This window comes from Nicotiana tabacum, chromosome 12 (assembly GCF_000715075.1).
Source record: "Nicotiana tabacum cultivar K326 chromosome 12, ASM71507v2, whole genome shotgun sequence".
NCBI classification, from domain to species: Eukaryota; Viridiplantae; Streptophyta; class Magnoliopsida; order Solanales; family Solanaceae; genus Nicotiana; species Nicotiana tabacum.
Genome location: NC_134091.1, coordinates 41,100,309 through 41,172,397, shown reverse-complemented (window position 1 = coordinate 41,172,397; position 72,089 = coordinate 41,100,309). Strand labels below are relative to the sequence as shown.

General features: G+C 39.5%; 2 protein-coding genes across 6 annotated transcripts; both read right to left on the bottom strand.

The window, feature by feature from the left end:
- Positions 1-23,833: 23,833 nt before the first annotated feature.
- On the bottom strand, positions 23,834-27,532 carry LOC142167115 (uncharacterized). Its single transcript, XM_075227271.1, has 8 exons — positions 27,059-27,532; positions 26,283-26,528; positions 25,913-25,982; positions 25,566-25,698; positions 24,906-25,274; positions 24,561-24,625; positions 24,191-24,456; positions 23,834-24,067 (listed from the first exon to the last, which is right to left on the bottom strand). Exons 1-8 carry the CDS (start codon positions 27,530-27,532, stop codon positions 23,834-23,836), a joined length of 1,857 nt encoding a protein of 618 aa, XP_075083372.1.
- A 23,026-nt stretch (positions 27,533-50,558) lies between these two features.
- LOC107771055 (uncharacterized) lies at positions 50,559-57,783 on the bottom strand. Of its 5 annotated transcripts, none has more exons than XM_075226387.1 (6): positions 57,332-57,783; positions 56,522-57,064; positions 54,520-54,660; positions 52,437-52,535; positions 51,665-52,074; positions 50,559-51,314 (listed from the first exon to the last, which is right to left on the bottom strand). In XM_075226387.1, the coding sequence occupies exons 1-6, from the start codon at positions 57,675-57,677 to the stop codon at positions 50,721-50,723; spliced, it is 2,133 nt and encodes a 710-aa protein (XP_075082488.1). In that variant the 5' UTR covers positions 57,678-57,783; the 3' UTR covers positions 50,559-50,720. The 5 variants fall into 5 exon arrangements, with proteins under 5 accessions (XP_075082488.1, XP_075082486.1, XP_075082487.1 ...); XM_075226385.1 differs by having other exon boundaries at positions 52,437-52,541; positions 57,332-57,782; XM_075226386.1 differs by having other exon boundaries at positions 52,437-52,541; positions 56,522-57,061; positions 57,332-57,781.
- Positions 57,784-72,089: the final 14,306 nt, after the last annotated feature.

Below are 72,089 nucleotides of genomic sequence, written 5' to 3'. Positions count from 1 at the left end.
AGGCTTGATCCTAGGATCTTGTTTTCCTAGGTGTAGCTATAAATAGTAGGCTCAACAACCATTGTAGCACACGAAATCCGCAGCAAAACTTATGCTATATTCCATTCTCAAGCTAAATAAAATAATTTTACTTACTATTTTGCATTGTTCTTATTTTTATCCTCTAAGGCATTGCTCCCAGAACCAGTGTAACGATCTGACCGGTCGTTTTGAGTATTACAACCTTGCTTCCCCCTTTATTGCTCAAATTTTACTTTATAGTTGTTGTGTGAATTGCCGGGGTAAATGGTTCTGGTTCGGTGAGATTTTGGAATGAATTGGAACACTTAGTTCCAAGGTTTAAAACTTAAGTTAAAATAGTGATAGGATGTCGACTTATGTGTAAACGACCCCAGAATAGAATTTAGATGATTCCAATAGCGCTGTATGGTGATTTTAGACTTAGGAGCGTGTCCGAAAAATTATTTGGAGGTCCGTAGTAGAATTTGGCTTGAATTGCCGAAAGTTGAATTTTTGATAAGTTTGATCGGGGAGGTGACTTTTTGATATCGGGGTCGGAATCTGATTCTGGAAATTGGAATAGGTCCGTAATGTGAAATGTGACTTGTGTGCAAAATTTGAGGTCAATCGGACGTGATTTGATGTGTTTCGGCACAAGTTATAGAATTTGAAGTTTCAAGGTTCAATGATTTCGAATTGAGGTGTAATTCATCGTTTCGATGTTGTTAGGTGTGATTTGAGGCCTCGAGTAGGTCCGTGTTATGTTATGGGACTTGTTGATACAATTGTTTGAGGTCCCGAGGTCCTCGGATGAGTTTTGGATGGTTAACAGATCAAATTTGGATTTAAGGAAATGCTGGAACTGCTGCCTACTGGTGTGATCGCACCTGCGAAGACTTTGATCGCAGGTGTGAAGCCGCATGTGCGTGAAATAAGCCGCAGAAGCGGCCAAGAGTGGGACTGGGCAGTGCTCGCAGGTGCGCGGAATTTGCCGCATCTGCGAGGCCACAGGTGCGAAGGCATTGGCGCAGATGCGGACTGGGGCTGGCGTGAGGCGACCGCAGGTGAGAAGTGGAATGCGCATCTGCGAAGCCCACAGATGTGAGAATAGCGCCGCAGATGCGAGATTTTAAAGGGCCGGCTATTTTTTGCAGCACACATTTTTTGTCCGCAAATGCGGATGTTCATGTAAGAGTCCATGCACCGCAGGTGCGGAAATTCCTGGGCAGTGTTTAAAAACGAGGGTTCCGAGATTTTTTTTCTCATTTTGGAGTTCGATTTGGGCGATTTTGGAGAGAAAATTTTTCACACAATTTGGGGTAAGTGTTCTTAACTCCCTTGTGATTATATTCTATGAATTCATCTTCATTTTTGGTGTAAGATTATTGAATCTTCAAGAGAAATAGAAGGAAATTTCTATAATGTCACAAAACGAATTTTTCAAGTTTCAATATCGATTTGGAGTCGGATTTGAGTGAAATTAGTATGGTTGAACTTGTAATTGGATGGGTTATCGTATTTTGTGAGTTTCGTCGAATTTCGAGATGTGGGCCCCACGAGTAATTTTTGGAGCGTAATTTTGGATTTTGTGGGAAATATTAGCATTTTGATATGGAATTAATTCCTATGAATTGTGTGGACTGAATCAAATTAATTGTGGTAGATTCGAGCCGTTCGGGAGTTGATACGCGCATAATGAGATTTCTGGAGCATTGTTTAGCTTGCTCGACATTGGATTTAACTTGTTCGAGGTAAGTAACTCTTCTAATCTTGGAGTTGAGGGTATGAACCCTGAATATATGTATTTTGTGAATGGTTGGGAGGTGATGCACATGCTAGGTGACGGGCGTGTGGGCGTGCACTATAGAAATTGTGACATAATTATTTCTATGAAATTTTATAGTTAAATAATCTTGGCATTTTTCATGCGGTTTTATGTGTTAAAGAAATTGAGCTGAAAAACATATTAAAAATCATGTTGAGGCTATGTGCCAGTATTATTGGGAACCACAGAGGTCATATTGCTGTGAATTATTGTGTCAAATTGAAAATTGATACTCAGTTATATTCATTTCATTGCATATCATAACTCAATTTTATGACTCTATTTTGATGTATATAAATGTTTTGGGCTGAATGCCCTGTTTTACTGAAATGCCCAAGTGGCTTGAGAGGTTTATGACTGAGTGAGGCCGAGGTCCTGATTTTTGAGGATGAGTGTAGATCGGGGCTTCCCGCCTGCAACATACTTTATTATTATAGCATTATTATCGCACGTGAGTTGTCCGTGCAGATTATAGCGCTTGGGCTGAAAGAGCCCCTCCGGAGTCTGTACACACCCCCAGTGAGCGCAGGTACCTACTGAGTGCGAGTGCCGAGTGCCGAGTGCCTAGTGATTGGGAGGCATGAGTGATTTTGAGGTATGCCCGAGTGGCACGAGTGACTGTGAGGTTTGCCCGAGGGGCTGTATATGAGTGATGTTCTGCCCGAGGGGCTGTTTATGATTTTATCACTGAATTGCATCGCATTGGTATGCACACATGACATACAAGCATAGAGATGTATTTTTCCTCATGCTGTACAATATCACATCATTCATGATTTCTCTCACATTTTTGACAGATGTGCATAGTGATGCATTTATTTTACACGGGTTATCCGGAAGGAAAATGAAATATATTAATTATTTTTGAGAATATTTTTGGAGAAATTTATTGTTTTCAAACTATTTATATTATTGGAAACTTCGGCAAACGATTTGGGTTTTCACTGATGTATTTGAAAGGAAGAACTATTATTTTTGAAATCATGATTTGGCTGAGCATTTTATCTCTGAGTTATTTCTGGTATTATTTGCTTTATGTTATTATGGACTATTGTGGACTATTGGTTATGGACCCGACCTTGGTGGAAGCTCGTCACTACTTTTAACCTACGGTTAGGTTTGTTACTTACTCAGTACATGGGGTCGGTTGTACTGATACTACACTTCTGCACATTGCGTGCAGATGTTGGCTGCTGTTGTTGATGTGCTCGATGGTTGCGGGACTTGAAGATGTACCTGCGTTCCTATTGTTGCTGCCTTTTGTTCAGGGTAGCCTTAGATTTATAAAAGCTCTCTTTATGTATTATTCAAACAAACTATATATTTATTTCATTTCCGCTTTGTATACTCTATTCTTAGAAGTTGATGATTTGTACTACCAGTTTTTGGGGGATGTATAAGATTAAGATATTTATTCACTTAAATTACTTTAATAATTGTTATTGAAATTGGATAATCGAAAGTTGGCTTACCTAGCGGGTTGGGTTAGGTGCCATCACGACTAGTTGGATTTTGGGTCGTGACAAGGTGGTATCAGAGCACTAGGTTCATATGTTCTACTAATCACGAGCAAGTGTCTAGTAGAGTCCTGCGGAAATGTATGATAACGTTCATACTTATCTTCGAGAGGCTACAGGGCATTTAGGATATATACTTCCCATCTTTCCTTCCTTATCTGCGAAATTGATTCATCTTGAAATATTACTTTTTCAATTCCTTTCACGTATTCATATACACACATGAGCGCTCAGTATCAGCTGTGCATCGCCGGCTTGTGATTCCATGAACGAAGTTCGAGATGAGTATTCTATGTATGGGTGAAGGGGCCAGTCTGGAGGACTTAAGGCCAAGTGTAGATCGCAGCTTTAGCTCGGTAGCTTCAGTTGTAATTTGTACAATTGGATTCATATGTCCGGTGATGACCCTACAGTGAAATTTGTAGCTCAATGAGCGGTGAAATGGCGGTATGATGGGTATGTTGTGACCGCGGGATATGTTAAGATGATTTGAACATAACGAGAAGTGTTTCCTTCATATGTAAAGGAAAGGTCATTGGGTGCTTGATTTTCGTTTCTATGTGACGTACAGTCCTAAATATGAATGTTTTGAAGGATCTTTCACGATTGTTAAATTTTGGGACAGACTAAATTCTCGTGTCTTGTTAATAAGTTTGGACTTGGAAAGATTTAGTGATTGCGTAGGAATTGTGGCTGCGAAAATACATAACAAGATGCCAATTTGAGGCTATGGAGGTGGGTTATATCCTGAAGAGTAATCTACGTAGGTGTGTTCCTTGTAATGTGAGTGGAGGGTTTCTTTTTTGCCAGTGGGGCATATGTGTGGAGAGTTGAATTTGAATCTGGATGAGAAAGTTGATTTGAGTGTCAAGAGAAGGATTGCGAGCTTAGCGGATGATTTGGGGTATTTTTATGGTTGGTGTTGAATGAGCTTGAGAAGAATTGTTTTGTTGAACTGACTGAAGCATTATGGCAGTGAGAGAGTATTGGTATTGTGAGTTATGGAATGTTTTAATCTATGGCTTTGATCCAAGTGAGGGAGTCTGCTACTGACAATATGATTTCATGGTTAGGTGTTTAATTTTTAATTTTGGTCTGAGGCATACTTGTGGGTTAGCTATGACTTGCAGAAGTTGAGATCGAGGATGACTCGAATAAAGAAATTCTTGGTTAAGGATTATATTGCACGTATGAGTAAATAAAATTCACGGGATGAGTGAGTTGTTATTGGTGAATGATGTAGTGCGCAGGAGTATGAATTTGATATGTGGTGTTAAAGTAGAGTTACTTCCTTGAGTGTTGTGGTGCTAATGGGGTTCGTGTCTTTTGGCCTATTTGGGCGGTGCAATTAGATTTGAGCAAAGTGGGTGACTCCCGAGAAAAATTTCAATGGGTTTGAGAATTATATATAGCAAGGGAGAATGTTTCCGGACTTGTGTATGGATAAAATCCGAGATTTGCGTTTGATGGTGCATGGACTTGCGGAAATTCTATATGACTATGGAATCTGCATTTTTGTATAAGGAAGGTAAGAAGAACAATTTTAAATTCACATAAGGTATTCTCAGAGTGAGTATTATAGTTGTAGTATTTTTGAAGGTGCTTAAGAAGAATATAGTTTCTTTTGGGCCGTATGGCATTGTGGTTCTATGCTAAGGTTTGTAGGGTGAGTTGTGATTAAAGATCGTGGTATTTTAGCAAGGAAAAGTATCAATTTCAAGACAAATTCGGAAGGAGCTTGGAGAAATAAGACAACTTTGTAGTAGGTTGGATCAGTATGGTAATGAATATGATCGGTTCTTTGAGTGCATATGATATGGGGGATCACTACAGGTGCTTTATGGAAATACACCTGGACTTGGCGACTTGCGTGGCTTGGTCGAGTTAGAGGAATTTAGTTTTAAGGGCTTGATTACGTGCAAATGGATTCCAAAGTATACTTGATGGTTTCTACCAGTGTGGAGAACGTATTGTGTATTGTGATTTCCTCCTGGAAAGAAGCAAGATAAAGGTTTCTAACTAAAATAGTATGTAAATTATTGGTGACTCAAAGTTGATAATAAGATTCTTGTGCTTTTCACATGATGGCAAGATAGATGTTATGGGTTGTACGAAAACTAGATTTTCATGTATAAGGTGGCAGTACAGTCTTGAAAAGAAGGTAACGAATGTTGGACAACATGGATGGTTTCAAATAACTAGATGAATACTATTACTACTTGGTGTTGTATGAGAAAGGGGCTGACTTCAGAAGGTGCATTGTATTTTTACTTACGGATGTATAAATTAGTATTGCGGTACTCACATGGTTGATAGACTGCTGATATTCAAATTTCGTCAATTGGCACGGAAGAACTTTTAAAGTATTTCTCGTGGGATGACCGTGTATGAGAGAAGTGTTAGGCATTCAGGCGGTAGAGATGGAATCAAATATGGTGATTCGGGTGTTCTATGGATTTAGAGATTGGGAATTCCCAAGATCAGATTGTTTCATGGTGGTGGACTGTGAAGTTGTGGCCAGAGCTAGCCAGATGATAGAATATGTTATGATTCAGTCATTATAGATTTTTCGGAAGAATTTTTATCTATTTGTGGGTAACCCGAGTTGATTTGGGGGTCCATAGGTAGGCCCAATTAAGATGTGTATTCTACACCGAGCCGGAATGGTTGGCTCCATACTGTTTTTATTGAGGGATGTGTCATTTGGTTGATGTTGAACTTATTTGTGTTCTCAAATGATCTGTGAGTTACTCCTTTATGCTACGAGGAGTTGTGATTCATTGGTTATGTACACAAATAGTGCAATTCTATTTGAGCTTTATAGTGGAAGTTGAGCGTGATGAGTATTTGGGTATTGCATGATTGATTGCGTATGGATTATGTTATTGCGAGTTTTTGTGGCATTGCATCATTTACTTAGACATGGTTATGGTAATGCACTTTGAGTACTTGATGTCGGATTACGCGTGGTTATTGATTTTGAGCAAGGTTACTCGAGGTAGATAATATGGACCAACATTTGGATGAGGTCACGCATTGCAACGGAGTTATGTTTAGGTATGAATCTTGTGTTAGAATCGGGTGATGGTTCTACAGTGTATGATGAATTTTAGCGTTTCGTTGTGGCGGTACTTGTTAATCTGGCGGGGCAGTTCTCTCATTTGAGTCATTTTTCATGACTAGGTACATTTGAATGTTGCATATTAGTGCACGGATGGAACGAGTTGTGGCTCCGAGTTATATTGGTGCGGTATGTCTGTGGAATAGTTATGTTTAGTAATATAAGGTCATTGGACCTGGAATGGGTACTATCAGGTTTAATTTCGATATATTTGGGAGTATAATATTGAAAGTCGGCTCAGAAAGTGATTATGGTTCCGGTTGGGGCGAGAGACCACCATGACTTGTTGGTCTGATAAAGGGTTATGAGATTCTGCGTGATTCTTTTATTATCAACAGTGTATGAAGGTTTTGGGATGAGGTTTGGTTCGATATGGATCGATATGGATTTAATACTAGTATGCAGTTAGTTTTGGAATAGTCACTACAATCAGGAATGGTGCTACAAGAATGTGAGTTGTGTAATATGTTGGTTGATTATATCAGTGATTATAGTTATAGCTCGATGCCACTTATTCAGACTTATACGGTGTGTAAATGTAAGATTTGTGTCTTGAAACTTTTTTTAAAGGTTGGAAATTAAACTCCAAGGTTTATGGGCTAAGGTTAAATTAATGATTTTCAGTTGTATTGTGTAGTCAAGCCTATGTGGGATAGGGTGACATGGGTTCACCCCCGGGTACATGTGTGGTAAGATGGAATGATGATTTGATGGCTCCGCAATAGTTCTTAGATCGTTTGAGTATGAACGTATGTTTAAGTGGGGGAGAATGTAACGACCCGACCGGTCGTTTTGAGTATTACAACCTTGCTTCCCCCTTTACTGCTCAAATTGTACTTTACAGTTGTTGTGTGAATTGTCGGGGTAAATGGTTCTGGTCCGGTGAAGTTTTGGAATTAATTGGAACACTTAGTTCCAAGGTTTAAAACTTAAGTTAAAATAGTGACCGAATGTCGACTTATGTGTAAACGACCCCAGAATGGAGTTTTAATGATTTCAATAGCTCCGTATGGTGATTTTGGACTTAGGAGCGTGTCCGAAAAATTATGTGGAGGTCCGTAGTAGAATTTGGCTTGAATTGTCGAAAGTTGATTTTTTGGGAAGTTTGACCGGGGAGGTGACTTTTTGAAATCAGGGTCGGAATCCGATTCTGGAAATTGAAATAGGTCCGTAATGTGAAATGTGATTTGTGTACAAAATTTGAGGTCAATCGGACGTGATTTGATGTGTTTTGGCGTAAGTTATAGAATTTGAAGTTTCAAGGTTCAATGATTTCGAATTGAGGTGTAATTCGTCTTTTTGATGTTGTTAGGTGTGATTTGAGGCCTCGAGTAGGTCCGTGTTATGTTATGGGACTTATTGATACAATTGTTTGAGGTCCCCGGGGCCTCGGGTGAGTTTCGGAAGGTTAACTGATCAAATTTGGACTTAAGGAAATGCTGGAACTGCTGCCTACTGATGTGATTGCACCTGCGAAGATTTTGATCGCAGGTGCGAAGCCGCATGTGCGTGAAATAAGCCGCAGAAGCGGCCAAGAGTGGGACTGGGCAGTGCTCGCAGGTGCAAGGAATTTGCCGCATCTGCGAGGTCGCAGGTGCGAAGGCGTTGGCGCAGATGTGGACTGGGGCTGGCGTGAGGCGACCGCATGTGAGAAGGGGAATGCGCATCTGCGAAGCTCGCAGATGCGAGAATAGCGCCACAAATGCGAGATTTTAGAGGGCCGGCTATTTTCCGCATGCGCGCACTTTTTGTCCGCAAATGCGGATGCGCAGGTACGAGTCTAGGCACCGCAGGTGCGGAAATGCCTGGGCAGTGTTTAAAAACGAGGGTTCCGAGATTTTTTTCTCATTTTGGACATTTTGGAGCTCGATTTGGGCGATTTTGGAGAGAAAATTTTTCACACAACTTGGGGTAAATGTTCTTAACTCCCTTGTGATTATATTCCATGAATTCATCTTCATTTTTGGTGTAATATTATTGAATCTTCAAGAGAAATAGAAGGAAATTTCTATAATGTCACAAAACGAATGTTTCAAGTTTTAATACCGATTTGGAGTTGGAGTTGAGTGAAATTAGTATGGTTGAACTTGTAATTGGATGGGTTATCGTATTTTGTGAGTTTCGTCGGATTTCGAGATGTGGGCCCCACGGGTGATATCAAAATGAAAAATATTAGCATTTTGATATGGAATTAATTCCTATGAATTGTGTGGACTGAATCAAATTAATTGTGGTAGATTCGAGTCGTTCGAGAGTTGATACGCGCATAATGGGATTTTTGGAGCATTGTTTAGCTTTCTCGACATTGGATTCGGCTTGTTCGAGGTAAGTAACTCTTATAATCTTGGAGTTGAGGGTATGAACCCTGAATATATGTATTTTGTGAATTGTTGGGAGGTGACGCACATGCTAGGTGACGGGCATGTGGGCGTGCACTATAGAAATTGTGACATAATTATTTATGTGGAATTTTATAGTTAAATAATCTTGGCATTTTCCATGCGATTTTATGTGTTAAAGAAATTGAGCTGAAAAGCATATTAAAAATCACGTTGAGGCTATGTGCCAGTATTATTGGGACCCACACAGGTCATATTGCTGTGAATTATTGTGTTAAATTGTAAATTGATACTTAGTCATATTCATTTCATTTCATATCATAACTCTGTTTTATGACTCTATTTTGATGCATATAAATGTTTTGAGCCGAATACCCTATTTTACTGAAATGCCCGAGTGGCTTGAGAGGTTTATGACTGAGTGAGGCCGAGAGCCTGATTTGTGAGGATGAGTGTGATCGGGGCTTCCCGCCTGTAACATACTTTATTATTATTATAGCACATGAGTTGTCCGTGCAGCACGTGAGTTGTCCGTGCAGATTATAGCGCTTGGGCTGAAGGAGCCCCTCCGGAGTCTGTACACACCCCTAGTGAGCGCAGGTACCTACTGAGTGCGAGTGCCGAGTGACTGGGAGGCATGAGTGATTGTGAGGTATGCCCGAGTGGCAAGAGTGATTGTGAGGTATGCCCGAGTGGCACGAGTGACTGTGAGGTTTGCCCGAGGGGCTGTATATGAGTGATGTTCTGCCCGAGGGGCTGTTTATGATTTTATCACTGAATTGCATCGCATTGGCATGCACACATGACATACATGCATAGAGATGTATTTTTCCTCATGCTGTACAACATCACATCATTCATGATTTCTCACACATTTTTGACAGATGTGCACAGTGATGCATTTGTTTTACACGGGTTATCCGGACGGAAAATAAAATATATTAATTATTATTGAGAATATTTTTGGAGAAATTTATTGTTTTCAAACTATTTATATTATTGGAAACTTCGGCAACCGATTTGGGTTTTCACTGATGTATTTGAAATGAAGAACTATTATTTTTGAAATCATGATTTGGCTGAGCATTTTATCTCTGAGTTACTTCTGGTATTATTTGCTTTATGTTATTATGGACTGTTGTGGACTATTGGTTATGGACCCGACCTTGGTGGAAGCTCGTCACTACTTTCAACCTACGATTAAGTTTGTTACTTACTCAGTACATGGGGTCGGTTGTACTGATACTACACTTTTGCACATTGCGTGGCTGTTGTTGTTTCTGTGCTCGATGGTTGCGGGACTTGAAGATGTACCTGCGTTCCTGTTGTAGCTGCCTTTTGTTCAGGGTAGTCTTAGATTTATAAAAGCTCTCTTTATGTATTATTCAAACAAACTATGTATTTATTTTATTTTAGCTTTGTATACTCTATTCTTAGAAGCTCATGATTTGTACTATCAGTTCTTGGGGGATGTATAAGATTAAGATGTTTATTCACTTAAATTACTTTAATAATTGTTATTGAAATTGGATAATCGAAAGTTGGCTTACCTTGCGGTTGGGTTAGGTGTCATCACGACTAGTTGGATTTTGGGTAGTGACAACCAGGCTTGTCATTTCTTTCGATTTTAATCGCTAAGTCTTATTTTTAATCTAGTTTATTTATCATTTTGGATCAAATCAGTTCGCTTGTCTGTAAACCACGTAACAAATTCAACTGCACCGATTTACGAGTAAACAATAATTAAATAACTTAAGAATTCAATTGAAAAAAAACAAATAATCATAACAATACTCGACTTCAAAGATGCTTACCACATTTCCATCATTAAGTTTCTTGTCTTGAATTTTAGTCACAAACAAATAGGGGTTAGTCAAAATTCAAAAGAATTTCTTTCAAAATAAAATCAAATTGTTTTAAAATTATTAGATTACGTGACCTAATATGTTTATAGATTGCTAATGTAATTTCACATTTGAAGTTGTCCATGCTGCGATATAGTTGGAATCATAACACTGCAATATTAATTGTGACATCTTAAAATTTGACCTAAGGTTATACGAACAAACTTCATCTTACATTCACGATTGATGGGTTGAAAAAGAATTATCGATATGGAATGGGGAGGGGGACGAAATGACCCCTTACAAGGCACTTCAAAGTGATAATATAAGAATTAGTATTCTAGCTAAGCAATAGTAATCACGCTTGATAGTCACTTTTTAGTTTTGTAATTGAAAAATAGTCACTACCGTAAAGTTTCGGATTTCACATGTGAAATTCCTGAATTTGGAACTTCATTAAAAGTTCTTTGTCTTCCTTAGTTCAATAGTATTAGTATAGTATCATTTTATCCTTAGATTGCTATTAGTACATATTCTATATTGTTATTACTTGCTATCAGTATTTTTTTTATCTTTTTTTTGTTATCTTGGTCTCAGTTTTCTAATTATCTTGTATTGTTATAACTTTCTATCAGTGCTTCTTTCGTCTTTTTATTAGCCGGGGATCTATCAGAAATAACTTTTCTGCCTTTTTAGTGTGGGGTAAGGTTGCGTACATCCTATTTTATCTGAGACCCCACTTATAAAAATATACTGGATTATTATTGTAGTTGATGTCATAAAAGTGATTAGTTTTTGAATTGCAAAAGGTGAAAGATTGACTATTTGTGAATTTTATCCATCTCAACAGATCCAACTTCTACTATTCCTCTCTTTTAGAAAGACTCAATGGGCTTTTTTTGGTCCATGAGTCCTTAAATTTGGGGTTGAGGACATAAATGCCCTACCAATAAAAAATAATGACCTATTGTACTCCTAAAATCCATAATGACATCTGCTGCCCCAAAACTAGGAAAGCATAGAAAAGCACACGTCTAAAAGTTCACAATTGCTTCAATTATATCCGCCACAAAAACTCCTTTGAAATTGAGAAGAAGACCGAAAAAGAGAGTGAGAAGGCCTCAGATCTGGAGTCAAACTCGTAGGAGCAGTGGCATTTTCGGCCATGATCACCTATTGGAGGTCGTCGAGTTTGATCTTTCTGGTCAAAACTCTTTAGATCTAGATTTTGTCTATTAAAAGCTTTTATTTTTTGTTTCTTAGTGGTTATGGGGTTTTATTGAGTATAGTATAATGGATACAAAGCAACGTATAGTTGACCTCAACTGGTTTAGAATTGAGGAGAAGTTGATGGATTTGCTGATACAATTGAACAACTTGTTATGTTCATAATATGGGATAGTTTGTTTCTCTTTTTTTTTTTATCGTTTTATTCTTTTCTGATATATTAAGTTGGGCACCTAGTTAACACTCAAAAATTTAAAAATAAAAATAAAAACAAAAACAAAAACAAGGCACATCCTATGATTTTAAAGTAATCCTTCCTAAGCATCTATAGATTGAGAACTATCTGCATTTATGCCCAATTTTTTTTTTAAATAAAAAATTGGATCTCTTTATGTATAGGGTAAAAAATATTATGTTATGTGGCCGCCCAAAAGAGGGACACGTGGAACCTAAGACGGGAGATAGCCAAAATCGAAGGCAACGGTCCCGTCTGTCACTGGAAAGAATAACGCTCATAAAGATACAATAAATACTCTACGCCCGATAGCATTTAATGGAGAATATTTCACAACATTAAGTATGTTGTCCGTTATAAGGAATTTGACATTTATGCTCACCATTACATCTTCATCAATGGTCCTCATAATTGATATTAAAGAAGGGCATGATCCTATGATCTCCTTTCCTAGACGTAGCTATAAATAGTGAGCTCTGTTAACATTGTAAGAGAATGAATTTTCTGGCATACTAATACTACAATCTACTTAAAGCTCTAATCAATTTTATCTTCTTATTTTTCTGTTCTTATTACTATTGTGCCCGGAGGCCTCACTACCAGAGTCTTTATTTCTGTCATTTCATCTTCCTATCAAGGCCAAGTGTTATATATTTCTTCAACTATCTTGTTATTTCAGGATCAAATTAATTCACTTGTCTAGAAATCACGTATAAATTCAGTTGTACCGTTTTACGGGTAAATAATTTGGCGCCCACCGTGGGGCCTAGACAGTCGTGCAATTAAGTTGATCCTTGCCTTTTTTACTAACGTGTTTTGATTATTTTGTCTTAGAAGAAATCATAAGAATTGGCAGATAATGGTGTTAACAACACGCACAATCCCGAGGTTCAAGGGGATCAACCTCATTTCGAGGACTCAATCAGTGACACCCACAACGAGGGGAATGACGCCACACCGGTGTAGGAAAGGCAATATCCTCGACATGTTCGGGAGACGACTCCGGATGATGCTGAGGAGGAACATGTCGTTGACGCGGTAAGGGTCCTACAAGAACAACATGCGATTATTCTAGGCCACCTCATCTGACAGGATACGGTTATGACGAAGTTGAAGCAGGCGATGTTGGGGGCTTCGAATAATGCGAATAGACGAGATCCGGTTCCTCCTGGCACTCCCACGAATCAAACAACGCAGAGGGTCAACAATAACACCCTGAGGGGCGAAGTTGGCTCCGATGGGGCTGGGGGGAGCAGATTCGGCCCAAATAGCGAAAATGATCCCTTCAAAAATGAATCTTACGGTTTATGAGGGAAGTGATCGCTCGCATGGACCAAATCTCGGGCGCACCACCGGTGCTGAAAGGTCCGGACTCAAAGAAGTATACTTAGTTGCCATACAAGCCAAGTGCGGTACCAGAATTAATCCCGAAGCGGTTTAAAATGCCTGATGTGCCAAAGTATGACGGAACTTCAGACCCTCAGGAGCATATTACCACTTATACAACAATGGTGAAGGAAAATGATTTAGCTCCTCACGAAATTAAATCTGTTTTGCTGAAGAAATTTGGAGAAGCACTTATGAGGGGAGCCTTGACGTGGTATTCACTATTACCCGAGCAATCCATAGACTCCTTTGAGATGCTCATAGACTCTTTCATCAAGGCTCATGCCGGGGCCAGAAAAGTAAAGGCTCGAAAGGCCGACATATTCAGGATTGCGCAAGGAGAGTCCGAGTTGCTACGAGAGTTTGTTACCCAATTCCAGAAGGAGAGAATGTTACTCCCGGCTGTCCCAAATGAATGGGCGGCTAAAGCATTCACCAAGGGATTGAATCCAAGAAGTTCAGACGCTTCTCGAAAATTAAAGGAAAGCCTGCTTGAGTTTCAAGCAACGACTTGGGAGCATGTCCAAAGCCGGTACGAATCAAAGATAAGAACCGAAGATAACCAGGTTGGCTTTCCATCGTCGACAAAAGGACGGGAAAAGAATAGAGAAAAATAAAAAAGACGATTTCAACACGGGCAGACAGTCTTCGAGGGGCTGGTTTATGCCTTACGACGGATTGAAGGCCGTGGCAGAGGCTTCCGATCGGCGGACAGGTTCGCCATCGATAGAAGGACTGATCGCGGTCAGAACAATAGATCATTGCAGGATAAAGAAGAGCTAGGGGCGTGGGATCCTTCCTACCCCAAGCTGTCAGAATACAATTTCAACATCAGTGTAGTGGAGTTGGTGTCAGCCACAAGAAATATCAAAGAACCACGGTTCCAGAAAACCAATAAGATCTGATCCCGGCCAGAGATATCCCAACTTGTGGTGTGAATACCACGGGACGAATGGCCACCGGACAGGGGACTGTCGACACCTCCGGGAAGAAGTGGCAACACTGTTGAAGAATGGTCATCTTAGAGAATTCTTGAGTGACTGAGCTAAGAACAATTATGGTCATAACCGGGAAAATGCGGAACCCTCGAAAGCAGAAGAAGATCCCCCACGCCAAACGATCAACATGATATTCGGGGGGAACGAGATTAACGGGGTCACCTTTTCAGTTGCAAAAAAAAAAACAAATGTTTCAATAACCCATAGCAAAAGGCTCTGGGAAGTCGCCGAAGATGATATCACTTTCACGGAGGAGGATGCAGACGGATTGATGCTACCACACAATGACGCACTTGTAATTTCTTTAAATGTGCTAGATTTTAACATTAAACGTGTTCTAGTGGATCCAGGAAGTTCGGCCAATATCATACAATGGAGAGTACTAGAGTAAGCTAAACTCACCGGAAGTATCATTTCGGCCACAAAACTCCTCGCCAAATTCAACCTCACGAGCGTGACAACCCGATGAGAGATTTTGTTACCCACAAACACCGAAAGAGTAATGAAAACAACTCTTTTTGAGGTGGTAGATGGTGATATGGGATATAACATTATTTTGGGAAGGCCGTGGTTGCACGAAATGAAAGTTGTACCATCAACATATCATCAATTGCTGAAGTTTCTGATGCCTGAAGGAGTTACACAAATAAGGAGTGACCAACCGGTGACAAGGAAGATGAATGCAATTTTGATCTCTAGTAGCAAAGGAAAGGAACATGCGGCATAGCAATTACAGGAATCGGCTCCCGCTCCTGAACTATATGAAGTCAGAATTTTATCAGGTGCCGAGATATTTCCAGGTTCCAGAAGAGACGGATGCAACGGAATCCACAGTGTAAGAACTTGAGCAAGTTGCGTTTTTTGAAGAATTCTTAGAAAGAAAATTCCACTTAGGGACAGGACTGCATCCCGAGTTCAGGCCTGGCTTTATTAAATTTCTTAAATATAATACCGATTGTTTTCCATGGTCGCATGCGAATATGACAGGTATCCTAACGGAGGTAGCCATACACAAGTTAAGTTTGGATCCCAACGTACCTCTGGAAAGACAAAAGAAACGCCTTATTATTGAATCCAGGAATAAATTCGTCAAGGAAGAGGTAACTCATTTACTTAATATCGGTTCGATTCGAGAGGTAAAGTATCCAGATTGGCTAGCTAATGTAGTAGTAGTTCCTAGGAAGAACAATAAGTTTTGCATGTGTGTAAATTATAAAGATTTGAATAAGGCGTGCTCGAAAGACTCCTTCCCACTGCTAAACATCGATCAAATAATTGATGCTATGGCTGGGCACGAGTTAATGAGTTTCCTCGATGCTTATTCCGGGTACAATCAAATTAAGATGAACCCGGAGGATCAGGAAAAGACTTCGTTTATAACAAATTTTGGTGCTATAATGTGATGCCCTTCGGGTTGAAAAATGCCGGAGCCACTTATCAACAACTAGTGAATAAGATATTTGAAAAACAAATAGGAAAAACTATGGAAGTTCATATAGACAATATGCTCGTTAAGTCTTTAAATGCATGTGATCACCTTAAACACCTGCAAGAAACTTTTGACATCCTAAGGAAGCATAATATGAATCTAGTAAGTTTCTGGGATTTCTGGTATCGCAAAGGGAAATTGAGGTTAACCCCGATAAGATCAAGGCCATCAAAGACATCCCGGACCAACTGTCAAGCGTGAAGGAAGTCCAAAGGCTCACGGGGAGATTGGTAGCTTTGAGCAGGTTCATTTCCCGATCATCAAAAAAATGTCACCGTTTCTTCGCACTGCTCAAAAAGAAAAATAATTTCGAATAGACCGCGTAGTGCCAGCATGCTTTGAGAGATTTGAAAAAGTACTTCTCAAGCCCTCTGTTGCTTTCGAAACCAAAAGAAGGTGAAACACTATTAGTCTACCTTACGGTCTCGGAAGTCGTAGTAAGTGCAGTTTTAGTCAGTGAGGACGAAGGTACGCAATCTCCCATTTATTACGTTAGTAAAATTTTAACGGGAGCAGAAACTCGCTACCCCCATTTGGAGAAACTTGCCTTAGCTCTCGTAGTCGCCGCTCGAAAGATGAGGCCCTACTTCCAATGTCACCCGATAGCCATGGTGACCAGTTTCCCTTTGTAGAACATCCTTCACAAAGCCAAGCTCTCGGGTAGATTGGCCAAATGGGCCGTCAAAATGAATGAGTTCGACATAGAATATAAACCAAGAACTGCAATTAAGTCACAAGTCTTGGCTGACTTTGTAGTCGATTTCAGTCCGGGATTGCTGCCTCTGGCAACCAAAGAGGCAGTAATGATGTCGAGATCGACATCGGGGGTTTGGACCTTATTTACGGATAGAGCTTCCAATATAAAAGGGTCCGAGCTTGGTATAGTATTAATCACGCCTTCAGGGAAAACACTAAGGCAAGCCATTAGAATGATCCCTTTAACTAACAATGAAGCAAAGTATGAGGCTTTGATTGCAGGGCTCGAACTGGCCCGGGGACTTGATTCCGAGGTCATCAAAATCAAATGTGACTCCCAGCTGATGGTAAATCAGGTCTACGGGATCTTCGAAACCAAAGAGGAGCGCATGCAACAATATGTGATAAAGGTCCAGGCTCTGTTGGCGCAATTTTGGGAGTGGTCAATTACTCATAACCCAAAGGAGGATAATGCAGAAGAAGATGTATTGGCAAACTTAGAATCATCTATGAAATAAAGGGATCAGAGTCAGGGATGATAGTACAACTGATGAACTCGGTCCTGGATACAGATAGCTACTATGAGGTAAATGAAACTAATTTGGTATGGGACTGGAGGAATGAAATCATCGATTATCTCGAGCACGAGAAGTTGCCTAAAGACTCCAAAGCATCCTGGGCGTTGCGCGCTAAAGCAGCGCGATATAGCTTCAAGAGAGACCAACTGTATAGAAAATCTTTCCAAGGCCCGTTGGCCCGATGCTTGAGGGAATCTGAAGAATCATTCGGGCGCATATTCCTTAGTGTTGAAATTGGTAAGGGCAGGATATTATTGGCCCCACATGGAACAAGATACCAAAGACTTCGTACGAAAGTGTGATAAGTGCCAACGCTACGCACCACTGGTATATCAACCGGCAGAACCGTTGCATTTGGTTCTGTCCCCGTGGCTATTCATGAAATGGGGGATGGACATCATTGGGCCATTGCCGTCGGCCCCCGGAAAGGTAAGATTTCTTTTGATTTTGACTGACTATTTTTTTAAGTGGGTGGAAGTAAGTCCTTATCAGAAGATCGGCGAACGCAAAGTGGTGGATTTATTGTGGGAAAATATAATTTGCAGCTTCAGAATACCAAAAGAGATAGCATGCGATAATGTGCCATAATTTATCGGTGCAAAAATCACAAAGTTTTTCGAAGATTTAAAAATAAAGAGGATCATATCTTCACCTTACCATCCGAGCGCAAATGGTCAAGCGAAGTCAACAAACAAAGTGATTACACAAAACCTCAAGAAAAGGTTGGAAGTGGCTAAAGGTAATTGGCCCGAGGAATTACCCAGATTTTTATGGGCATACCGAACAACGGCCAAATTGAGCACAGGAGAAACTCCATTTTCCCTTGTGTACGGGGCAAAAGCTTTAATCCTAGTGAAAGTAGGGGAACCCACCTTGAGATATTTCCAAGCAGATGAAGAATCAAACAATGAAGCAATGTTATTCAACTTGGAGCTACTCGATGAGCACAGGGACTTGGCGCATATAAGAATGGCAGCCCAAAAGCAGAGAATTGAGCGGTATTATAATCGAAGAGCCAACCTCCATTATTTCAAAGTAGGAGACTTGGTCCTAAGGAAAGTAACTCAAAGCACCCGGGAGCTCAACGCAGGGAAGCTAGGTTCAACATGGGAAGGCCCCTACCGGGTTTCAGCTCTCACCGAAAAAGGTTCATATGAATTAGAAAATCAAGATGGAGAAAACTTTCCCAACAACTGGAACGTGGCTCACCTCAAAAGATATTATTGTTGATGAACATCACCTGAACTGAAAGTAAGTGCTACACTCTTTTTTCCTTCGTCCAGTTTTTGTCCCATTTGGGTTTTTCTGGCAAGGTTTTTAACGAGACAATAACAGAAAGCATACTACGAAGAAAGCTCTAACAGTAGCAATAAGACCTTTAATAGCAAGGCACACAAGCAAAGATCCACTATGGGATGGTTAGATAATCTTTTGCTCTATTGTAAAATTCCCACCAGGATGCTAAGTTTGCTATCGAGCAAAGGTTACCCGACCGTTCACAAGTATAAACCACTAGAGGGTTGTTAAATAGTCCTTTGCTCGATAGCATGAATTCCTGAGGGGAAGTAAAGTGTATTACCGAGTTTAAGGATTATCTAGCAATTCATTAGTGGGATCCTCGAAGGTACAAGGCTTCTAGTATTCCAATTCGCATTCTTTGCATTTGAACACTGGGGGGGTGGGGGTGATATCAGGATACAACAACAATGACTGTCACGTCGACCGGGAAGCAAAAATCGGAAACATAGTTGTATCATCGAGATCGGGGACTGCACGACTAGCACCGTAGAAACAAGTTGTACAAGTTAGCCACAAGTATTGGCAATTTCTTTTTTCAGCACAACAAATGCTTATGTACTTTTTGAAAATAGAATAAATAAAATGAAGTCCTTTTGTTTTTATCTTGTTTCTTGTCTGAACGATGAATTAACTTTGTCATTTGAAAGTTAAACAAGTCCTTCAAATGCTAGTTTCTTAATGAACATGAGACGTCCTCTTCAAGAGCACCGTAAACATAAGAGGGACTTCTTTTATAAAAACCCTCACGTTAAAGGGTTGATTTCGGAAGAACTGATGTCCGGAATCAAAATGCTTTCGGGCAATATACACCCAAGGCTTCATATAATAAGACGCAAACAGTAAAACTTGCGCAAAACTCTTAAGCAAAAAGAAGAGAACGCAAAGATTAAAACTTCGTAAATGTTCAAACGAAGGAAATACTCAAATAATACTTGAGCAAAAAAAGGTTTTTATTTACAACAACATGCAAAAATGGCACAGATACAAGAATTGTAAAAAGAAAAGAAAAGCTAAACTCCAGCATCTCCGGAACCCGGAGTAAGAGAAGTGTCCACGCCCTCAGGGGAAGTGGATAGATCCGTTGATGGCTCAACATTTTGGCCTTCGCCAGTTCGGCCTTCAACATCTTTGTCTTCAGCTTATTTTTCAGTTCCCGAAGTTTCGAAACTGGAATCAGAAGAACCAGAAGCAGCAGGCTCTGCCGGGAGACCCTTTTTAGCAGGCAGCTCAAGCTCATGGGCCTTAGTGTTAGTTCCCCAAGTACACACAAGTATACGTGGCCGTCAAGTAATAAAGTGACTCGAAAGTCGGATGTCGAACCCACAGAGACTTAGATCAATTGTAAACTAAGCAAACTAAAATTAATTAATTGTCCAAGATATTTAAGAGTGTTGTTTTTCTATTAATCTACTATTGCAAAAATTAAACAAGTAACAACTAATTTATCAAGAATGCAAATGCGTATGATGAGATTTTAATTCAGATGAGGTGAAAATTTCAGGGTTGTGGTTGGTTTATCAATCCTATTAAGTTCAATAATCACACTCATTAATCCATATTATCTATGGTTGCTAATTAACCGGATCGTTTATATGAATAGCATGTTCCCACAATACTACTCGCTTGCCCACAATATATCAACCTTATATTCCTATGGTATTGAGTCTATCATGAACGAATATAATACGATATTCAATTAAGCAAGGCTGTTATGTATATTCCTATCCTAACCGCGAAATTTTCCCCTAAGCCACGGATTCAAAAACAAGTTCTCTCTAATTCTACTCTAATCTAAACACGGCTTTCCCAAGCATAGCATAGATAGTAGGGTGAATTGGTAGCTACAACAATTCACAAGTTAAAACTAGAATTAAAGAAACAACCACAAGATGATAATCCGAATTAACGAAGATGTAATTGATAGTCGTTAATAATCATGTCAACCACAACCCTAGAACTAGAGTTCTTAGCGACTCATGTTCGTAGTAATAATTTTTCAAGTATTTTGCATAAACAAACTACAAAGAAAAGATAAAGGAATGAAAAAATCGATGATTTTCTTCTCCAAAAGTTGTTCCAGGTGATGTTCTTGCCTCCGGTCACAAAAAAAAACTCCCAAAAAATGGTGTTTAATGACTATTTATGTGTAGGGAAAAGACCCAAATGAAATAACCAAGTCCAAAACCAAAAAGGAGACAAAATAGGCTTTAAAACCCGGAACACCCTCGCTACAGGCCTCACAACGCGAGGCAAAACGCGAGCTTCATCTCTCTGTAGCCCGTGCGACGCAAGCTCTGTCACGAGCTTTAATCCTCGCCTCGCCTGCTCTAACGCGAGCAAAGTAGCTCACTACGCATGCTGCTGCTTCGATTCAATTTTGTTGCCTAACATTTCCAATTCACATTTTTTTTTTCAATTGTTCTTTTTGTCTTCTTTTGATTTGTCTCTTTTGTCTTCCTTTGTAATGTTAAACTTTAATCCTTATATATCCACTAATTAAATAGTCATAACCATTCTTGTAGTGTATAAAATACACATAAAATTTTTACTTTGCTCCCAATTTCGTCTTCAACGTACCTACACATAAAATAAACTCAATTAAGCACAAATATAGTATAGTTTAGCATTAAAGCCCCAAAATGTAAGGTAAGTAATGCACTAAAAATATGGATTATAGCCAAATATCACTACTCCATACTTAAACGTTGCTCATCCTCGAGCAATCAAACTACACTTTATATAGGCACGACCTTTTTAAACATTTCTCCTAACTCATCACACCAAGAATCTTTAAAATAGACTAAGCACAAGGGTGTAACAGCTTCACCTCAAGATTTGACTTGCAAGTACCATGCATTATTCACAACTCACTTACTTACTCTAAAATATAGGTCAATGCCATTATCTTTCCTTCATAAATCAAGTGCCCTCACACAACAAAAGAGATTAGTTCCACACACAATAAAATTTAAGAACAATTAGGAACTCAAGATAGAAAGAATTCACTCACTCTCAGAAATAACATTCATATGCCATAAAAGATGCACTATAGGCTTGCCCGTAGTGTACTACTCTACTAATCGAGCTCATTCAGTCTAGGATCAAGTAAGACTTTAATTGGTTGTAATATAGGCTGCGGGTCGGGTAGGATACATTTGGATATAAGAGTGACTACACATCCTTAAGCACTTTAATACATACACTTTGACATTTAACCCCATACTTATATCAAACCATAACTCCACCTTCACATCAATGTATATTAACTCCATACTTCTTTAAGCACAATTACATCAAGAGTCACTACTATTAAGGAATATTTTTCACAGCAATACAACTATATTTTTCTTTTCTTTTTCAATTCAAGTGGCTCTTACTTTTTCAAAACAGTGTACTTTTCTCCTTAGTTCATTAGTTCCACTCAAAAGTCAATCCAACCACCCCACACTTTAACTTTTACAAAGTTCATAACAATTCAAGTGCTCATGAGAGGTTAAAAGGTTCAAATAGATGGTTAATTCAAACAAATGGGTAAGGCCTGTAATGTGATTGCCAAAGAAATAGGATTACATGCTCAAAGGGGTTAACTACTTTACATAACAATTAGGCAGGTAAACTATATATATCTGGCTCAACATAGAAACGCCTATATCACTTCCAAGACTGAACAACACTACTATTTCGCTTTGCAAACACACAGGATAAGTTCTAGACATCAAATGCAATGCACAGAATAACACACAAACCTCTCACACACATGGCACATAACTCACTCAGGATCAGACTCATCAAGACACTCTAGTCAAAGCAGTTAATCAAATTTAAGATCATACAATTTAAGGTACTTATACAAGAGTCAAAAACTGAGCCTAAGCATCACAACCAAAGTACTCACTATTCTCAAGGCATAACAAAGTCAAGAGATATTGCTTCAATTTAATTCATCTCACAATGGCTCTTACTCCTAAAAAAATAAAACTAACTACACCCGGTTAAAAAAAATCCTTGGAAAAGAATCGCGGCACAAAGAAAAACTAAGGGGGAATTACTACACTACATACAAAGAAAATCCTTTTGTCCTTTTTCTTTAGACTTAACTCCCTCAAGAAAACTGTCTAGGAGATCCATCGTCGGGAATAGTCCAATTTTTCTACTTGTTTTTTTTCAATTTTTTTCATAGCTAATAAAATACTAAAACACTACACAACTACGAAAACAAAAATAAGAAGTTAACATTTTTCTAACATCCTACTACTAATTATCTAGAGAATTATCCCACCCCACACTTAAAAGAGTGCAGTGTCCCCAATGTACAAATAAAGCAAAACAATAACAAGGGTGTACAAGAAACTCCCTGAAAGGCTAAAGGCCGAAGCAATAGCGGCTCGCGGGGTAATCAGGCTTCCCCCAACATGGTCCTTTGTGTGGAACCTCACACTTAGTTCTCACCATCTAACTCGCTTTTGCACACTTCCAATGGCTTTGCCTCATATGCTAATAATCCTGCAAAACAAAAACAAACAATACATCAATAATAAGATAAAAAAATAAAAAATTAAAAAGCAGTAAAGTTGGGCTGCCTCCCAACAAGCGCCTGAGTTAACGTCGCGGCACGACACAGAATCTCGTCTAATCATTGGCAAGTAACACCTTCGACTTTTGACGATCAAAGTCACCCCCATAATAGTGCTTTACTCTTTATCCGTTCACTAAGAATGTTCTCTCACCACCTAAGACGCGCAGCTCAATTGCACCATGTGGAGTGACTCTCACTACCTCAAACGGGCCCGACCATCTCGATTTGAGCTTCCCCGAAAAGAGTCTTAACCTCGAATTGAACAAGAGAACCAATTGGCCTGGTTCGAACTCGCGATGGTGGATATGCTTACCATGCCAACGCTTGGTCTTTTCTTTATATAACTTGGCATTCTCATATGCATGCAAGCGAAACTCATCAAGCTCGTTCAATTGCATCACCCGCTTCTACCCGCTAAGTCTGCATCAAAGTTCAGCTTCTTTATTGCCCAATAGGCCTTGTGCTCAAATTCCACCGGTAAATGTCATGCTTTCCTATAAACCAACTTGTAAGGCGAGGTTGCAATTGGAGTTTTGTAGGCAGTCTAGTATGCCCATAGATCATCATCAAGCTTTGCAGCCCAATCTTTCCTACTTGCACTAACCGTCTTCTCCAGGATCTACTTTATCTCTCTATTTGAGACTTCAACTAGCCCACTAGTCTGAGGATGGTAAGCGGTTGCAACCTTATATTTGACCCCATATTACGCTAAGACATTGTCCAAGAGCTTGTTACAGAAATGGGTGCCCCCATCACTTATCATCACTCTAGGAGTGCCGAACCTTGTAAACATATGCTTTTTCACAAACTTGACCACAACCTTGGCATCATTGGTAGGAAGAGCTATGGCCTCCACCCACTTCGACACAAAGTCAACAGCCACCAAAATGTACTTACACCCACTGGACGAGGGAAACAGACCCATAAAATCAATTCCCTACACATAAAAAATTTCAACCTCCATAATACCGTGCAATAGCATCTCATGCCTTTTAGTGATTGTTCCTGTTCTCTGGCACCTATCACACCTCCTCACGAACTCATGGGTGTCTTTAAACACCTTAGGCCAATAGATACCCGATTGCAACACCTTAGCTGTTGTTTTGTCACCTGCACGATGACCACCATAGGGCGATGCTTGACATTCATGTAAGATAACATTTATTTCAGATTCGGGCACACATCTTCTCATTAACTGATCAATACAAGATTTGAACAGAAATGGCTCATCCCACACATATGACCTCACATCTCGCAAGAACTTCTTTTTAGCATAAGGTTCAAGATCAGACGACATCTCTCTACTTGCCAGATAGTTCACAAAATCTGCATACCATGGCATCTCCCAAGTAGTAATGGCCAACAATTGCTCATCCGGGAATGTTTCCTTGATGACATCCCCCTCAGCTACATGATTCCGAGTTTCTAACCTGGATAAGTGATCAGCCACTTGATTCTCTGTTCCTTTAAGGTCTCAGATCTCCAAATCAAATTCCTGCAAGAGTAAAACCCAACGGATTAGCCTTGGTTTAGCATCTTTCTTTTCAAACTAATAACTGATGGTTGCATGGTATGTGTAGACGATGACTTTGGTGCCAACCAAATAGGCGCGAAATTTATTGAATGCCCACACTACAACAAGCAACTCCTTTTCTATCACAGTATAATTTATTCGAGCGGGAGTGAGAGTCTTGCTTGTGTAGTAAATAGAGTGAAATATTTTTCTCCTCTTCAGGCCCAATACGGCCCCAATTGCACCATCACTAGCGTCACACATCAGCTCAAAAGGCTCGTTCCAGTCAGGAGCCACTATGATTGGTGCACTCACTAACTTCTTTTTCAGCTCCTCGAATGCTTTCAGACAAGCATCGTCAAACTTGAACAACACATCTTTCTCTAACAACCTGCACAAAGGAGAAATGTTTTTTGAGAAATCCTTTATAAATCGGCGATAAACACCTGTATGTCCCAGAAAACTCCTAACTCCTTTCACTGAAATCGGTGGTGGCAACTTTTCAATTGCTTCCACCTTATCCTTGTCAACTTCCAGTCCATTTTTGGACACCTTGTGTCCCAGTACTATACCTTCACGTACCATAAAATGACACTTTTCCCAATTCAGTACCATATTAGTCTCCTCACACCTGGCAAGTACCTTAGCAAGATTGGTCAAGCATTCATCAAAAGAAGGACCAAACACAGAAAAATCATCCATAAAGACCTCCACAAACCATTCCACCATATCGGTGAAAATAGCCATCATACACCTTTGAAAAGTCGCAGGTGCATTACACAACTCGAATGGCATTCTCTTAAATGCATAATTGCCATAAGGGCATGTAAAAGTGGTCTTTTCTTGATCTTTCGGGGCAATAGCAATATGATTATACCCTGAATAGTCGTCAAGGAAACAATAGTATTCCTGTCCGGCTAACCTGTCAAGCATTTGATCAATGAAGGGGAGAGGGAAGTGATCTTTTTGTGTAGCATTATTCAACTTCCTATAGTCTATGCATATTCGCCAACCAGTCAGATTCCTAGTTGGGATTAATTCATTTTGTTCATTTACTACAACAGTCATACCTCTTTTTAGGTACACATTGAACAAGGCTTACCCACTTGCTATCGGAGATGAGAAATACTATACCTGCGTCGAGCCACTTAATTAATTATTTTCTTACCACCTCTTTCATGATTGGATTTAAGCGGCATTGATGCTCCACGCTAGGCTTGTGTCCCTCCTCCATGAGTATTTTGTGCATGTAGAATGCAGGGCTAATACCTTTTATGTCAGATATTGTCCAACCAGCGACATGCTTGTGCTCCCTCAACACCCTTAAGAGCTTTTCTTCCTGCAATTCAGACAAATGAGAAGAAGCAATCACAGGTAAAGTGTTAGAATTTCCCAAATTTGCATAATGAATATGAGATGGTAAGGGTTTAAGTTTGAATTTTGGGGCCTCCTCAACTGAGGGTTTAGGAGGCGGGTCGATTAGCCTATCCAGAGGCTCAAATTGGGTTCTTTCTCGTATGTATTCGCATGATGCATCCAGAATTTGCAACATCTCCTCAACCTCTTCTTTAAGTTCCAAGTGATTGAACAACATCAATGCCTTTTCTAGTGCATCTTCTTTAAACACACTTGGCTATACGGCTAGTTCATTTAGCTCCACCACCGAAATCATGATCAGGTCCTCATAATGACGAGGCAACTGAATGGCTCGATATATATTGAAGACTGCTTCTTCATTGTCCACCTTCAGGATCACCTTACCTTCTCGGACTTTGATAATTGCATCTCCAGTGGCCAAAAGAGGTCGTCCCAAGATGATAGGAACTAACTCATCAGCCACGTAATCTAGGATGATAAAATCTACAGGAAAAATAAACTTCCCAATCTGCAGCAAGACGTCCTCAATTACCCCTCAGGATAAACATAAGATCTATCAGCTAACTGTAGCATCACCGTGGTGGGTCTCGGGGCTCCTAAGCCCAATTGTTTGAATACTGACAACGACATCAGATTGATACTTGCACCCAAATCATACAAGGCTCTACCCACATCAAATTCACCAATCCTCACGGGGATGGTAAAACTACCGGGATCCTTAAACTTTTGTGGAAGCTTATGTTGAATCCTGGAAGTGCACTCTTCAGTAAGTGCTACGGTCTCAAACTCAGTTAACCTCCTTTTATTTAATATATTGTGCATATTTTGGGACCTCACAGAGCATGTCCATCAAATGGATGTTCAAGTGTATCTGCTTTAGCATATCTAGAAATTTGTGAAACATGTGCTCTTCATTCTTCTTTCTCAATCTTTGAGGAAAAGGTGGTGGTACCCTCTCTGATATTTGCTCAGGCTCTGTTTTGTTTCTCTCATGTACCTCTACAGGTTTTGGCACTCTTTCTTCTTAGGCACTTCTACCAACTCTCTCCCATTTCTCAGCGTTACTGCATTGATTTGAGGATTTTTCTCTGTATTGCTTGGAAGAGCTCCAACAGGTCTAGTATTCTGATTGTTAGCCATTTGCCCAAACTGCCTCTCTAGATTTCTGAATTCTGTGCGCAATTGTTGATTCTCAAACCTGACTTGTTGATTCTCATCCATAACTTTCTGATTGTCTATCAAGAGCTTTTTCACCATGTCAGTCAAACTCTCCTCTGCTTGCTGTGGAGGTTGAGGTGGATGATTGTAATTTGCTTGAGGTCTGATATTCTGATTTCCACCCCAAGAGAAGTTAGGATGATTCCTCCAGTTCGGATTGTATGTGTTACCATATTGAGCACGTTGATTCATCGACCCTCTACCTTGTTGCCCCACGTAGTAGATTGATTCAGGATTCACGGGACATATGTCCCTTGTGTGACCTTCACCACATAACTCGCAGCAAGTAGACATCTGTTGCACATGTTGCATCTATTGTGCATGGTGCATTATCATTTTATTCATCTGATTCGCTAATCTCGCTATATCTGCCCTCATTGCTGAGAAATCATCAAGCTCGATCACCCCTGCTGCCTTTTGTGTATGTGCTCTTCGTGGTTCCCTATCTCCTTGCCAATTATTATCATTAGCAGTGAGATTATTTAGCAGGATCTGGATCTCACTATACGGTCTTGCCATGCAACTACCCCCACATGCTAAGTCAAGATTCATCTTTGATGCCTCGTCCAACCCATAAACGAAAGTGTGACCCAACACCTCATCAGTCTGACAATGGTGCAGGCAGTCTCTGAGTAGCTTCTTGTATCTTTCCCAAGCTTGTCAAAGAGTCTCACCATCTCGTTGTTGAAACCTAAGAATCTGGCTCCTCGGCGACTTTGTCTTCTATGTGGTAAAAAACTTGATTAAGAATTTCCTTGCTAGATCATCCCAATTGTGGATTGAGTTCGCATGCTCCTTTTGTAACCATTCCTTAGCTTCCCCCATTAGTGAAAAGGGAAATAGTGTTAGTCTGACATAGTCCTTGGAAACGTTCGGATATTTGTAAGTGTCTGTAAATTCCAGGAAGTTCTGAATGTGCCTCTGCGGGTCTTTATGAGATAGACCTACATATTGCCTTGTGGATTGAATCAGCTATACTATGTACTGTTTGAGTTCAAAGTGACCCGTGATATTAGGCTTCACAATCGCCTAAGTCATAAGAGCCAGATTGGGCCTTGCAGCCTCTATCACCGGACGCTCTTCCTTACCTGCCATCTCTATTGGTTGTGGTTGAACTACGATGTCCAACTCTCTCTCAATTCTAGTTCTAGCTTCGACTTCCCTCCTCACTTTATGAAGTGTTCGTTCGATTTCATGATCAAGAGGAAGGAGATTTTTTGCTTCTACTCCTCCGCATTCAAGAGAAGAGCTTGCGTTATCACAAATAAAGCAAACTAAAAATTAAAACTTGAACAAATAATGAATAAAATCTTAACTTAACTAAACAATCAATAACTAAGTCCCCGGCAACGGCACTACAAACTTGTTGGTTCCCCAAGTACAAGCAAGTATACGTGGTCGTCAAGTAATAAAGTGACTCGAAAGTCGGATGTCGAACCCACAGAGACATAGATCAATTGCCAACTAAGCAAATTAAAATCAATTAATTGTTCAAGATATTTAAGAGTGATGTTTTTCTATTAATCTACTATTGCGAAAATTAAACAAGTAACAACTAATTTATCAAGAATGCAAATGTGTATGATGAGATTTTAATTCAGAGGAGGTGAAAATTCCAGGGTTATGGTTGGTTTATCAATCCTATCAAGTTCAATAATCACACTCGTTAATCCAGATTATCTATGGTTGCTAATTAACCGGCTATTATGAACGAATATAATACGGTATTCAATTAAGCAAGACTATTAGGTATATTCCTATCCTAACCGGGAAATCTTCTCCCGAGCCACGGGTTCAGAAACAAGCTCTCTCTAATTCTACTCTAATCTAAATACGGCTTTTCCAAGCATAACATAGATAGTAGGGTGAATTGGTAGCTACAACAATTCACAAGTTAAAACTAGAATTAAAGAAACAACTACAAGATAATAATCCAAATTAACGAAGATGTAATTAATAAATGTTAATAATCATGTCAACCACAGCCCTAGAACTAGAGTGCTTAGCCATTCTTGTTCGTAGTATCAATTTTCCAAGTATTTTGCATAAACAAATTACAAAGAAAAGATAAAGGAATGAAGAACTCGATGATTTTCTTCTCCAAAAGTTGTTCCACGTGATGTTCTTGCCTCCGATCGCAAAAAAACTCCCGAAAAATAGTGTTTATTGACTATTTATATGTGTAGGGAAAAGACCCAAATGAAATAACCAAGTCCAAAACCAAAAAAGAGACAAAATAGGCTTTAAAACCCAGAACACCCTTGCTACAGGCTTCGCGGCGCGAGGCAAAACGCGAGCTTCATCTCGCTATAGCCCGTGCGACACAAGATCTATCGCGCGCTTTAATCCTCGCCTCACCTGCTCTAACGCGAGCAAAGTAGCTCGCTACGCCTGCTGCTGGTTCGATTCAATTTTGTTGCCTAACATTTCCAATTCACGTTTTTGTTTCTTTTTTCAATTGTTCTTTTTGTCTTCTTTTGATTTGTCTCTTTTGTCTTCCTTTGTAATGTTAAACTTTAATCCTTATATATCCACTAATTAAATAATCATAACTCCATTCTTGTAGTGTATAAAATACACATAAAATCTCTACTTTGCTCCCAATTTCGTCTTCAACGTACCTACACATAAAATAAACTCAATTAAGCACAAATATAGTATAGTTTAGCATTAAAGCCCCAAAATATAAGGTAAGTAATGCACTAAAAATATATAATTATAGCCAAATATCACTTAGCAATTTCAGCATCAAAGTTAATGATACCATCTTTGGTCTCTTCCAAGGTTTCTCTCCTCATACTGTACATAACGTAAGTTTTCTCAACGACGAGGGAAGCCGCTCGACGCTTAAGTTCTTCTTTGAGTTGGGTTACCTCGACAGAAAGGTTTTCCCAGGCGGATCTAACGGATCTGAGGCTAACATTAAGGTCGCTGATAGTTGAACCAAAGAGCCTATTATGATCGATGGCTTTCCTATACTTCTCCTCTAACTAGGTATGTTTCGCCCCAGCAGCAGCAAGTTCTTCAATTTTGGAGTTCAAGGCTGCCTCGAAGTTAGTCAATCTTTCAGCGGAGGCAGCCTCACGATCGGATGCAGCAAGAACGACGTTATGAACTTCAATCCAATGAGCCTTAGCCTCTTCAAATTGAACCCTCAGCGGGGCAATCTCTTGATTAAGGTGTCCACTTCTTGCTCGCTTTGCTACAAACGAGCCTCCAATACAAAGAAGAAATTCAATCCATTGAGCCTTAGCCTCTTCTTGTTCCCGCTTTGCCAAAAGTTGATCTCGTGCGGAGGTAATTTCTTCATTCTCACGAATCAACCTCTGAAGGCCCTCGGGAGCAAAAAAGTTGGCCTACAAAGCAAGAAAGGCAAAACTCATGATATGTTCGGGCAAAAATAGAAGAAATAACAAATGAAGAAAGGAATGTACCACTGCGACATTGTGCATGGCGTTGTTCAACAAACACTCTCCCGAGAGTGCATGAATCTTTTCCTAATCTTTCTCTGAAGCCAAAGGCTTCAGATAATTAACTAGTTCCACCGACCGGGATAGCAAGTTGCATCTGGTAGAGATTGAAATAGTGACATTCCTCCTCCTTTGTGGATCTTCAGAAGGGGTAGCGTAATTCTACCCCAAATTCCCATGAAATGGGGACTGGGTAAAAGGAACACCTTCTTCGTGGTCAGGAGCAACCGGTGGAGATGATGTAGCAGTAGTTGGTGGAATAGTGGATTAAGGTAGAAATGACGTAGCGGTTGCTGGTATTGGTGAAGATGGAGATGAAACTGATGGAGTTAAAGAGTGAGAAGCAGATGCAACAAACGCAATGCTGGTTGTTGGTTGCTCATCAGCCGATGACGGAAGGGACTCGGTACTCAGCCCCAAAATACCGGGCGCGGCAACTGGGACATGGAAGCAGGAGTTGGAATTTTTCACCATATCATATTCCTCCCAGAGCGACGAGACATCGTCCTCGGATGGTGTAACTAACTCGACAAGTTGAGCATTCAATTAAGTTGATGAGGATCATCGCCTTCTATGTAGATAAGCTCCCTCATCACTAGCTTCTCCATCATCGTCGATCATCACAGTGTTCATGACCGGCCCGGGAGGAGGGCCAGTCACCACAACTACCGGAGACGACAGGGGGGCAACAACCTTCGCCCTCTTATTATTTTCCCTAGCCGCGGAGGAGCGTCTTCTTTTTGGTTGTTTGTCCTCCAGTCGGGGACTCCGTAAAGAAACACTTGTGCCTGAAGCAGGCCCGGAGACACCTGTTCGAGTAAGCACCTCCTAAAGCAACCTCACCGTGTCAGCATGATCAGTCAATACATCCTCCTCAGGGACAACAACATAGCCCGTGGGTAGACCTGATTTCAGAGAAAAGATAGAAGGGGTCAATCAATTTCTTCACATAAAAAAACTGAAACAAGGTGAGTCTGAGTTACCATGGATTTTGGCCTTCCATCCGTATTTAAGGGCCAGTTCTTTCCATGTGGGGGTTTCGGGCGTAGTGGCATCCAAGATCTTCTGGACCCACTGGTCCAAGCCTTCAACCGTCGGTGGTACCCATCAAGTTGCTGAAAGAGGCGAAAGATGGGGGATCAATATGGGTATAGAAGAATACCTAATAAAAGAAATATTAAACAAGGAGCTTACGAGTGAGGTTCCATGCTTTCAGAAAGGATGAAGTCGTTGCCAGAATGATGTCATTGGTGGCAACTACAACAAACTGTTCCATCCACCCACGATCGTTGTCATCATCCATGCTAGATAATAGAGCATGGTGGCCATGTTTCCTGAAATTTATCATTCCCCCACGGAAGATTTTAGGAGAATAAAGATTCATCACATGATCTAAAGATAACTCTTCTCCCATCTCTTGGCACAAGCGCCAAAGACAGGCAATCATCCTCCACACAGAAGGACTTGCGCCAAACATACCTGATAGCGGAGGCAAAACTCCACAATAACGGAGTCAAGCTCTCCACTTAAAGAGAATGCACCCAAAGTAAATGGATACTTGTAAAAATATATAAAACCCTCCTTGGGAAGGGTCACCCTCTCCGATAGGTCAGGAGCAACAATATCCAAATCATGGCAGTGACAGTCTTCCTTCACAACAGAAATATTAGAAGAATGGATGGAAGAAGGATATCTGCAAACATCCCATGTGCGAGGGAGAGCCGAAGGGAATTTCTCTTCAAAGTCTTTTGTTGTAACAAGACTTCTACGAATGATGGAATCCACCATTGGAGGAGCGGCATCCTAGGCTTTCTTCTTGCCCTTTCAAGAGCTAACATTCTTTGAAAAAGAAGCTATTTGAATGAAAGAAAAGCTTTTTTGTTTGAAGGGAGTTAAAGAAAGGTTTATTAACAGCAAGAAAGGTTTTAGAAAACTTGGAAAATCATGGAGCATAAGGGGAGAAGGTTGATGTGTATAAGTAAAAGTTTTGGCGGCTAAATTCATGTGCTGAATCGTGGGATGACGTGTGTTCGAGGTATTAAATGCGGAGAGACGTGCGTCTAATCAACCGTCAGAAGACTTCAGAGGGGATCATAGTAATTCCCGCCAAAAGAGTGTTTATACCAACTTCCCGATGACACAAAGTTATGTCACCGGAAAGCAGGGGGACTGTCTGTATAGGGTAAAATATGCTATGTTACGTGGCCGCCCAAAAGTGGGACACGTGGAACCTAAGATGGGAGATAGCCAAAACCGAAGGCAACGGTCTCGTCTGTCACCGGAAAGAATAATGCTCACAAGGATGCAATATATACTCTTCGCCCGGTAGCATTTAATGGAGAATATTCCACAGCATTAAGTATGTTGCCCGTTATAAGGAATTTGGCATTTATGCTCACCGTTATATCTTCATCAATGGCCCTCATAATTGACATTAAAGAAGGGCACAATCCTAGGACCTCCTTTCCTAGACGTAGCTATAAATAGTGACCTCTGTTATCATTGTAAAAGAAAGAATTTTCTCTCAAACTAATACTACAATCTACTCAAAGCTCTAATCAATTTTATCTTGTTATTTTTCTGTTCTTATTACTATTGCGTCTGGAGGCCTCACTACCAGAGTCTTTATTTATGTTATTTCATCTTCCTATCAAGGCTAAGTGTTATATATTTTTTCAATTATCTTGTTATTTCAGGATCGAATTAATTCACTTGTTTAGAAATCACGTATAAATTCAATTGTACCATTTTACGGGTAAACACTTTATACGATACTACATTCTCAATGCCAGACGAGCTTCTCTGTTTTCCTTTTAGCTCAATATTCACATAGGTTGCCAATCTCTACACTGTCCTTTCCATGTCTAACGCACATGGTTTTGTTATTCAATATATGAAGAAGATTGTTTTCTTCATTCTTAGAGGGGATTGTTCCTGGTAATTCTTCATCTTAATGATCATTTTAGCAGAAGGTATAGTATGAATTTGAATGACAACTTTTGTGTTTCCTAGCCTACTCAACTTTTTTTTCTCAAACGTTTAGGAAGAGATGACAAAATAAATAACAAGTAGCTAATGAACCAGACAACATGTTTTCAAATATTTCTTTTTATTCTATTTTTTAGCAAGTGATTGAAGTTCACTAAATTTATCCTGCCATATTTCCCTATTATGATACCATAGAGGAATACGCTTTCTATGTTGATATTATAATTTGTTTGTATGAAAACAACTGTGTTTCTCCTCAATATTCTTGTTACACTACATATTATACTATCATTACTGTTGAATTGTGGTATACTATATAGTTGTATACGGCCAAAATTGATTAGTCCGTCGTACGAATTGGTTGAGATGGTAATACTTTGATCGAAGAGTGTCTTCGTAATATCAGGTTGAGGTCCGAAGTCAGGTCATCAAGCTTCGAGTTCTAGGATCTATCAATGTCAAGCTCGATATCATTATCGAGCTCGAATCCAAATCGAGTTATGAGGCGAAGCGAAATTATCGAGCTTAAGATTCATAGGCCGACCGATACCGACCCCGAATCGATACCGGACACCGAGTCAGAATCAAGCTTGAGTCAAGATCAAGAGCTCGAGTTAATACCGAGCTCGAGTCAATATCTAGCTCACAGACAAGAGTCATTGCAACCGCACTAGGGGAGAGACTCCTGGCAGGAATTAGGGAAAAACTAATTCATCGTGGGCTCCCCACTATGTATTTTTTATTATATCTAAAGTAGGATCCCTCCACTATAAAAGGGATGATTGTTGTTTCTCTAAAGACACATTCACATGGTAACAAGAATTCTATTTTCTCATATTGAAATATTGACCTTTTGAGCTCCATTACTTCGTCTTATTTTATTCATTCATTTTCCTCCTCTCAACTGTGTTTATCTTTCATTCTTTATAGTCAAGATTGGATATTTCTATTTCTTTTTACGATTTGTGTCAAGTTATATCACATATCCTTAGAACTACGTACAAATTCAACTATATCCGATTTTTCGGGTAAACAGTTTGGCACCCACCGTGGGGCTAAGGATAACAGTGGTTATTTGATACAAATCTACAACACACACCCGTTTACGCTTGTCTTTTGAAAGTGTCTTTGATTTTGGATTAGCAATGGCAAAACCTCGATTAATGGCTTTACCTATCGACAACGAAGTCGGCCTTCAAGATGAAACCAACAACTTGATGCCCAGGGCCGGAAGGCCACTTATCGATGCCGTGGAAGCTCAAGTCGGAGTACCTGAAGCTCGGGTCGAAGTACCACTAGACATTAATTCGCATGTGGCCCTTGTGGCAAACCAACGTTCTGAACCTGAAAATAACGTTCATGGCGGTACTCGATCTACAGCTCGAGACACCCATAACGTTGAGGAAAACGGAGTCAGCTTGCGTATGATTTTTGAAATGCTGCAAGCCCAACAAGTAGTGATAACTCAGTTGCAGAGCCAAACCCAGGTACCAAGCAGGCCGGAGCCTAGTCCACCTCGAGAATTGCCCACAGAACGGAGCCAGCCATAGTGAGGTCAAATGAGCAAGAATCGGGGACTACTCCCAAAATTGCTAAGATACTCGAGAAGCTCACAAAGCAGATTGAAGCAAACGATAAAAAAGTAGAAACATATAACTCCAGGGTCGATCAGATCCTGGGGGCACCACCAATGATAAAAGGGTTGGATTCCAAAAAATTCATGCAAAAGCCTTTTCCCTCGAGTGCAGCCCCAAAACCAATCCCAAAAAAATTCCGTATGCCCGAGATTCCCAAATATAACGGAACAACCGACCCCAATGAACACGTCACCTCTTACACATGTGCCATCAAGGGTAACGATTTAGAAGATGACGAAATCGAATCTGTGTTGTTGAAAAAATTCAAACCCTCTCGAAGGGAGCAATGATTTGGTATCACAATCTGCCACCGAATTCCATCGACTCATTTGCCATGCTAGCATATTCTTTCGTAAAGGCACACGCTGGTGCCATAAAAGTCGCAACAAGGAAATCAGACCTTTTCAAAGTAAAACAAAGGGATAATGAAATGCTGAGGGAATTCATGTCCCGATTTCAAATGGAGCGCATGGAGTTGCCACCGGTCACAAACAATTGGGCCGTTCAAGCTTTCACCCAAGGATTGAATGAGCGAAGTTCGATAGCATCACGTCAGCTGAAACAAAATTTAATCGAATATCCAACTGTAACTTGGGCAGATGTGCACACTCGATATCAGTCAAAAATCAGGGTTGAAGATGACCAATTAGGAGCTTCTTCCGGATCAGTACATCCAAACAGGTCTGTTATTAAACACCAGAGGGACATCGACCGAGAGTCAAGGTCGAACAGAGACCGATATCAACCATACACCATAAATTGAAGGAACGAGGGTTCGGGACGCAATTCCGCCCGGAATAATCGAAGAAGTGATCACGGGTAGAATTCTCGGGGACTTATGAGCAAAAGTGGTTTCGACAAATATGCCAATCCTATAGAGGCACCTCGATTATAGAAATATAACTTTAGCATCGATGCATCGGGCATTGTATCAGCAATCGGAAGGATCAAGGATACTAGGTGGCCCAGACCCATGCAAACCGATCCTTCCCAAAGAAACCTAAATTCAATGTGCAAATATCATGGCACACATGGCCACAAGACCGAGGATTGCAGACAAGAGGTAGCCCGTCTATTCAATGAGGACCACCTTCGAGAGTTCCTCAGCGATCGAGCCAAGAACCATTTCAGAGAGAGTGACGTTGACAGAAAAAATGAACAGGAAGAACCTCAACATATCATTCATATGATCGTCGGTAGAGTCTACACTCTACAGGAACCCATACTCAAACGCACAAAGATACCGGTCACTAGAGAAAAATGAACCCGAGTTTATGTGCCCGAAAACACTTTATCGTTCAACAACGAAGAAGCCAAAGGCATCTCTCAGCCCCACAACGACGCTCTGGTAATTTTTATCTTATTAAATAAAGTTCAAGTTAAGCGTGTTTTAGTGGATCTAGGTAGCTCTGCGAATATCATCCGATCGAGGGTCGTAGAGCAACTCGGTCTGCAAAATAAAGTCGTGCCCGCAGCTTGGGTCTTAAACGGCTTCAACATGGCCAGCGAAACAACTAAAGGAGAGATTATTCTACCGGTAAACGTGGCTGGGACCATCCAAAATACCAAGTTCCACGTAATCGAGGGCGACATGAGGTACAATTCCCTACTCGGAAGGCCTTAGATCCACAATATGAGGGCGGTACCTTCGACTCTCCACCAAGTAATGAAATTCCCGACGTCAGACGGTGTAAAAACAGTATACGGGGAGCATCCTACGGTGAAGAAAATATTTGCGATCGATGAGGTAACGCCGATATCAACACAATCAACCTCGGAAAGGTCAAGCATCAAAGGTAAACGAGAAGTTAAATAGCAATCACAGCCGTCAGCATCGACCGAATCGGGGAAACAGGAAATAGAAGAAAAGGAGGAGGATTTTCTGACCCCTCGAACTTTTATCATCCCCGAAGATTCTGACGCCACCAAATCAACGGTCGAAGAGCTGGAACATGTTATATTAATCGAGCATCTGCCCGAGAGAAAGGTATACCTGGGAACGGGATTGACCCCCGAACTCAAGGAAAAACTTATTCAATTTCTTATCGATAACATAGATTGTTTTGCTTGGTCTCATTTAGACATGACAGGGATCCCACCGTCGATAACAATGCATCGGCTGAGCCTGGACCCTAGGTTCAAACCGGTGAAACAAAAAAGAAGACCTCAGTCCAAGTTAAAGCACGCATTTGTAAAGGACGAGGTAACTAAACTTCTCAAAATAGGGTCGATTCGGGAAGTAAAATATCCTGAATGGTTAGCCAATGTAGTTGTAGTCCCTAAAAAAGGGGACAAACTTAGAATGTGTGTAGATTATAAGGATTTAAACAAGGCGTGCCCCAAAGATTCTTTTCCACTGCCTAATATCGATCGCATGATCGATGCCATGGCCAGCCACAAGATCCTTATTTTTCTCGATGCCTATTCCGGGTACAATTAAATTCAAATGAACCCGGAGGACCGAGAAAAGACTTCATTTATCACCAAGTATGGAACATATTGTTATAATGTAATGCCCTTCGGGCTATAAATGCAGGAGCTACTTACCAACGCCTAGTAAATAAAGTGTTTGAAGAACAAATAGGTAAGTCAATGGAAGTTTATATTGATGACATGCTAGTTAAGTCCCTGCGCGCAGAGGACCATTTGACTCATTTGCGGGAGATGTTCGAGATTTTAAAGAAATACAACATGAAGCTCAACCCCGACAAATGTGCTTTCGGGGTTGGTTCGGGCAAGTCCCTTGGCTTCATGGTATCAAATCGGGGAATCGAGATCAACCCTAATAAGATCAAGGCCATCGAAGACATCGCCATCGTGGATAGTGTAAAATCCGTACAAAAGCTAACCAGATGGATAACCGCCTTAGGCCGATTCATTTCAAGGTCATCGGATCAAAGCCACAGATTCTTCTCTCTACTCAAAAAGAAAAACGATTTTGCCTGGACCCCGGAATTCCAACTGGCATTAGAAGAATTGAAGCGATACTTGTCGAGCCCACCACTGCTTCACACACTGAAGGCAGATGAGAAACTTTACTTATACTTGGCGGTATCGGAGATCGCGGTAAGTGGTGTACTAGTTCGAGAAGAGCAAGGTACGCAGTTTCCTATTTATTATGTAAGTCGAACCTTAGAAGAAGCAGAAACTAGATATCCACACTTAGAGAAATTGGCACTTGCACTGATAAGAGCCTCTAGAAAGTTAAGACCATACTTTCAATGTCACCCCATATGCGTGTTAACCACCTACCCACTTCGTAATATTTTGCACAAGCCCGAACTATCGGGCTGATTGGCCAAATGGGTTGTCGAACTCAATGGGTACGATATCGAATATCAACCCCCTACAACCATCAAGTCTCAAATTTTAGCGGACTTCATGGCCGATTTCACGCCAACCCTCATACCCGAAGTTGAAAAAGAACTCTTGATAAAATTGGGTACATCACCGGGGGTTTGGATCCTCTTCATAGATGGTGCTTCGAATGTGAAGGGGTCCGGGCTTGGCATCGTTTTGAAACCCCCAACGGGTGGCATTATTAGGCAATCTATCAAAACTTCTAGGTTGACTAATAATGAGGCCGAGTACGAGGCCATGATTGCACGTCTCGAGCTAGCTAAAAGCTTGGGAGCAGAAGTCATTGAAGCCAAATGTGACTCTTTACTAGTGAACCAAGTAAACAAAACCTTCGAAGTTCGAGAAGATAAAATGCAAAGGTATTTGGACAAATGACATGTAACTTTGCACCGTTTCAAGGAATGGACTTTACAACATGTGCCTCGAGAGCAAAACAGTGAGGCCGACACACTCGCAAGTTTGGGGTCATCAGTCGAGGAAGATGAGATCGACTCGGGGACTGTCGTTCAACTCTCGGGATCCGTAATCGAGGAAGGTCATGCCAAGATAAACTCTACAAGCTTAACCTGGGATTGGAGGAATAAGTATATTGAATACTTGAAGAACGAAAAACTCCCATCGAACCCTAAAGAATCGAGGGCCCTACAAACCAAAGCTGCGCGATTCCTGTTAGCTGAAGATGGAAGATTATACAGAAGGACATTCGATGGACCATTGGCAGTATGTTTAGGACCAGGAGACACCGATTATATTTTACGAGAGGTACATGAAGGCACTTGTGGGAACCACTCCGGCGCCGAATCACTAATTCACAAAATCATTAGAGTAGGATACTACTGGGATAGTATGGAAAAAGATACTAAGGAGTTTGTTCGAAAATGTGATAAATGCCAAAGTTTTGCACCGATGATCCATCAGCTCGGAGAATGACTTCATTCAGTCCTATCCCTATGGCCATTCATGAAATGGGGGATGGATATCATCGGCCCTCTACCATCAGCCCCAGGTGAAGCTAAATTCATTTTGTTTATGACTGACTATTTCTCTAAATGGGTTGAAGCACAGACGTTCGAGAAAGTGAGAGAAAAATAGTTATAGACTTCATATGGGATCACATCATATGTCGATTTGGGATACCCGCAGAAATAGTATGCGACAATGGTAAGTAATTTATCGGTAGTAAAGTGACAAAATTTCTCGAAGACCATAAAATAAAAAGGATTTTGTCAATACCATATCACCCCAGTGGGAACGGACAGGACGAATCGACAAACAAGACTATCATCCAAAACCTGAAGAAAAGGTTGAATGAAGCTAAAGGGAAATTGAGAGAAATTCTGCCCGAAGTCCTTTGGGCATATAAAACAACATCGAAGTCCAGTACGGGGGCAACTCCGTTTTCCTTAGTGTATGGTTCTGAAGCATTAATTCCAGTCGGAGAACCCAGTGCAAGGTTTCGACATACATCGAAGGGATCAAACCACGAGGCTATGAGTACTAGCCTCGAATTATTAGATGAAAAACAAGAAGCGGCACTTGTTCGAATGGCTGCGCAAAAGCAACGAATCGAAAGGAACTACAATAGAAGAACCAACCTCTGCCACTTCAGGATCTGGAACTTAGTCCTAAGGAAGGTCACCGCCAACACTCGAGATCCTAATGAAGCTCGGCCCGAAGTGGGAAGGACCCTATCAATTCCTCGATATAGTCGAAGGAGGGTCTTATAAACTCGGAATGATGGATGGCGAACCATTACCAAACAACTGGAACATATCACTTCTCAAACGATATTATTGTTAAAGTATGATTTTCTCCCCTCTTTCGTTTATATATATTCGACGCTAACTCATTGCAGGAGTTCGACCAAAGACATTGAGACCTCAGGTTTTAAAGTACGTGTTGCACTCTTTTTCCCTTATATCGGTTTTTATCCCAACCGGGTTTTTCCGACAAGGTTTTTAACGAGACAACAACTATGTGCTACCTGAGGACAATTCAATAGTATCCAAGGCTTCTTTACAATCAACCTCGAATACTGGGGGACTTTACCATCGAATAGATCGAGTTCAATATAAGAAAGTTATTTCATACCAAAGTCATGTCAAACAGGGTCTCGATAGGGAAAAGTGTAAGGGCCAAATGGTCAAAACGAACCATGCCCGCATAGTTTTTCTCGAGCCCTGGCACAAAATACGAACAAATGTATAATGACATCTTTACCGATAACTCATATTTTGAAAATTTCGTTCTGCTTCATGATTCAAACAGGCTTAAGGACCAACCACTATCGAAGGAGTTTTGAAAAACTTACACCATAAAGCCTACGGGCTATAATACTTCGAGTTCGAGTTCGAGCAATCACCCACTCGACTATTAAGCCTAAGGGCTATCTTACGTCGAGTTCGAGCAATCACTCACTCGACCATAAAGCCTATGGTCTACAATACTTCGAGTTCGAGTTCGAGTTCGAGCAATCACTCACTCGACTATTGAGCCTAAGGGCTATCTTACTTCGAAGTTCGAGCAATCACTCACTCGACCATTAAGCCTACGGGCTGCAATACTTCGAGTTCGAGTTCAAGCAATCACTCACTCGACTATTAAGCCTAAGGGCTATCTTACTTCGAGTTCGAGCAATCACTCACTCGACCATAAAGCCTACGGGCTACAGTACTTCGAGTTTGAGTTTGAGCAATCACTCACTCAGATATTAAGCCTAAGGGCTATCTTACTTCGAGTTTGAGCAATCACTCACTCGACTCTTAAGCCTAAGGGCTATCTTACTTCGAGTTCGAGCAATCACTCACTCGACTATTAAGCCTAATGGCTATCTTACTTCGAGTTCGAGCAATCACTCACTCGACCATAAAAGCGTATGGGCTACAATACTTCGAGTTTGAGTTCGAGCAATCACTCACTCGACTATTAAGCCTAAGGCCTATCTTACTTCGAGTTCGAGCAATCACTTACTCGACCATAAAGCATACAGGCTACAATACTTCGAGTTTGAGTTCGAGCAATCACTCACTCATCTATTAAGCCTAATGGCTATCTTACTTCGAGTTCGAGCAATCACTCACTCCACTATTGAGCCTAAGGGCTATCTTATAATCACTCACTCGACCATAAAAGCCTACGGGCTACAATACTTTGAGCAATCACTCACTCGACTATTAAGCCTGAGGGCTATCTTACTTCGAGTTCAAGCAATCGCTCACTCGACTATAAAAGCCTACGAGCTATATTACTTCGAGTTTGATTTCGAGCAATCACTCACTCAACTATTAAGCCTAAGGACCAATATGGGTATGTTACTACAAGATTCGAAAATTACCCATTATTTGATAAAAACCTAAGGGTTTATTCTATTCTACGTTCAAAACATACTCGAACTTAGTTATACAAATAGTGTGGTCATGGCGTCGATCAAGCTATCCGAAATCTTGAACATATTATTGAACTCGAGGACTCACCCTTGCGTGTCTAAAAAAACCTAAGGGTTTTGTACTAAGTTCGAACTAGTATTCGCTCGATTACAGAGGCTGCAACAACAAAATTTTCACAAGGCAAAAGCACAAAACACATTTTGAGCATAAAACTGAGAAGGCATTCAAAAGAAGTTTTTCTATTATATATTGATAAAAAAGGGTATGTACAAGAGACTGATCAAGGACTTGCAAAAAAGGAAACTAAGTCCTAACTACGGCCGGTCTTCGACCTCTTCTTCGGGAGCAACTTCTCCTTCAGGTCCCTCATCGGATCCGCCTCAACTGCCTTCTTCATCATCATCTTTGTCATCGAGGAGGCAAGCTGCCTGGCTTCAGCCTCAAGCACCTTGGCTCGGGCTATCTCCTCGGAGAGGTCAAAACCTCGAGTATGGATTTCCTCGAGGGTCTCCCTCCGGGATTGGCACTTTGCCGAGTCTATAATCTATTGCTCTTAATCAGAAGCCTCCTTTAGCAGCATCTGAGCAGCCTCAGCCTTGGCCCGATACATAGAAATGGACTTGTCCGCCATGACTTTTGTCCTCTCGATCTCCACCTTGGCCTTAGCAAGCCCGGTTTCGAGCTCCTCGATCCTCTTGGCTTGGGCCAAACTTTTCTGTTTGATGCCCCGAAGTTGGACCTCGGCCGATAATAGTTTGGCCAAGGTAGCTTCTTTTTCTGCAGCCAGGCGATCGATGGTCTCCTTCCACCGATCACACTCGGCCTTGACCTGATCTACTTCTCCTCGAAGCAACATGATCTTTTCAACCTTTTGTTGCAGCTGAGATAACGAAGTGTTAACCTCTACAGTTGGGTCAAATCCGTACTCTATCAAAAGGATGCTCACCTGTTTATCTAGCTCGGCTTCTTACTCTCGAGCCTTGGCCAAATCCGCCTGAAGATCCTTTATAGTCTCGTCCTTTTGGCTGCAAAGAAGTTTCAGAGCATTCCTCTCCTCCGAGACCTTTTGGAGCTCGGTCTCACACTGCTAAGATCAGCTGAAAACTTGGCAAGGGCCTACACAAAAAGGGAAAACGCAAGTCAGATTTAGAAGAGAGTAAATAAATAAAGTGCAGTAAACAGATTATTACCCAAGATATGAGACGTTGGGCCTCTTCTAGAAGAATAGAAGCATCACTAATATCAGAGGCATCATCGAATCCAGTAAAGCAATCCCGAAAGGGATCCCCTACACTAGAGCCTCCGCCCATATCGGGGGTCTTCAACTCTCGAGCTTCCCTTAACGCCTCCTCAGAAAAAGTTAGAAAAGAAGGCAAGTGGCTTGCTATAATGGTCCCGAGCAAGTCGTTCGGGATGCTTTGATCGATCTTCGGGGTCTCAGAACCGGCCACGTACGGTGTGGTGGTAGATGGCCGAGAAATGACCTCGACCTCTAGTAATTCGGGACTCTCACCCAATTTCTTTTTGGAAGCCTCCTCGACACGAGGCTTGATTTTAGTAGTCGTCGTCGGCTCGGAAGGTTTGGAAACCTCGACGGCTTTTCTAGGTCGGACCATCAGTGCCAAGGCATTTTCCTCTTCTTCCTCTTCTTCATCTCTCAGTCTTTGGACCGAGTCCATCGTAAGGGCGATTACTTTTCTCCTCACCCTTCGAGGCTTAGGCTTGGGTTCCTCGGACTGCGAAGCAGTTTTCCTCTTCTTATCTTCACCCGGTTTCGGAACTGGGGACTTGGTTCCTTCCTCACCACTTGAAGGCCTCAAAATGGCCTCCTTGGTCAGGCCTGCATAAAAGAAAGTTAGTGACGAAAGAAGTGTAAAGAGTGTTTCAAAAACGTGAAAAAGGAGGCCCTTACCATGATTCTTGGCCTCCCATATGCCTTTTGCCAAATCACGCCATGCGCGTTCGGCATAAGTGGAAGTCGAGGCTAACTTCCGAACCCAATCCTCGAGGTCGGGCACCGCTTGAGGCTCATCCAACCCTGATCCTTGTCTTCGTCGATGCTCGAGATCAAGGACTTCGTTGCCCGACATTGGAGCCTAATTAGTCCTCGAAAGATTCGAGGCCGATACAACTGCATAAGGTGATTTAGAGTAAACTCTAGCTCCCCGGCCTTGCTAGAGAAAAAGCGCAATATGATTACTATGCGCCATAGAGAGGGGTGAATTTGGCCAAGAGTAACCTGATATCTTTTACAAAGATCAATAATCACTGGGTCGAGGGGACCCAATGTGAAGGGGTAAGTATAAACACTTAAGAACCCCTCTACATGAGCGGCAACGCTCTCTTCAGGAGAAGGAATTTGCAACACGACCTCGGGACCCCAGTTGCAATCCCTCCTTATGGCCTCGAGGTGGCCCTTTGTTATCGAGCACATGTACATCGACACATGCTCACATCTGCCTGGGATCGATGAAGGGTTTTCGACTTTGAAATCAGAATTTAGAGTACACAGGCCGGGAACATACTCGTGGGGAAGCAGCTCCGCCGGCGCCTTACCGCCGGACGGCCGGGAAGAGGAGCAAGAAGCTTTCTCCTTATGTGGTACTGTCGTTGAGATTTTCTCCATTTGTATAAGTAAAAAGGAGCAAAGGATGATAAAAAGATGGTGGTTTCAACACTGATGAAGATGGCTCTACAGGCGGCGAAAAGGAGACGAAAAGACTGATAAGATTTAGAGGTCTGATTAGAGCAAAAAGTAAAGTTTGATTCAATGAAGGAGCGGACTATTTATAGTCTAAACAATAGTGGTTCAATATCAATAATGGCCAATCATCGTCTGGCACACATTAAATGCATCAGTAAACTGAATCGAAGGGACAACTATCACGTACGTCATGGTCGGACTCGATGCAAACGTCAGTATATATCTAATCATACCGTTGGAAAATCATGTTGTTTCTCGTTATATCCTTCCTGAGAAACGAGGGGACTATCTGTATACGGCCAAAACCGATTAGTCCGTCATACGAACTGGTTGAGATGGTAATACTTTGATCGAAGAGCGTCTTCGTAATATCAGATTGAGGTCCGAAGTCAGGTCATCAAGCTTCGAGTTCTAGGACCGATCAATGTCAAGCTCGATATCATTATCGAGCTCGAATCCGAATCGAGCTGTGAGGCGAAGCGAGATTATCGAGCTTAAGATTCATAGACCGACCGGCACCGACCCCGAATCGATACCGGACTCCGAGTCAGAATCAAGCTCGAGTCAAGATCGAGAGCTCGAGTCAATACCGAGCTCGAGTCAATATCGAGTTCACAGACAAGAGTCGTTTTAATCGCACTAGGGGAGAGAATCCTGACAGGAATTAGGGAAAAGCTAATTCATCATGGGCTCCCCACTATGTAATTTTTATTATATCTAAAGTAGGATCCCTCCACTATAAAAGGGATGATTGTTATTTCTGTAAAGACACATTCACATGGTAACAAGAATACTATTTTCTCATATTGAAAGATTAACCTTTTGAGCTCCATTACTTCATTTTATTTTGTTCATTCATTTTCTAATTTTATATCTGTAGGTGATTTTTTTGTAGTTTTTAAAGAAATTAAGTGCTTTTAAAAATCAAAAAATTGTCACTCTTTTTAACCTTTTGTTTTTGTTTTTCCTAGTTAAATCAGTGAATCCTAAACTTTTGTATGTTATGCTAATTATGATATACCAATGTGTAGTATACTAAGAATATTAAGAGTACAATATTTAACAATAATTATGGTATACCAATATGTAGTATACCAAAAATATTTGATATACCGTTTAACGTACTCTAATAAAGTATACCATAATTTAATACTAATAATAGTATACCAATGTACAATATACCAAAGAATATTGAGAATACCAGAATTTAACACTAATCATAGTATATCAATATGTAGTATACCGAGAATATTTGGTATACTATTTGATATACTCAAATAAAGTATACCATGATTCAATAGTAATCAATGTATACCAATGTGTAGTATACCAAGAATATTAAAAATAACATTTAATATACTCGAACAAAGTATACCACGATTTAGTAGTGATTATGGTATACCAAAAAGTAGTATACTAAGAATTATCTGTTATTAGTGATGCTTCTATTAGTGATGCCTCTGATATTAGTGATGCTTTTATTCTTCTAGAAGAGGCCCAACGTCTCATATCTCGGGTAATAATCTGTTTACTGCACTTTGTTTCTTTACTCTCTTCTAAATTTGACTTGCGTTTTCCCTTTTTATATAGGCCCTTGCCAAGTTTTGAGCTGATCTTAGCAGTGTGAGACCGAGCTCCAAAAGGTCTCGGAGGAGAGGAATGCTCTGAAACTTCTTTGCAGCCAAAAGGACGAGACTATAAAGGATCTTCAGGCGGATTTGGCCAAGGCTCGAGAGGAACAGGCCGAGCTAGATAAACAGGTGAGCATCCTTTTGATAGAGTACGGATTTGACCCAACTGTAGAGGTTAACACTTCGTTATCTCAGCTGCAACAAAAGGTTGAAAAGATCAGGTTACTTCGGGGAGAAGTCGATCAGGTCAAGGCCGAGTGTGATCAGTGGAAGGAGACCATGGACCGCCTGGCTGCAGAAAAAAAAAGCTACCTTGGCCAAACTATTATCGGCCGAGGTCCAACTTCGGGGCGTCAAATAGAAAAGTTTGGCCCAAGCCAAGAGGATCGAGGAGCTCGAAACCGGGCTTGCTAAGGCCAAGGTGGAGATCGAGAAGACAAAAGTCATGGCGGACAAGTCTATTTCTATGTACCGGGCCAATGCTGAGGCTGCTCAGATGCAGCTAAAGGAGGCTTCTGATTGAGAGCAATGGATTATAGACTCGGCAAAGTGCCAATCCCGGAGGGAGACCCTCGAGGAAATCCATACTCGAGGTTTTGACCTCTCCGAGGAGATAGCCCGAGCCAAGGTGCTTGAGGCTGAAGCCAGGCAGCTTACCTCCTTCGATGACGAAGATGATGATGAAGAAGGCAGTTAAGGCGGATCCGATGAGGGGCCTGAAGGAGACGTTGCTCCCGAAGAAGAGGTCGAAGACCAGCCGTAGTTAGGACTTAGTTTCCTTTTTTGCAAGTCCTTAATCGGTCTCTTGTAACTCTCGTTAATCATAAACTATTACTGATTGTGTCGAAAGTATCTCAATATAAATTTTAAGACTTCGTTAAAGTGATAACAGCTTTTGGCGGAAGAATTTTACTGAAAAATGATAGAAAATTAAAGATGAAAAATAATAATAAAAAATAAGTGACAAAATATTTTTGACTGAGAAATTTTAGTGGTAAGAATAAAATGTAGAAAAATAAAAAAATACACCGAAAATTAAAAGAATCAAGATAAAAAATAAAGTAAAAGAGAGTGAGAGGGTTACATTAGAAAGAATAAAAAATAACTACAAAAAAGAAAAAATGAATAAGACTGCATAATTTTATTAGAAAAAAAATAAAGTGAAAAAATAACAACAAAATACTAAAAAAATAAAAAAGATAAAAAAATAAAAGCTTGATAAAAAAAACAAAGAAAAGAAGGAGAAGGAAGCCTGGGGCCCTAGCCATAGAAATGAAGGGACATCGTGATCTTAAAATCTTCAAAAGGGGCATATTTTGTCATTTTTCAGCAAGGAAAGCATTTTGCTTATTAAGTTTTTAAAAGGGGCTCTAAGTATCATTTTCTCTTATTTTAGATTTGCGAGGCCCAATAACGTGCAGGCCAATTTTCTTTCTTTTATTCCATAATATTTTAATCCATAGCAATGGTAATGTGTCTTAGCTAAGTGACTCTTGTAGATCCCAAAGAATAGAATGCTAAGTTATATTTATTGACTTGCTAATAATAGCTAAAATCATACACTTCCACCAAAACCATACTGTTATGCCTCAATAATATCAAACTTAGAAAAAAGAATCATAGGCGCACGTTAGTTGCTTTAGACGCGACATAAATTAATCATCATGGTTATGAGTACGGTTTTCGTGACATAGCTATGACACACAAATCCAAATTCAGGTATGCATTTACGCGACTTGACCAATTAACTTCAAATAATAAAAGTGTCATTAACCGTGGATTTTTGACACACAACACAACAAGGGTACGGTTCGCGCAACTTATTCAAAATAAATTTCATAATTCCTAAACAAGCAAATAAAAGCGTTTTAAAAGCGGAAAATGCGTAAAATCCCTTAAAACATAGAATATCCGGGATTAATTAAGTTAAGTATAAATTGTTAAGCGACCGTGCTAAAATTACGAAACTCGAGGAGTGCCTTGCACCTTCTCTCCGGTTAACAGAATTTCTTACCCTGTCTTTTGTATTTGCGGACCATATTTGGAGTCAAAATTTTCGTTGATTAGAGATTAAATAAATAATGACTTTGGAACACCGAAATTAAATAATTTCAAGTGACGACTCCTTTAAAATAATAAAAATTAATTCCTGTTAAAAGAAGATTAGCACAATATAAAAATGCTTCTATCTCTGTTAAAGGCCAGGTATCTGACTATATCGTCAATGGTCGTTGGGATACATTTAAGCTTAATCAGGTTCTACCTAATAATATTGTTTTCCATATTCATGGAATTACAATTGAATCTCCTCATCTGCAAGATAAACCTATTTGGTCTGCTAACACAGATGGAAAATTCACTTGTAAATCTGCTTGGAATTGTATTAGGAGCATCATGTTCTACTTTAGTTTATAAAATGATCCGGCTTAAGAAGAATCCCTTTAAAATCTCCTTCTTTCTCTGGAGGCTGCTGAAACATAGAGTAGCTGTTGATCAAAATATGGGAAGATTTGGTATTCCCATATCATCACCAAGAAGATGATGAACATTTGTTTCTTAACAGTATGGTTAGCCAAAGGGTATGGAAATATTTTAACCAGGCCTTTGAGATTCGTCAACAACATCACTGTATGAGGCAACTGATTATTACTTGGTGGATGACTAAAGAAAAAAATGATGTTCAGAAGATGGCTCTACAAATCCTCCCCGGTATCATTATTTGGAATATTTGAAAAGCTAGATGCAAGAGCAGGTTTGACAATGTAAGTATGCAGTCTCACAGAATTATTCCCCAAATTTGCGATCAACTTATCATTATATCTCACAAATAATTTCCAAAGATTCCACCTCTTTTAAATTGGAAGACTTTTCAAGAGATCATAGAAATGGCTAGAGATCATGTTACTTCTGTGGCTGTCAAATGGAACTTTCCTCAAACTGGATTCATGAAACTCAACTCTGATGGGTACTCCAAAAGTAATCCGGATCCTAGTGCAGGAGGTGGTATTATCAGAAATGATAGAGGACATCTAGTGAAAGCTTATGCTATTCTTTTTGGCAACATGACCAATAATAAAGCTGAAGCTATGGCCCTCCAATTTAGAATTCAATGGTGTAATGTGGCTGGCATAAAAAATCTAGAAATTGAGTGTGATTCTAAGCTACTTACTGACTGGATTTCCAAGATCAGTGATCCTCCTTGAAATATTTTGGATACTATCAAAGACATACAATGGTTTCTTTCACATATGGAGAGTTGGTCTATCACACACTGCTATGCTATAGAGAAGGAAACAAAGTGGCAGATATTTTGGCTAACTATGATCTTGAATGCTCTGAATATACTTTCTTTTCTGAGTCTCGAAATATGCCTAGAGAGGCTAGAGGAGAGCTACACATGGATAGAATTCAATATCCTTCATTCAGGAGGAAAACTCATAAAAGCTCCTTCTCGATAGATAAAAACTAGTATAGAATCTATAATTTTGATGTCCCTTAGTGGGTGTGCATATTGTGTAGAAGAGGTTCTCTGTAAACCTCAGAGTGTTTTGATTTTTTTGAGAGTTTACTTGAAATCCTACTTGACATATAGAATGAGGCTTGTTCCATTCTTAGTAGGTGCAGAGAGCTTATATGATTCTTCTGTTATGTATTTACTATAATTATTAATAAAACTATTCCACTCTCTATGAGGGAGTTGGAGAGCACATTAAAAAAAAAAAAAAATCCCTTTTTCAAATAATGTCACTTTAATTGAAAAAATATCTTTTCGCAATTTCCGGAAAAAAAAGGAGGTGTGACATGTAATACACATGCTATTGCACTTGAATTGATCCAACATGATTTGCTGCAGTAGTTTTGACAGTAGGAAATACAGCAGGTCTTAAAGCTAACATTGAACCAGGTATTACAGCAGACACTTCAATATTTGGATTTACTCCAGAAGTCAGTGAAGCAGCATTCATTTATATACTTATTTCAACTCTTGCAACTTGAACTACATTTGATTTAACAGCAGCAATCATTTTAGCATTTGGCCTCAATTTCTCTTGAAAATTTTGTTTAACACCAGGTGGCTGTGGATTGTTTAACTTATGAGGTGTCTTTCCTATATTGTGATTGGACTCAGTAGCTACAATGTAAATTCCAAAACCATTACTATTTCCATTTCTTCTAGCACCAGCAGAGTCAGATGTCTTATATACATAATAATCGCACAAAAATCTAAGACACAATTAAAACAAATAAGAATAACGTACTGAAAGCTAAATTGCACAAGAAATATACATTACCACCTACATATCTTCTATGACTCCAAAGAATTGTCTTTTTTCTTGACCTCAAAAAACAGATGATTAACGAGTGAGCCTCGCCAATGTTGAAATGCTAAGATGGGTAATACAGCTAGTACAAACCCTACATAGAACACCATATAGTTGTCCTTGAACACAAAATAGAGCGCACAACCAAAGCTTAGCATCATTGCTTCTATTGAGGCGTACAAGGTGAGAAGTCCCCATAACAGACGCTTTGGCAAAACACGGAGAAAATCTTCTTCTGCATAACTAGAAGTTAAAATAGAAACGAACGCGAACAGAGAAATGCAGGCAGTGGAGAGTGATACTGTATTGGAGAACGCGAATGCGCTGAAGAATCCGTTTCTTGAGAAAATTGGAAGACCGTTTTCGCAGTTTCTGCCACCGGGAACTGTAATTGTTGCACCAAATGCAATGGCAACTGTGAGCATTGCTATAATTGCACATGAACTTGCCGTCTCTTTCATCCATTTTTCTCCTTCTATTTTTAAATTTGCATGTTGCACTGTAAATACTTGATGAGCCGTTTTACCCTTATTGTTTAAACGCTCATAATAAGGAGGAGGTAACATCTCCTTCACTACCTACAATACATGTAGAAATTCATATGTTAGCCAAAATTTGCATCCCCTTTGTAAATATAGTGTTTAAACAATTAAAATATAATAGTAACATAATATAATACTCCCACTCCCAAATTATGTGTAACATTTTCTTTTCCAAGATTCAAACATTGTAAAGTTTGACCAATATTTAAAATGTAATATTTCATCATATTGACATGAGAAATAATACTTTTCATACAGTTTTTGAATATATAAATTTTAATTTTAAAATATTGAGTTGATTTAATACAATTTAACTTTCGAAAAACGAAAAGTGACACTTATTTAGGATGGAGGGAGTAATCGTTACCAATGAGAAAATGAATTACCTCAAACCACCGCAATTCTTCTTGCATTCGAAGAGCTGCGCCAAAAGTATGATTTACTTTGTTTTTAGGTGGCAATTTACCAGCCAAATGCAACATTGTATTATTGAATGAATCCACTGAAGTTATGAGCTGATGTCTATGCTGACTCATTTGACAGATCAAGTTAAAGACATTTGTGCAGCGATTTTCTACTGCAATGTGAAGTATATTCTTCCCATTTTTGTTGCTATGATAAACCAGTAAAGGAAATTTCCCCACAAAAATTTCAACAAGCTTGTAATTGTCGAAATGCACGGCTTGAAGGAGAGGGCCGCCAACAATGGAGATGATCTCTTTCTCGCTTAAACCTTTTAACTTCTCACAAAGGAATTCCGCTAATTTTATTGCATTTTGGTATTCCAATTCAGGTGCTGCAATGCAAGAATAGACATAATAATTTGAGGGACTAGAAAGTAAAAGAATTTACTTTAGGGGCCAAAATGCAAACTTATGTTCCAAGTCTAATTATAGTAACTAGTTATCCTTTGACCATAAAGTACGTGGTACGATGAATTCTCGAGTCTGGAACTAAAATGACGGAAAAATTATAGAAAGCAATCAAAGTAATGTGCGGGAAAAAAAAAATTCAAAATTGGTATAGCTCATGAATTTCAAAATATTTTTCTGTACCGCAAAATATCTTCTAAATGTTATTTTTATTGGCTAAAATTTTATTGAATTAAAGAGGTAAAATATATAGAGAGTCAGATATGGAGTATACTATAAGACGTACAGTTGGTCTTTGGCTTATCCAATAGTGCTTCGTTGACTGCATTCTCGATATTACTGGCATTTGCTCTTTCTTGGAAAATCCATGATGTAGCGCTGATCACTATATCTTTTTCGGGTAATCAAAATAAAAAAAGAACTTGGTTAAGTAAGGGTGTGTTTAGTACGAAGGAAAATGAGTGATTTTATCATAACTCTATTTTCTTCTAACAATTTAATTATTCTTACAAACCTAAAGGAACTAATGTGTTGCTTTAACTTTTTACGCAAAACAACGTTAAAATTTATGTTTCATAACTATAAAGAAAATACTTTTTTTTTGGTTGAAAAAGAAAGTACTCTTTCTACAACATGAAAATAAAGTAATTATTTTATTGAAATAAAAGAAAATACTTTTTCTGCATCATGAAAAGAAAATACTCATTCTGTTAAAATGAAAGAAAATATTTTTTCTATATCATGAAAAGAAAGTACTTTTTTGTTAAAATAAAAAAAAAACTTTTTTATATCATAAAAAGAAAATATTCATTTGTTGAAATGAAAAAAAAAATCTACCTATAACATGAAAAGAAAGTACTATTAATAATATTTTAATTTATGGTGGAGGCTTGGGGTGGGGGTGGGTTGATGGGGGTGGGGGTGGGGTGGGTTGGGTAGGTGGAGATAGAGAATAGGGTTGGAAAAGTTGAAAAAGAGTTTTAAAAAATGTTTTCCTTCTCTTGATAGGAAAATGAGTTCATGAGGAAAATATTTTCCAAAACATTTAAACCAACCAACCATGGAAAAATATTTTCCTCCACACCAAACACATCCTAATTCTTATATTTTTTGTTTTATTTTAAATTAGGCATAATAGCCTGAGAGACACATGTACTTGTTCGTGTTTGTCATCCTGATCCCCGTATTCAACGAAATTTCATCCAAACACCTGAACTCAGTCAAAACATGTATTTTAAACCCCTTCGACATTACGTGTTGGTCACTCGCCCTGACGTGGAGAGAATATTATGTCCACATCAGATAAATTAGTGCCATATCTTTATTTATTTAAATATTACTTTTTAAAAATATTTCAAATCCATCCACATCTACATATGCTGTCGGCGACCCTTATCACCGAGAAACAATCGGAAAATCGGAGTCGTCTCCACCGTTTGCTCTCTTTCCTCCTTTCTGAGCTCTTAAACCCCGATTCATATACATAAAACTCTTTAATTTTGACAAACTTTCTATCTTGCTTCATCTCCTTACTCTCACTATTTTAGGTAAAATTCAGATTACCATAGTAATTTTCTAATTTAAAGAGACAAAAAGGGAGCAACAATCAACGAGCAGCGTACCATCACTAGAAAACAAAGAACTACATCGCTGTAAGTATTTCACTGTCGACCACTACAAAGCAAAATCAGATCGCTGGAAAATAATCACTAACGAACTCCACCACCTACTTCTCTCCACTCACCAGGCTACTTTGGAAAACCCATGACCTTCATAGACTGATGAACATGGTCATAGAAAAAATCACTGGAAAAGTTACTTTGCATTTTCATAGCTTCTTGATATCTTTAAAAACTTTAACCACCTTGACAGATCTGTTTATTTAGCTATTACCTAAACTTTTAATTTTCCTGCTGACTATCCACAAAGGGCCAAGGGGTGGGGGTGCGGGGGGAGTTACGATAGGAAAGAGGGGGGAGAAGAAGATGGGGAAAACGGGAGACAATAAGGCCGAAGGGGTAGGGATGCTTGGGTTGGGCAATTATTTTACTCTTTTTCTTTTTATGGTTTTTATTATTTTTAAATCAAAATTAATATATCCACTCTCCTTTTTAGAGCGTTTAATCACTCATTTTTTCGACTTAACAAAATCAATGACACATAAGCTCAATCAATTGTTAGACAAGTTTAAAATATATGTTTTGACTAAGTTCAGGTGTCTGGATGAAACTTCGTTGAATATAGGGATCAGAATGACAAACACAAACAAGTACAAGTATCTATCAGGCTATTCTACCTTTAAATTAAGATAACAGTGGCTAATGTAATAATCGAAAAAACACGGAAGAAAAAAAGCAAATTTAACTTACAAGATAGTGGCTTCTGAGAGCTTACGCGACTTGTACCAACGAATGCGGACGTCTTTGTAGCCAGCAGCGCCAAAGGAGATGATCCATTTGAAGTATATTTTGCCAAATCAGGAAAACATTTTACCAAATGCATCGCAAAATCTGCAACATAAAATGTTTTAACAATCAGAGACAATCTTCGAAGGCAGCACCAAAGATGTAAACCTTCTGCTCATCAATAGGGGCAGAGCTAGTGTTTAGTTTACTGGTTCTGTGAACTGAGTAACTTTAGTCCAAACATTATATTTATCTTAAGAAACTCATTGATTATATGTAAATTATTAATTTAGAACACATTAAATTAAACGGATCCCAAATTTCAAATCTTGACTTCGCATCCGCTCATCAATTTTTCAGCTGCTCTGTCCGTCAAAGAAGGAAGCTCTACCGCTGATAAACTCGCCAATTTGGGAGAAAAAACTAAAAGAAAAGCATTGTTCAACACAGCTATTTCATGGCCTCCTAATGTTAAAGTTGTATCGAAGAATGATCAAAGGAGCAGCATTCAGAATCAGGCCAAGAAAAGGCTAATTCACTGTAAGATTTTTATAGTTAGGACTAGCTACTACATTGTCAAAATGTTAACTGTATAGTATTTTCTGAGTCAATTATTACTCAACTATTCGAAATTATCTAGTAAAGTCATGTTTTTTTTGTATGTAACAAAAAAGTCATTTAACTATGTCTATAGATCTCAAAAGGTCACTCAACTAGATTTTTCAAACTTTTGATGGTCAAATACATATTTACCCTCTAAATTATCAACTTTTATCTTTTCTTACTTTTTAATATTATAAATTTTTTTCTATGTTTAATTGACATCATGTACCTATAGTACAAATAAATCTTATTTATAAAATAAAGAATAAAAATAGTTTTCAAGCATATATACTGTTGGAAAAATAAAATAATTGAGCATAATTTCAAGCATATATAATGTTAATTATAAAATATACCTTAATTTTAAATATTTATTTTTTATATTACATACATGGAATATATGTTTTAAAAGCTTTTATTCTTTTTCATGTAATTAAACTTTTGAGTTTTTATTGTTATTTATCAAAATTACTGATATGAGCAATTGTTATAATTAAGTTTTTACTATGCTTAATTACTTTATTATTTTAATATTATATATGATTGAAAAATATTTTGTAATTTTTACTTTATAAATAAGATTTATTTATTCCGTAGGTAAGTCCATAATATATATTAAAAAGGAAAAATATACTATGAAATTTTAAAAAAAGGCAAAGGTTGATAATTTAAAGGGTAAAATAGGTATTTAGCTATCAAAAGTTTGAGAAATATGGTTGAACGATTGTTTTAGTACTATAAACATAATTATGTGACTTTCTGTTACAAACGGGAAAAACAGACTTTAGCAAGTAATTTTGAATAATTTAATAATTATTTAAGTAATGAACTTAGTATTTTCTTTTTGCATACTCTTTTGTGTAGAGAGTTGATAATTTGAGTGATGTTAACACTTTTGGCTTGGTTTTACCCTCCTCTAACTGTACCAACCCCTTCGGTGATATATATTTCACGTTCAAGTTCCCATGGTGGGGTCATGAGTATTTTTTTGAAAGAAAAATAAAATCTAGCTGAGGAACAGAACTGGCTCAACTTACTTTTTGCTTCTAATAATTTATTATTTCATCTACCACTAGTACTGTCACAAGTGCGGAGGAAATAGCAAAAGAAAATAGCAGTGCTATTCAAACAAGATCCATGGGACTACAAAGAGCTATAGTCAAATAGTATAAGTGAGAAATTTCCAAACTTATAACTTTCGAAACAGAATATAGATACTAAAAACTTGCAAAAATCTTAACGTCGGTTAGATTGACCCATAATTTTCTAGAACATTGACTTCAGCACAAAATTGAATCAATTAACTTTAAATTCTGAAGAAACGGAGATAATAGGAAATTGCTATAGAAGATATGTAGCTTACCGTACAAGTCCGAGCAGATCAATCGATAAAGCAGCCTAACACCATTCCGACCAGTATAAGGAGCAAGATCTTTGGTGACACTGAAGAAGTAACGAACCAGATCCACATGTTTGTAACCATATTCAGCTGCTACATGAATCGGATAAAGGCCATTTTTGGATGCAACATGAGCCAAATTAGAGTTTCTGTTGACAAGAATTTTTGCAGCATCTAAGTTGCCAAACCGAGCAGCATAATGTAGAGGCGTTTCCCCGAAACTATCTTTTACAGCTAACGCATAATCCGCCATTGAAGCCACCAAATTCTCCACGAAAAACTTAGCATTATCGTTTTTCTTCGCCCCAACTGCAATGTGAAGTGCTGTTTGTAAAAAGGAAGTGATATGAGCTCTACTTGCTTCATTGTCTTTTTTCAAGAATGTTTTTGCCTTTTCCCAATCACCACATAGCGAAGCCTTGTATAGTGGCAAGTAGTACTTGTAATCTTGCTCTGTTTCTGTGCTCTCTGCTTCCTCAATTATTGGCTGCACTGTGCTACCTTCTGCTAATTAAAGGTTAATTGCAGTTAATTAGTACTAAAAATCATATACCAATTTTTTTTTTTTTTTTGTATATAAGAATGTCACATTCTTATCGTTAATGAATGTTTCTGATTTTGGAATATACAGTAAGTATATTTGTCTAACACTACGACACTATGAAATGTCTTTTTTTCTTAAGTAAAGTTATGTTAGTTGTACGTGCCTAAGTTCATTGTTGACACAAGTAGTTAATCTATGTAAAAGAGTTCATAAAGAAAAAGAAACCTCACCTTCAAAATTGTCTAACGATATAAGGCAGCAAATATCCTTCAACTCCAACCAAACATCTCTGGCAGTACTGACTTTCTCAACCACAAACTGAAGCATATCTTCAGTAAGAGAGCCAAGAATCCATCCTTTAACAAGCCGGTCACTTCTTTTCCACTTCAAGTAATTATCTAATAAGGGTGGTTGGTAAGTTCCATCTATGAAACCAACTAATTCTTGACATTCGAGAAGACAAAGCATTTGTGCTTTCCATATACTATAATTGGAAGAATCAGACAGTTTAACTGTTACAAAATTGGCTATATTAAGCGTTGATGGGTAAGGATATAGATTTCCTGCCTCTGCCATTGATGCAGCAACTACTTAAATTGTGCGTTTGAGAGAGAGTGAGATGGAGGAAGGAAATTATATTGGTTCAACAGTTGGCTCATTATAAAGGACAATGACAGTAATAATTTTCCTCGAAGGGTACAAAATGCCTGCGAACTTAAACAGTATTAGTCGTACATTAGTTTTGGCACATGCACATTCAGCTTTTATCAAGTGGCTCTAAAATATACTACTTTTTAAAATTTACTTTATCTGATAAGATGTGTAGAGGCTTTTTTTCGAGTAAAGAAAGAAGACCAATCAAGAATATTTATCATTAAAGTTTAGTCCAATTATTAATCGATATTTGCAAGTCTCGAGGAAGTTGTTCTAATCCAATATATTCAGACAAAACTATTGCAAGACTACATTTCTCTGTCGTTAGTTTATAAATTGCCTAGTTAATCACAATTCTCGTGCTTTAATCTTTAACCCCAGAATTAACACTTCCTAGCTAATTTGCTAAACGCAGCTGCCAATGCAGCAAATTTATTATTCCTGCCGTTTTAATTTATGATAACTCATTTGACTGGGTACGGAGTTTAAAAAAAATAAAAAAATAAACTTGTGGTGTAAAATAAGACACATATATTTTGTGTGACTATAAATCATTGTATAAAGGTAAATTATTTTCAAATAAGAAAATAAATTATTTTTTTTGCACGGACTAAAAAAAAATTCAAATAAATTAAAATAGAGGGAGTAGTAATCAACTATTAACCTACTTGCACCTCCAACCCCCCGCGGCCACTCCCCTTTCCCAAAAAAAGAAGAAAAGAAAAAGAAAATTAATGGAGGCATTATGAAAAGAGAAAAACAGAAGAAAAAAGAGAAATGGAGCAGACTTTTACTTAGATGATCTAGCGGTCTCACTGCGTGGCAACTAAATATTCCAACATTATCGTACATAAAAAGTTCCATATCTAACGTTTAAACCAAATAAGAGTAGGTACTTTCTTTACAAGGGAAATTTACACCGCTGACTGCTTTTAAAGAGTTGTTTCATACTACTGTACATACTAACAGTAACAAATAAAAAAACAAATACAAATCAATTTCACAAGTGGGATATGGGGAATAGTAATGTGTATCAGATCTTACCCATGCCTGGTAAAGAGAGATATACTACATGTTTGACCAAAAAATGTAACTTTCGGTTTAAACAGTTGAATTTATATAATAATGGGTTAAACTTTGTTAATAATAATATCTCTAGATGTTATTTCCGAAAATGTGGCTAATATTGGTCAGATTTAGTCGAAGATTGACAATAATATGCATTAACTATTCCAAAAAGTATGAGCAATAACGTAGCAACAACTAGCAATAAATAACAATAAATAACATTTAAGTAAATAGAAGGAGTGATTCACCCAATAAAGTATGAACTAGTTGATTATCCCTACTAACAATAATGAGTGACAGACAAATCCCAAAATATTCTAATTATTCTCGGATCTGATAGAAGGGTGTGGGATAATACGAACAAGAATCTAGATGAAAAGTTAGCATTTGTATCTTTATAACAGAGAGAAAGAATCTTCAATCAAAAGTTTGTTCTTGTCAAATGAAGCTCACGTGCCTTCCCCATTGTCTCATTTTCTATGTATATGAGACATTTTCTTAACAAACCCTAATAGTACAAGTGCATAGAATATCACTATAATATTCTCTTTAATATCCTATTTCGAAAACTGACCGTTACAACTTTGCCAACTGTGCTCGACCTCGACCTTGTTGACATATCGGCCTCGAACATCGCTGATTCCTGGTTGACCTCGACTGATAACGGCTTGAAGACTCTTCCTTTAGTGTTATCTTGTCTTAAATATTCTAGGGCAGATTTTGACCTATATAGTTAGTCCCTCCGCTTATTGAGGTCGGCCTTAGACGAGCTTGATGAGCATATTCTGTTCGTCGTGGTTGAGATGATTGGACGAGTGTGTAACATGGCCTTTCATGAGCCGCAACTTTTGGGGTTACGTCGTTTCTGGATCAAAGTGACGTCATACATCATTATGGTGCATTTTCCTGATGGCGCTGCGTCGTTTTCGCGTGCATCTGTTGGTTAGATATGTCACTTCGATAGTTGTGCTAAATAATAATGACCTGATTTCTCGGTTTCGATGCCTGGGCTCTTAGAAATAGGGATGCGAGGACACATACTCAAGTTTTACAAATTTCCCATATCGAAACCTTGTGCCTTCTTCTTCTTATTCCATTGTTGTGCATATTATTTCCCTGCCCTAGAGATCCACGATGTTTTTAACTCCTCGTTACTTTGAATACCTTCCATTTCATTAGAACTATGTCTAATGTATCTTCTAGTCCCAGTGAGAAAAGTTACCTGTGTCACGACCCAAAATCCATAAAGGTCGTGATGGCACCGGATTCCACTGTCAGGCAAGCCAACAATAAATACTTAGTTAGGTTCTCATTTTGTTACTTTTGAAATCATATTTTCCTTCAATTAAATAGCAAAAGATGGAGTTTACAAAGTAAGTAATAATATTTTCAACAATTTCAATACAAGACAACCCATAATCACCCCAAAACTCGGTGTCACAAGTACACGAGCATCAACTAGGAAGATAAAATAATATATAACACCTGTCAAGAATACAAATTAGACATGAAAATACGTAAGTAACTTTGAAGGGGACTATGATGGCTGCGACTCGTAGATGGGAATGCAACTCACCTAAGTCTCCGTATTTAACCACACGCCTGCGCCTGCTAGGCTGCTAGTTATATATGCACCTGCACAAAAATATGCAGCAAGTGTAGTATGAGTACGTAAATCAACGTATACCCAGTAAGTATCCCGCCTAACCCTGAAGAAGTAGTGACGAGAGGTCGACTTCGACACTTACTAGTGATCCAATAATATCAGGTACAATAAAGAAGTGAATGAATATGAGACAGAGTAAATATATGAAACAAACAAGTATAAAATACGTAGTATAATTTTCCTCTTTACAATTTACTCAAGCTCTCAACTAGCAAGTTCCCTCCATAATCGGAGCATATATATAGATATAGAAGAAATAACTGAACAATTCATCACCCTAGTTAAGGACCCAAATCACTTCCTTCATTTAAAACAAATAATCTTTCAAATAATGAATTTATACCAATTATAAAAGGGACTTCCTGCTCTATTATCAAGCACAAAATTCCACTGAGGACGTTCGGCCTGATCCAACATAAATATAAAATGTGCACTGCCGAGGGTCGAACGACACGAACCATAGATGCATCTATTAACCTGCCGAGGCGAACGACCCGCTCCCATGAGAGCGTGGTACATAAATCCTACCGAGGCGACGGCCCGATCCCATAAGAGTGATAGAAGGAAATACCCCGCTCGCGAATCATACGTGCGACGCGGTCAAATATAAATTTAAGGAATCTCACCGCTCGCGGATCATACTTACGACGCGGTCAAATATAAATTTAACATTAAAATCATATATATTTCTTGATTCTTTTCAAAATAAGGGAAATTCAGCTTGTAGCTTTTTAAGAAAATTACCCCGCTCGCGAAACATACATGTGACGCGGTTATATATATATTTCTTAAGCTATTATAACATTACTCAATCCTTTTCGAAATTACGAAGTTCAAACGAAACCTTTTAAATCTTACCCTTTTCAATTTCAACTCCTTTAAAAAATATTTGATAAGCAAACTCAATCCCGCTCCCTCTTAAGGCAGACAATAAACATAAATCAATAACAATATCAACAAGGCATGGTGTGAGTCTAAAACTACCTGGACATAGGCATAGCTAGTAGATACGTACGGACTCTCGTCACCTCGTGCGTACGTATCCCCCCACAAATAGAAGCACACAATAATTTAGTTCACCTATGGGGTTAATTCCTTTTTACAAGGTTAGAAAGTAGATTTATCTCGCTTTAAGGCCTACTTTCCGGTCCAAGCTTATGCCCAAACCCTCAATTTGGTGTCGAACAATCCAAAACTATCCAAATAGTATAGAAACTAATCAATATAGGCTTAAAAGTTCATATCCCTACTATTTAAGTAATTTCCCAACTCTAAATGCAAGATTGATAAAATTCATCCTCGGGCCCACGTGCCCGAATTACGAAAATTTTCAAAGAAAGTTGTTACTCATAACATTAGGAACATAAATATATGATTTTCATTAAGTTCCATAACCATTTTCGTGGTAAAACTCCATTTTTATCAAAAACCTAGGTTTTTCTCTAAACCCATGATTTCCACTAATTTATATGTTATAGTCCACTCATAATCTATGTATTTAACTCATGTTGTGTAGGAATTACTTACCTCAAAGTGCTAGGTGAAGACCCTCTTCCAAAAGCTCCAAGAATCGCCCAAGAGATGAAAGAAAAGTGAGATAAATGGCCTAAGTCACGCATTAAATGAGCTAGGCACAAGCCTCTGATGTCGCATTTGCGACACCAGGTTCGCAAATGCGACACAACTCTCGCAAATTCGAAGGTTGACCTTCAGCTGTCGGGGTCGCAAATGCGACCAAAGAGTCACAAATGGGACCAAAGAGTCACAAATGCGAACTCTTCTGGGATCGCAAATGCAGAAAATGTGTCGCAAATGCGAACACTGCCTAGGTCGGGCTTCTTCGCAATTGCGAATAATTTCTCGCATTTGCGAGACGTGCAACTGCTTCCAAGAAACACCAGAAAACTGATGTGTTTTCATTCCTTCCGAACGTCCGAAACTCACCCGAGCCCTCGAGGATCCACACCAACTATTCCAACACGTTCCAAAACACATTACGAACTTAGTCGAGCCTTCAAATCACATCAAATAACATCGAAATAATGGATCACAACTCAATTCAAGCTTTGTAAACTTTAAAATTTCAACTTCTACATTCGATACCGAAATCTATCAAAACACGTCTGAATGACCTTAAATTTTGCACATAAGTCACATTTGACATTACAGACCTACTCCAACTCCTGAAATCGGATTCCAACCTCGATATCAAAAAATTCACTTTCGGTCAAACGTCTCTAAATCTTCAAATTTCTAGCTTTAGCCAAATGACTCCAAAATGACCTACGAACCTCCGAATCCACTTTCGGACGCGCTCCCAATACCAGAATCACCATACGAAGTTATTCCCAGACTCGATATCCCAAACAGACATTGATAACATTGAAATTTACTTCAACCCAAATTTATGAAATTCTTCCAAAATGCCAACTTCCACAATAGGCGCCGAAAGGCTTCCGGTTCATCCAAAACCCGATCCAGACATACGTCCAAGTCCAAATTCATCATACGAACCTATTGGAACCTTCAAATCCCAATTCCGAGATCGTTTACTCAAAAATCCAACCTTAGTCAATTCCTCCAACATAAAGCTTCCGAAATGAGAATTTTCTTTTCAAATCAACTCTGAACTTCTGAAATTTCAACTTCGACCACGCGTACCAGTCATAATACCTGAAGTGAAATTGCTCATGGACTCTAACTGATGAACGACATGCTAGAGCTCAAAATGACCGGTCGGATCGTTACAACTCGGTTCTTTTAGCGATGGTTTTCCCTCCTCACGCGGAGGGCATCTCCACTGCCCTTGGGGACGAAAACTTCCCTACGATGGAGGATATAGTTCCTCGTGGTGAGAAAGCCAGGTCTGATTTTACAAAGGTGCCTGAAGCTGAACCCAAAATCTCTGAGTCGGCGATGAAGGATGCCGATTTATTAGAGCTTTGGGATAAATTCGGCATTCCCGCTCATATCGAATTGTTCCCTGTCGGATGGGATGTGGTACAAGTCCACTGCCCGGGGTATTGTGCGTTCTATGCTTACCCTTTTCATGTCGGCTACACTCTTCCCCTTCTTCCACTGGCGGAGGAGTTTTGTCGTTTCTATGGTCTTTGCCCTGCTCAGCTCGCATCGTATATCTATAAGCTCATCTGGATGCTTACTAAGTTTGCGGAGCTGGCCGGGGTCAAAATCACTCTTCGGCATCTGACGCATTTATTCACCCCTAGTTATATAGGGTGTGATGTTGAACCTTTGCCACCGAGGGGGCAAATGCCTGGTGGTGAAGATGGATGACGGGACTAGCCGCTAGTTCTGGCACAACTTCTTCTTCATCAGAACTGAGGACGTGGTGGCCAACGTAGACGACTTCCCTGAAACTTGGAACTATACTTGTAAGCATCTAGCCCTTCTGTATTGAGGCATTTGGTTTACTTTGCTTAGTTGCGAGTTCTGATCTCTTTCTCTTTTCTTATGCAACCAATACTTGGCCGCTCTTTTGGTCGTGGACATTTTTGATTGAGTCGGTCGACTCCTCCCTCACATCGCAAGAGTTCGTGAGTGGCCAGGTTTTTTTATGAAGTTTTGGCCTGCTCCTTCCTCGACCGGTGAGTTTCTTTGCTTTGGCTTCTTGGTTACTCACCTTTTGTGGTTCACTATGGTTGGCCTTTCCTTTTGCGCTTCTCTCAACTCCAGCCCGAGGGCCTTCGAGGAGGCCGAGAGCTCCCCCACCTGCATTCCTTAAGAGGAAAGCTGCTACCTCTTCGCCTTAAACCCTTCTATGATCGCGACTGAGCTTGCTCGCTCATCAGCTCTACTTACTGCTTCTTCAACATAAATTTCTTCTCTATATGTGGATACTTTGACAGCGGAACCCTCGGCTTCCCTTTTGTACCATCTTGTGGATGAAAATGGGGAATCATTGCCAAGTGGTGGGGGTTAAGTGCCTCATAAGAGGAGGTCAGTGGACGTTGGCGATGAGGTTGCCCGAGCCGTGGAGTCTGTGATGGATGATTTTGTCCGTCGTGAGACATTGACCATTGTCCTTGAAGACGACATCGAGCTGTAGTTTGAGGTTTCGAGATCGGTGGAGGCTGACGAAGACGTGTCTCGCCCTTCTGCGATGACGGAGGCCGAAAGGCCGGCTGCGAGGGCTTCTGATTCTTTATGGCAGAGGGGCCATCGACTTCGCAGCTAGCTGATGATACTCCCTTGTCGACCAATGGGAGAGATAAAGGTGTTGCCGAAGATGGTTATGAAACAAGCTCAGACGTTGACACCGTTGACCTGAGGATGATGAAGGAGGGGTTTACCCAACTCGAGGTGAGGTTGGAGGGGTCTACGAGGGCTATTGATACCCAATTTTTCCCTCATATATATTTCAAATAATATGCATACATTCAAAATATCATTTTTGCATTATTATTAATTTATAGGATTGACACAAGCATTTCCTATAATTTTTTATAATTTCAGAGTTTTAAATTAAATTATCTCGCATTAATTTACATAAACATTCAATAATCACTCTTTTAAATTATTTGTGATGACTTACTCACCTAAAATTATTATTTTCATCCCTAATACATACCCCATTTTTATATAATTACAATGGTATTTTTAGGCTATTTGCATAAATTTATAATAATAGCCTACATTTTGCATTCTTATTGCAATTGATATTTCATTTAGGGTCAAAATAATATCTTACATTATTTATAGTCTCCTATTATTGTAAAGTATTAATTTGCATAAGTAGAATTTTTATATATTTATTTAAATTATTTTTCTTTTAATTTCTATTTTTTAATGCTGGCCCAATTTTGAGTTAAATTTTCGGACCAAATCAACCCAATACACTAACCCAATAACCCCAGCCCAAATCGGTCGCGACCCACCTAGCAAACCCGACCCAACCACTCTTTAAAATCCTGGTCGTTGATCTCTAATCCCCCATTTTAAATTACCCAACCCGAAACCCTAATTATATTCCCTAAAACTCTCTCCCTCTCTGAAGAACCCTAATCATCACCTCTCTAAACCCCTCTCCCAGTCCCTCTTCTAATGGGATTCTCCTCTCATTTACTTTTATCAAAGTCTCTGAAAGGCGCACTTAACCTCATTCGATGATGGGGTTGGGGCAATTGACCGATCCTAAGCTAAATCTAGCTCTGATGGTGTGTCCACGGGTCCCTTCCTCTCAACGTATAAAAGAACACTCTAATGCCAAGTCGGGCTAATTCTAATATAGGGATAAAAAGGAACTGGCAAGGGCAAGGTCCGATCAGAAATAGGATAAATAATGGAAAAGTCCCTCTCCGATAATAGGACACCATATTTGTGTGTTTCCGCTACTGGTTGATTCTCTATGGTATCACTTAGTACTTGCCTAAACATAGAAAATACTACTTCTCTTATTCTATCCGATTTATTCCTATCTCTTGAATTTGGACCATATTTCATCTACATGCGTTCTATTCTACACCGTGTGAGTCCGATTTTGTTTGTATTTTGCTGATTTACACTTTCCCTAAAAATTAGGGTTTACCAAATTTTCTCTCTTAAATTGATTTCAAATTGATTTGCATGTTTCTTTTCCTTGTTTGTTGTTTAAATTATTTTGATTCCTTATATGTTTTTTCGATTTTTGACTACTATATAAACCCCCTCATTTTTCCTTGGGAGAGACTTGGAGAAAATCGATTTCTTCACTAAAATTTTGAGGTTTTTGCTACTCTCTTGCTTGGTATTCTGTATTGGCCGACTGAAAGCCAAGGCCATTAGCATCTTGTTACTTAACTCGTTCTTGGTGCGAGCACTGCCCTGAGTTCGTCGAAGCTCTTGGGAACTTTGACGCATTAGGGATTCTGGGTTTTCTGTGGAAACCTATTCTTTATGGTTCATCGCTTAACTGGTGAGTCACTATACTTTGCAATTTCATTCCTAGGCATTATGGTTTGTATACATTTTCATTCCTAAAATTGGTCAGTTTAGTATGTTTTCTGGATTGCTTTTGTGTGTAATTCATTTTGCTTTCCTCAACTCTTTAGGTCTCTTTAGCCTTTAGCTTCAAGCATGCCTAAACCTAGTTCTATTAAGTTCCGATCAGCCAATGTGTTAGAAATTATTACTGTTTGGGACCCTTATACTTGTTATCATATTCTGGTGTTTAATTTAGTCTTTTGCTATCAATCTTGTTACTTGAATATGCCTCACTAGCATAATTTGTACTTCTTTAGTTGACTAGTTGATTGAGCTCAAAAGCATGAATATGTACCCCCACTGTATGGCACAAGCCTGTTTACCCTCATATTCTAAATTTCTATATTGATGACTTGCCTATCTGACATGTTTTGACCCTGCTCTCTATCAGTATGACCTTTAGCATGTTTAACCCCCTCCCTGCTTCACCTGTAATGGTAATATATTTTTCTCATGTCTAAATATTGCCCTATTGCCAAATTAGCATGATCCGGACTTATAATTAGCATAATCTGAACCTTCTTGGGGTAATTAGTCTACTGTGTCAATATTAGAATATCTACATGTATTATTTAACATGAGCTTGCTTCTCACTATGTATTGAATCTCTGTGATGCTTGTCTTGCATACCTAATGCGTTTTAATATGTTTAAGATCTCTTTCCTCAACTGTGATCTCGTTAATATGCCCCCAGCCAGTATGTCTTAATTCCTTGTTCCTTCAGTGGTTACTTGGCCTATCATAATATGTGTTTCAACGTTGCCTTACCTCCTAATGAGAATTAACCTGTTTGTCTTTTGATGCTAAGATGTATACTTAGCCTAAATCGAACTTCTTGGGTCTCAACCTGTTAGTGTTGATTTTTTTCAAACTTTGCAAACCTGTTCCTTCCCCTAATTCTCCCAATATGTGTTTGTGATGTGCTACTTTACCAAACATTGAAGTTCTACTGAACAAGTCTTATGACTTGCCTGACTGGCTATTCTGTATGCTCAACTTGCCTGACTCCCTGAGTCGTGTATTGAATGTGGCTCTTTGTTGAAGGCCTGGGTATGTTGTGTAAGAGCTATTGAAGGCCCAAGCAATGCTGGGTATTTATTTTATTTGTGCCTGCTGTGGGCCTCTTAACACTGTTATGTAACATTTGTATATTTTACTTGTTATTGGGCCTGTAATACCCTTTGTATAAATAATTGGGGTGTTAGTAAAAAGGGAATGGGTAGAATTCAATATCTACATGCAAAATGGATAGATAACATGCCTATAGGACTTGACAATGCATTTGCTTTACGTGTTGTTCGATTACATGAGCACTGTAGAAATCATGATATTAGGAGAAGCGCACACACACTACTTGTTTACTATTAATCATGAGTTCAGATGCCATGTTTACTGTTTCGTGTTTATAGACAACATGCCTATAGGAAGTAATCACCTTGCATGACTACTTTCAAATTCATTAGAAGCATGCCTATAGGAAGTGAGCACTCCTTCAATTTACATGACTACTTTTAAATGCATTAGAAACCTGCATGTAGGAATGAGTGTTAATGAATTTTCCTTTAATTCACTTCCGTTATTCACTAGAAATCATGCTTATAGGATTTTGATCACTTCATTTGGTATTGTATCACACTGTTCACTAGAAATATTATTTATAGGACTAAGTATAAATAAAACGAGTTCTAATCATCAACTGCTAGAGATCTTGCCTATAGGAAATAATTGCTTGTTAATTGGTTAATATTAGACTACTTAAACATTGTTCCTGAGTGACACTGTTAGGAAAATCTGGATAATTCTGGGACTCTCCCCAGCAGATTATGTTATACCCAACTGCATAGATCACCTAGGCATCACACATATAGGATTGGTAACTTAAAACTTTCAATAACCAGCTTGTCATACCTGCATAATTCTGTCTATAAGCAATATCTTACATCTGGAATTGCCTGCGTACTTTGATCGCCTAGAAAACATGTCTATAGGATTAAGATTCTGGAGTTTGCTAATTCCTAATTGACATATGTGTTTGCGTGCGTTTGCTGCTTAGGTGTGGAGGTCAATATGAGCCTTTAATTGTTTTATGTGGAGTCCTTATATGTTTTGCTTGTCGCCTAGTTTTTTGCAATTTTGAGCTGCCTAGATAATGGTCTAGAACCATCCAAATAGAGGTCCAAAGCCTCATGGACCATAGGTATGGGACGAGTAGTGCATGCATAGGGCACACTTTAGAATTGAATTAGAGCGTTCTTAGGTAAACATCTTTAACATAGTAATCGAGTAGTAGGAAATAATAGTATGTACCCGCTGAATAATATGAGTAACACCCGATCTCGAGGGAGTTACGAAATATTATTTATGTTACACGGGGTGATCCTTTAGACTAAAAAAACCTAGGACCCCCCCTCCCCCCCCCTTTTTCTTTCCTTTTCAATTAGAATAAAAAATAGTTGTACCCTTATGTTCAAAAAACCTTTTTTATAATAAAATTCTTAGATTTTGTACTCTCTTTTTGCTTACTTGATCACATAGACTAATCCATATTATTTAAGTTTGGCCAGGACCCACAGTTGTGGACCTCGATGAGTGCCTAATACCTTCTCCTTGAGGTAACTTGAGCCCTTACCCGATCTTTGGTGATGTAAACTAGTTAAAACAGAGTCATTTGCAAATAGGTGCCCTAACGCACCTTAAAAATCGTTAGATGGCGACTCTCCTCTTTTAATACCTTCCTTAAAAGAGTTGTCACGTGTCGAAGCCCGATTTTGCGAGAAAAAGGGGCGCGACAAGGACCATTGCGATCCTCATGGATCGTGATATGTTGAAAAATACGGAGAATGTAGTCCCTGACCTCGACCCTCTTTGCTCCAAGATTTACCCCGAGGACTAGTTAGACGTGTTTCGAGATTTGTATGCGCCGGGATCCATTTTTTAGGCCGCCCACAAAGATGCTCGTGTTAAGGCTCAAAAAGCTCGAGTCGCTTGTAGGTATGCCACCGCTATGCCAGAGGTCGGCGAGGACGGGGGGACGAAGGTGTAGAACGGCTTGATCAGAATGCCTGGTATGGCAATGCATATCCTGAGGGCGAAGGCGGCGATGGTGAGGGTGTTGAAAGTCGAGGGGGCGACGCTGTTGAGGGCCAAGTCGGCGGGGATGTCGAAGGCCGTGATGGTGGTGGCCAATAGTTTTGTCTTTTGATTTTTTGTATATTTTTGCGTATAGTTGGTGGAGTCTTCATGAGCCTTTGTAAAATATATTTAAAGTATGAAATGCCAACTTCGTTATTTGCATATGATTCTCTTTATGTGGTTCGTTTTTGCATTTGCATGTTTTTTGATTTTGTCACTTGGTTGCCTTGATTTTTTGACCGTGATCACTTAATGGCGCCATGACCGTGATCACTTAATGGCGAATGGCGGCCAGAGGTTGGTGGGTGTTTGCGAACAAGGTTTTAATTATGGCCGAGGGACGGTAGGTGTTAGTTTGAACAAGGTCGAACATAGCCTAAATTTAATTATGGCCGAGGGCCAGTAGGTGTTAGTTCAAACAATGTCGAACATAACCTAAGTTTAATTTTGGCCGAGGGCCAGTAGGTATCAGTTCGACGAGGTCGAACATAACCTAAGTTTAATTATGGCCGAGGGCCGATATGTGTTAGTTCGAACAAGGTCGAACATAACCTAAGTTTAATTATGGTCGAAGGCTAGTAGGCGTCAATTCGACTAGGTCAAACATAACCTAATCTTAATTATAGCCAAGGGTCTGTAGGTGTTAGTTCGAACAAGGTTGAACATAACCTAAGTTTAATTATGGTCGAGGTCTAGTAGGCATCAATTCGATAAGGTTGGACATAACCAAATTTTAATTATGGCCGAGGGTCGATAGGTGTTAGTTCGAACAAAGTCGAACATAATCTAAGTTTAATTATGGCCGAGGGCCAATAGGTGCTCCGATAAGTGCGAAGTTTGTCAAAACTGTAAACTTTAAGCATTGTTTCTTTGGTCGTACATTTGGAGAAATTTACAAATTTTCGGGCGTTGACTGGCATTCCAGTCCCAGTATATCTAGTCCCTTCATTAGTTGACCTGGAGAGTACATGAGATTTTGCGAGCAATGAACTAACCGTCCTGGCCCCATCTTTGTGTATTTCGACTTGAAGTGTTCCCTTCGTCGCCTCGTTTAAAACCTCCTTGAAAAAATCCAATTGGGACAAAACTCAAGTGAGGGAAAAAAATTGAAGTACTTGAGGTGGGTAATATTCCAGTTGTTTGGCAACATCTTTCCTTCCATTGGTTCTAGTTGGAATGCCCCTTTGTTCGCTTTTGCTTTGATTTTGTACGGCCCGTCCCAATTTGTTCCTAGTTTTCCTTCCCGTAGGTCTTTGCTCACTTGTGTTTTAGGTTTAAACATGCAGTCCCCTACTTTGAGCAGCCTGACCTTTGCTTTCTTGTTATAATAGCGTTCTACTTGTTGTTTTTGGGTGATCATCCTTATGTAGGCCATGTCTCTTTGTTCCTCAAGTTCGTCGAGCTCCCGCCTTTTGCTTTCATCGTTCCTTGGCCTGCTCTCATGGGAGTACCTTAGGCTGGGCTCTGTGACCTCGATTGGTATTATTGCATCGGTCCCATAGACTAAAGAGTAGGTCATCTCTCATGTGCTCGTCTTTGGTGTTGTTCGATAGACTCATATTACTTCTGGTAATATTTCTGGCCACTATCCCTTGGCATCTTCAAGCTTTTTCTTCATGATGTTCAGTATTGACTTGTTGGAGGACTTTGCTTGCCCGTTGTTCGCGGGGTGATATGGCATCGAGAGTATCCTTTTGATATGCCATTTCTCAAAAAACTCGACGGTCTTCTTTCTAGTGAACTGGGGGCCATTACCGCAATTGCTTTCTTTGGGGAGGCCGAACCGGCATATGATATTTTTCCATATAAAGGAGATCACTTCTTATTCACGTATTTGGGCGAATGCTCCTGCTTCCATCCACTTAGAGAAATAGTCAGTTAAAACAAAAAGGAATTGTACGTTACCTCACTCTGCCAGGAGGGGCCCCACGATGTCCGTTCCCTATTTGATGAACGGCCAAGGTGAGGTGACCGAGTGGAGGTGTTCGCCTGCTTGGTGAATCATCGGGGCGTATTTTTGGCATTGCTTGCATTTTTTCTCAAAGTCCGCTGCCTCCTTTTTCATGGTGGGCCAGTAATATCCTGTCCGTATGAGGCATGTGACCAGAGCCCGATTGCCGGAGTGAGCTCCATAATGGCCCTCATGGACCACTTCAAGGACCCGCCGCGTCTAGTTTGGGCCCAGGCATTTTACTAGAGGGCTGCTGCAAGTCCTCTTATACAGGTCGTTGCGGATGATATTGTACCTGGTCACTTGCATTCTCAGTTTCTTGGCTTCTTTTTTATCATTTGGGAGTGTGTCATCCTGCATATATATAGTAATACGATTGCGTCGGTCCCAATTTAAGCTCATGGTTCTTACCTCAATTTGATTAATCGATGAGTTGAGGGGGTGGACTATGTTCTTGTCTCCGGTTGCGATGCTTTTGGTGGCTGCGGCTAATTTAGCAAGGCCGTTTGCCTCAACGTTCTGTAATCAGGGAATTTGG

Bases quoted from the DNA above. Each gene is read 5' to 3' on its own strand.
- LOC142167115 (XM_075227271.1), bottom strand. From the start codon at position 27,532: ATGTCTACTTGCTGCGAGTTATGTGGTGAAGGTCACACAAGGGACATA. The intron at 26,529-27,058 runs GTAGAAGTGCCT...GTCTTGCTGCAG, and splicing joins TGAGAAATGGGAGAGAGTTG to ATTGGGAAGTTTATTTTTCC. The intron at 25,275-25,565 runs GTTAGCCGGACA...GGTACTTGCCAG, and splicing joins ATTGATCAAATGCTTGACAG to GTGTGAGGAGACTAATATGG.
- LOC107771055 (XM_075226385.1), bottom strand. From the start codon at position 57,677: ATGGCAGAGGCAGGAAATCTATATCCTTACCCATCAACGCTTAATATA. The intron at 57,065-57,331 runs GTGAGGTTTCTT...ACCTTTAATTAG, and splicing joins ATCGTTAGACAATTTTGAAG to CAGAAGGTAGCACAGTGCAG. The intron at 54,661-56,521 runs GTAAGCTACATA...TTTATGTTGCAG, and splicing joins GATCTGCTCGGACTTGTACG to ATTTTGCGATGCATTTGGTA.